Consider the following 72,089-nt stretch of genomic DNA (forward strand, 5'->3'; position numbering starts at 1 on the left):
TCATTGTCCTGTTGAAAAACAAATGATAGTCCCACTAAGCCCAAACCAGATGTGATGGCGTATCGCTGCAGAATGCTGTGGTAGCCATGCTGGTTAAGTGTGCCTTGAATTCTAAATAAATCACTGACAGTGTCACCAGCAAAGCACCCCCACACCACCTCCTCCATGCTTCACGGTGAGAACCACACATGCAGAGATTCATCCGTTCACCTACTCTGTGTCTCACAAAGACATGGTGGTTGGGTAAATCTCAAATTTGGACTCATCGGACCAAAGGACAGTTTTCCACCGGTCTAATGTCCATTGCTCGTGTTTCTTGGCCCAAGCAAGTCTCTTCTTCTTATTGGTGTCCTTTAGTAGTGGTTTCTTTGCAGCAATTCGACCATGAAGGCCTGATTCACACAGTCTCCTCTGAACAGTTGATGTTGAGATGTGTCTGTTACTTGAACTCTGTGAAGCATTTATTTGGGCTGCAATATATGAGGCTGGTAACTCTAATGAACTTATCCTCTGCAGCAGAGGTAACTCTGGGTCTTCCTTTCCTGTGGCGGTCCTCATGAGAGCTAGTTTCATCATAGCACTTGATCGTTTTTGCGACTGCTCTTGAAGAAAGTTCTTGAAATGTTCTGGATTGACTGACCTTCATGTCCTAAAGTAATGATGGACTGTCATTTCTCTTTGTTTATTTGAGCTGTTCTTGCCATAATATGGACTTGGTCTTTTACCAAATGGGGCTATCTTCTGTATACCACCCCTACCTTGTCACAGCACAACTGATTGGCTCAAACGAAGAAGGAAAGAAGGAAATATATTCTAGTTGTATCTAGTTAGCAGGCTAGCCTGACTGCTACATCTGATACAGTTGAAGTCGGAAGTTTACATACACTTAGGTTGGAGTCATTAAAACTCGTTTTTCAACCACTCCACAAATTTCTTGTTTACAAACTATAGTTTTGGCAAGTCGGTTAGGACATTTACTTTGTGCATGACAAAAGTAATCTTTCCAACAATTGTTTACAGACAGATTATTTCACTTATAATTCACTGTATCACAATTCCAGTGGGTCAGAAGCTTACATACACTAAGTTGACTGTGCCTTTAAACAGCTTGGAAAATTCCATAAAATGATGTCATGGCTTTAGAAGCTTCTGATAGGCTAATTGACATCATTTGAGTCAATTGGAGGTGTACCTGTGGATGTATTTCAAGGCCTACCTCAAACTCAGTGCCTCTTTGCTTGACATCATGGGAAAATCAAAAGAAATCAGCCAAGACCTCAGAAAAAAATGTGTAGACCTCCACAAGTCTGGTACATCCTTGGGAGCAAATTCCAAACGCCTGAAGGTTACACGTTCATCTGTACAAACAATAGTAAGCAAGTATAAACACCATGGGACCACACAGCCGTCATACCGCTCAGGAAGGAGACGCATTCCGTCTCCTAGAGATGAACGTACTTTGATGCGAAAAGTGCAAATCAATCCCAGAACAACAGCAAAGGACCTTGTGAAGATGCTGGAGGAAACAGGTACAAAAGTATCTATAGCCACAGTAAAACGAGTCCTATATTGACATAACCTGAAAGACACAAGGACAAAGATCATACTTTTTGGAGAAATGTCCTCTGGTCTGATGAAACAAAAATAGAACTGTTTGGCCATAATTACCATTGTTATGTTTGGAGGAAAAAGGGGGACGCTTGCAAGCCGAAGAATACATTTACATTTTACATTTTAGTCATTTAGCAGACGCTCTTATCCAGAGCGAACTTACAGCTAGTGAGTGCATACATTTTCATACTTTTTCACACCATCCCAACCGTGAAGCACAGGGGTGGCAGCATCATGCTGTGGGGGTGCTTTGCTGCAGGAGGGACTGGTGCACTTCACAAAATAGATGGCATCATGAGGAAGGAAAATTACGTGGATATATTGAAGGAACATCTCAAGACATCAGTCAGGAAGTTAAAGCTTGGTCGCAAATGGGTCTTCCAAATGGACAATGACCCCAAGCATACTTCCAAAGTTGTGGCAAAATGGCTTAAGGACAACAAAGTCAAGGTATTGGAGTGGCCATCACAAATCCCTGACCTCAATCCTGTAGAAAATGTGTGGGCAGAACTGAAAAAGCGTGTGCGAGCAAGGAGGCCTACAAACCTGACTCAGTTATACCAGCTCTATCAGGAGGAATGGACCAAAATTCACCCAACTTATTGTGGGAAGCTTGTGGAAGGCTACCCAAAATGTTTGACCCAAGTTAAACTATTTAAAGGCAATGCTACCAAATACTAATTGAGTGTATGTAAACTTCTGACCCACTGGGAATGTGATGAAAGAAATAAAAGCTGAAAGAAATCATTCTCTCTACTATTATTCTGACATTTCACATTCTTAAAATAAAGTGGTGATCCTAACTGACCTAAGACATTGAATTTTTACTAGGATTAAATGTCAGGAATTGTGAAAAACTGAGTTTAAATGTATTTGGCTAAGGTGTATGTAAACTTCCGACTTCAACTGTACATACATACATATACATATCCTTAAAAAAAAAAAGATTCCCCTTTATTACTTTCCAACCCCACCACCCCTTCCCTAATTGGAGTAAACTAGTGACCAACAACGCTTAGGCCTCTACTTCCAGCTTATACTTACTATATACATTTTATGGACACAGTCAATTTTACAATAATTATATTTTGTTTGTTTTTCTCCTGAACTTCTTCTACTCTCAACCTCTCCGATCATTTTCATGATGTCCATCCGGTTTGCTTCTATTTCGGCGGTCCCATTCTGTGAGCTCGTGTGGCCTACCACTTCGCAGCTGAGCCGTTGTTGCTCCTAGACGTTTCCACTTCACAATAACAGCACTTACAGCTGACCAGGGCAGCTCTAGCAGGGCAGAAATTTGACGAACTGACTTGTTGGAAAGGTGGCATCCTATGAAGGGGCCACGTTGAAAGTCACTGAGCTCTTCAATACGGGCCATTCTACTGCCAATGTTTGTCAATGGAGATTGCATGGCTACGTGCTCAATTTTATACACCTGTCAGCAATGGGTGGGGCTGAAATAGCCGAATCCACTAATTTGAAGGGTGTCCACATTACTTGTTTTTTGTACTATTTTTATTCACTTAATTACTTTTCTATTGCTGTTCCAGTGTCGACGTGAACCTGCAAGTCAGCATTTCATGGCACTGTTCTCCACCTATATCATAATTTATAAACAGACTAGAACTTGAACTTCTGGGCCATTGTGTACTCTCTTATGACCACATTGGGTCATGAGAAAGGCCAACAGGGTATTGTGGGGAGTTGAAATGAGGCCAACAAAGGTGTCATTTACATTCAATACTTACTCCATGAAACATCATATCAGCCCAAGGGAACCTGTATTTTAAAGAGACACTGACAAAAGAAATAGGCCATTGTCTCTGCGTGACACCCTCAACACATTGTAATCATTTGAATACGCAGAGCAACATCGACCTTGTTTCTGTCCAATCCCAAGAAGGAGCCCTGGCTAAAAGAGCACCTGTATCGGAGCGGGACAGTCAAGATATGAACACAGCAAGGAACGCAAAAATGAAACTTCTCTGCTTTTTCCTTTTGGCCATGATGGTCGCAAAGAATAGTCAACTACAATTAAGTGACTGCGGAACAAACTTAAGACGGCCACAATACACTGACATCTCGGTAACTTGTGGAACCAAATCTATTGGCCTTGCTGTCCTCATCTGCCCTGCCATTTACACTGGCTACAACGAGTCCCTGCTTATCCTCAACCACATCATGAATGGCCCAGCCTGCAAGGGAACCCTGGATGAAAGTGTGACTCCACCTGTCTTGAGGTTTGAATTCCCCCTCAACCCAACCAATTCTTGTGGCAGCCACTTTAGGACAACCAGCGCTGCAGGCACAGGAATATTCTCGGACTTCTCCAACCTCCAAACGGTGAACATCAGCGGTGTGGTCCGATCATATGATCCCACCACAGGGACAGTCACATACAACGCTGTGCTGAAGTATTTCTACTCCTGTGCCTATCCCCTAGAGTACCTGATCAATAACACCCAGATTGATACATCTGCATCCTCCATTGCAGTGAAGGACAACAGTGGTAGTTTCATCAGTACTTTGAGCCTTAATCTTTTCAGTGATGACAACTACAGTTCACCTTTAATCATTCCGAAACAGGGTCTTGAGCTGAGGACCAAAATCTGCGCTCGAGTCCAGGCCACCAACCTGACCTCCCATTACCATGTGCTCCTGGACCAATGCTACGCCTCCATTTCTACACAACCCGACAGTGACAACTCCACTATCTTCAACCTATTTGTCCCTTGCAGCACTGACCCACTGACCGTCATCAAAGAGAACGGAGAGAGTCAACGTGCCTGCTTCTCCTTCCCGGCAATCCGCTTCATGGAGCAGCCGAATGAGATGATGTCCACCTACTTCCTCCACTGCATCACCCGTCTCTGTGAGGAGAGCGCCTGCAGTACTCTCAAACAATGTAACAACAGGAGGAGAAGGAGTGCTGTTCCTCAAACTGTAGACGGAGTGACAGGGTACACAACCATTAGCTCCACTCCTATCACCATCAGAGCAGAAAGTGTTGTGGCAATAAAAGAACAGCAGACCGCCAGCAACAACTCAGACGCTTCTACAGGTCTTGGGGTGGTAGTTGGCTTCCTCTGCATCCTTGTCATTATAATGGCAGCCGTCTTCTACAGGAGACTCAACCATTAAAGGGGGTTGACTGCAAATGGCATTGTCCTTTTAAATACAGGTCAGGTTGGTGGCCTTGACTTGAGTATAGATTGGGTCCTCCGCTCAAGGGCGTATGTGTCCACCTGCTGTTCTCACTATTCTGGTGGAGGACTGATCTCAACTTATCATGCCTTTTTCATATTTGTTTACATTTGGGAATAGCGAAATCTTGTTTTTTTCGAGTTATCTGTCAGCTATAGCAATATGAATTGTGCGTATACTAAATAAAAGAACAATTAATCTTTTAGAACGTTTACGTAAAGAGACTATGACAGGCTTAGCAAGTGCTATGGGCGGTTCACATCCTGTCGGAGTGATCGGAAGAACGACTTCTCTACTTCGGAGGAACTACTTGGAGCGTTCACCTGCTCGGAGCTCAGAAGGAACGCAAGATCCATTCTCACCACTGACAGCCGAAAATCACGGCCATGTTTGTGGTGCGTGAAGTCAGAGTTCGGCATGTGGGACAGATCGGGGTCGATCTGGAGGGGCGTTCACATGCATTTATCCCAGTAGGAAGGTCGTATTTACAAGTTCCCTACATAATGTGAACGCGGCATTAACGCAGCTCTGCCCCAAAGGAAGAATTAATGTGGTTGGTTGACTCAATGGCGAGGGCGGAGCTTACATTTAATTTCAAACATGCTGCGTGCTCTAAAAGGATAATTTGACCAGTCTGCTGTTACAGGGAGTGAGCAATTTTTTGTGATTTATTGCATGATTCTGTTTTTGTAGAAAACTAGCTATATTTATCATTGGAAAGTTGTTTTAATCTAAAAAATGAAGTGAACATTTTTTATATCTTGTTCACTAAACAACCTGATAGAAACCAAGCTGGTGCTGATAAGCTGGCTAGATAACTAATTGTAACTTGGCTCATGTAGCGAGGATCGCTACACTGCCCCCTACAAACGGGAAGGCACGTCCCCGTGCTTCGACTAACCTCAGTGCCCTCACACGTTGGGGCCATATGTTCTGATGGCCTCACAGCCGCCATCCCACTTCTAGCTTAGCAATTCTACACATTTTGCCATGACTTATGAAATGTGAATGATATCTGAGTGAGAGTTACTAGCAATATCAAAGGGGGGGGGGGCCCGGAATTTTGCAACCCTTAATGAAAGATCACGGAATTTTGCAATCCTAGACTGAAAAATTGCTGATGCACAACCAAATTTCGAATTTGCACCTTGTGTATTCTACTATTCTAACTCTCAACAGTAAGTTGAGACCCCGACTGAGTTCCCTCCCCCCAAAAAAATCACAACTATTATGCCTTCGGAAAGTATTCAGACCCCTTGACATTTTCCACATTTTGTTAAGTTACAGCCTTATTCTAAAATGGATAAAATATATATAAACCCTCATCAATCGACACACAATACCTCATAATGACAAAGCGAAAAATAGGTTTTTAGACATTTTTACAAATGTATTAAACATAAAAACAGAAATACCTTATTTACATAAGTATTCAGACCATTTACGATGAGACTCGAAATTGAGCTCAGGTGCATCCTGTTTCCATTGGTCATCCTTGAGATGTTTCTACAACTTGATTGGACTCCACCTGTGGTAAATTCAATTGATTGGACATGATTTGGAAAGGAACACACCTGTCTATATAAGGTCCCACAGTTGACAGTGCATGTCAGAGCAAAAACCAAGCCATGAGGTCGAAGGAATTGTCCGTTGAGCTCCGAGACAGGATTGTATCGGGGCACAGATCTGGGGAAGGGTACCAAAACATTTCTGCAGCATTGAAGGTCCACAAGAACACAGTGGCCTCCATCATTCTTAAATGGAAGAAGTTTGGAACCACCGAGACTCTTCCTAGAGCTGGCCGCCAGGCCAAACTGAGCAATCGGGGGAGAAGGGCCTTGGTCAGGGAGGTAACCAAGAACCAGATGGTCACTCTGGCAGAGGTCCAAAGTTCCTCTGTGGAGATGGGAGAACCTTCCAGAAGGACAACTATCTCTGCAGCACTCCACCAATCAGGCCTTTATGGTAGAGTGGCCAGACGGAAGCCACTCCTCAGTAAAAGGCACATGACAGCCCACTTGGAGTTTGCCAAAAGGCACCTTAAGACTCTCAGACCATGAGAAGCAAGATTCTCTGGTCTGATGAAACCAAGATTGAACTCTTTGGCCTCAATGCCAAGCGTCACGTCTGGAGGAATCCTGGCACCAACCCTACGGTGAAGCATGGTGGTGGCAGCATCATGCTGTGGGGATGTTTTTCAGCAGCAGGGACTGGGAGACTAGTCAAGATCGAGGGAAAGATGAACGGAGCAAAGTACAGAGAGATCCTTGATGAAAACCTGCTCCAGAGCGCTCAGTACCTCAGACTGGGGCGAAGGTTCACCTTCTAACAGGACAACAACCCTAAGCACACAGCCAAGACAACGCAGGAGTGGCTTCGGGACAAGTCTCTGAATGTCCTTGAGTGGCCCAGCCAGAGGCCGGACTTCAACCCGATCGAACATCTCTGGAGAGACCTGAAAATAGCTGTGCAGCGACGCTCCCCATCCAACCTGACCGATCTTGAGAGGATCTACAGAGAAGAATGGGAGAAACTCCCCAAATACAGATGTGCCAAGCTTGTAATGTCATACCCAAGAAGTCTCGAAGCTGTAATCGCTGCCAAAGGTACTTCAATAAAGTATTCAGACCCTTTACTCAGTACATAAGTAAATGTGATATTAAAGTTTTTTTATTTGTAATAAATTGGCAAGAAATTCTAAAAACCTGTTTTTGCTTTGTCATTATGGGGTATTGTGTGTAGATTGATGAGAGAAAAAAAGAATTTAATCAATTTTAGAATAAGGCTGTAACGTAACGAAATGTGGAAAAAGTCAAGGGCGTCTGAATACTTTCCGAAGGCGCTGTATAATGACGAGATGCTCATGTCTCCGACTTACCAATGAGAGTCGTTGTCCCAAAGGCAGGAAGGCAGGCGACAAGCTTAGGTTCAAAATAAGCCCATAAAAATGCAGTGGGGTGTATTAATGGATGCCAAAGGAAGCCAGGCTTACCAATTTGTTTTACTAAAACTAAAACTAAAAAAACAAATTAAATAATTTATCTTTCATCTCTCTGTGTTTCATAATTTTCCTTCGAATTGCAAGAGGCTGAATGTATCTCACCGGAGAAAGCATCAGATCGAGCGAAACAGCGTCCCTCTGTCTCTATGTAGCATTAAATGCAAGGGAAGCCAGTGAGCATTTGACCTCCCTTGATAAAAAAGTATAAAATAATAGCCTATCAGCGTTGATCTAAACTGAGTGAGCTCAACTGTGAATGGTCCTCGTGCACCAAAGAAAAGTGTCAAGGGAAGTCAGTTTGGATTTGGCTTCACACCAATCACAACACATCAAAAGCAAAACGTCATTGACAGAAATTACTTGAATTGTTTGATCTCATTGTGTCATTGTCCTCCAGTGGCTAGCTAGCTAGCTAAAACTGGCCCTTCCCTAAATTTGCCATGGATGGAGATAGGGATTTGGACTTGTGGTTTTACTTAATTCTCCGTACTGGCCAATGATTATAAGGCAATTCTGATCCAACCATAAATTCGTTCATTGTGCCCCTGGCCTGAGAGGATGGAAGTTCAATATGTAGCTAGATGTAGTACGCTAATCTTAACTAGCTGGCTCATCGTTGCCCATGAAAGGAAGCTAGGCTAGCGAGAAAGCATTTTAGCCAGGTAGCCTAGGACAACAAAAACTAAAAGCGTGTACTGTATGACAGAGTCATAAACCGTTTCGTCAACATGAAAGAGAGGAGGATGGCATTGGCGTTTCTCTACATGTAGGGTGAGTCCTGTTTTTTCTACTTGCATGAACGCATACACACACACACATAACTACACACACACACACACAGAGAGAGAGAAATCAGAACCATGGACAGCCACATCATATTTAGCTTAGGTTGATTGGACTAACTTGTTTCTGGTATCTTTAGTTGTCACTGTATTAGACTAAGCATAGGTGATTTGATGATGTTGAAATGTTAAAGTTGAAATGCTGCTGGAATAGTGGAGGCAGCTCCTGTTTTCTTTGCGACTTGCGGGTAACTCTCTGTGGTACTATGGAGGACTAAAAGTGCCACAATTAAATAAATAAATACACCATTAAATAATTACTTAAATGTGTCATTAATTAATTAAAATTAGAATTAAATACATAAATGTGTAATTAAATGTATCATTAATTAATTCAAATACCGATTCATTTTATGTAAAATACATATATAATTATTTCACTATTTACATTTACATTTCATGGTCCTGCGTTGGAGTGATTCATGAATTACTTAAAACTGTCAAACTGACCCATCAAAAGTTGGTAGGCGGAACCTAACGCCTGATTGGTTACCCTCTGCATCAAGCCAAGACAAATCAATTCCGGATAATGGATTGATGCAGAGCTACTGAACACATTCCAATACACTGGGTGGCGCTATTCACCTCTACGTTGGTTTAGTTACACGGTTAAACAGTACTTTCATTGCAACGGCTAAAAATCAAGAAGACTCGGTCCTGCTAGCCCCAATGTTGAGACGCTGTGTGAGGTGCAGGACAAAATGTCTAAAAGTTGCCCGGAGCTGCTGAGAGAAGCAGCGAATTTGATTGAGGAAGCTCTGAGCAGAAGTCCAACGGCTCCCGCGGCACCGGTGACTCCGGCAGCTCAGTCACAGCAGATACCGGCCGCTCAATCACGTACACCTGTCCAAGGTAAGCTAAGTAATTTCATGTTAGCCAGGTGTGCTACTATTTAATGATTCGGGACACACGTGTAGGTTAAATTAGATCGACTCGAACATGTATTTGCATGCGGTATTATGATGCTTCGTGCGTGACACGTTTATTGTTAATGGGGGGGAAGCATAAACCTAGCTAGTTCGCTAATCGGCTAAATGGTGTTAGCTGGCTTGAGCATCCCAAGATAGAAGTAGAGGCTGTTTTAGCTGACTGGTGACCATTGAGCTGTTACGTTTTTCTGTGTTGCAGCGGAGGTAGCAAGGCTCTTTGCGCCATATAACATTGGAGCCAGAAGGAATATGACGAGACGACCAGCACAAGTCCAAGTTAGCCGAAGAAGCTACACACACACTGTCTGTTGTTTGGCTGACCACAATGCGGATAAAACTCCAAGCTTACTGTTTAAAGCTGAACTTCTTACTTCAGGCTTGGAGAGCAAAAAGTAACATTTTCAGGTCAGTGCCAAACTAGGCATTTACCAAAAGTAAACAAAAGTTTGTACTGTCTGTGGCTTGTTGAAATTATTTGCATTTCTTTTTATAGTGACTCAAACTTAATTGGTGTTCATAGTGTCAATAATAGTTATCACAGGCTTATTTGCTTAATTTAAGGTGAGGTGAGTTATGATTTTGTTTTGTTTTTTTCTCCAGGGAATGACCACGATCCCATGGTTATAACAAATAAACTGATGGAAGTGTTTCCGAAGCTCCAACAAGGGGGAGGCTTTGAATTTCTAAAACTTGTAGGATCTACTCGCAGTCGAAATCTTGCGTTGCTTCAGTGTCCCAGCACTGGATACACCCTTGCCTATCTGAAAGATCCATCGACGATGATTGGACAGGCTACAATCTACATACGTCCACTTCAACAGGATCTACCCTTAGATTGTGTACATACATTTACAGAGACTTAGTTTAATACATAATCAAAACAAAGATTACTGGTGACTTTTAATCATTAATTAAAAGCCATTTGTTGTTGTTGTTAGGAGAGCTCACGTCCTGCCTCTGGTCCAGTCATCCCCTGCATCACTTGTCAGAAGGAAGTTCCCTTTTCAGAGATGAAGCTGCACAGATTGAGCTGCAATGGGTATGTACTTCTTAAAGCAATGCAAGGGTAGCATAATTTATTTTCTTTGGGAATATGTCTCTCTTATTGTTGTGCACACAAATAAGCGAGTATGACCATCATTTCAATTGTGTTAACTTCAAGGACACCCATGCAGGAATCAGAAAGAGAACAAGAGGGAGGCCAAAGTGAAGAAAATGATAGTGAGACAGCCCTAGTCAGTGACAGTGTTCCAGTGAGGCCTGAAACATCAGCTGAGAGTGCAGTAGTACCGGCAGTGATTGTCAACGAGGAGTTGGATCGCAAAGAAACAGACAGTGGTTTGTGTCATCACAATAGTGTTGCTATAAGATTGTGTGTAACTGAAAAGTTAATAGAAAGATAACACCTGTAGGATATAATTAGATAAGATAATACAGTTACAGACAATTAATAACATGCAACTGGGTTTTTCTATTTTTCTAATATTTAGTTGTAGTTGTTTAGTAGTGCTGTTTTTATGTCAACTCAGCGTTGTGACAGGTTCTGAAGATGTTGGGTCTCACGTTTTGTCAGTGAAATGAACAGAATTTTCCTCCTGTTCTGTAGAGTGAGAGGATATCTGTATATGCAGGTAACATGCCAACTCACAATATGTCTCTCTGTAATAGATAACTTTATTGTTGTTGTTTGTTTAGAATGGAAGCTTATTAAAGAACCCACTCAAGCTGCCAAAGTTTTCAAAGAGAATCTGCTAAGGGAACATGCAACTGGGAAACCACTTAGAATGAAGATGGATGTAAGGGACTCTGAAGAGGACAGGGAACGGGAGCTTCTCTTATTCTATAAACAGCAGCAAGAATGGGCATGTCCACTTCATTGTACTCTGGTTGGTAAGTAATATAACATTTATAATATAAATACATCAGTACAGTTTATACCACTCAAGTAGCTTATATGTAATTGTTAAATGGGAGAATGGAATGCACAAAATTATATAATTGATAAAAATGTTATATGTATGTATGTGAATATTGTGCACAATATACTCTTGTTATCTGGAATAATCAATATTAAGGATGCTATTCTAGAATTACAGCCAATAGAAGTTTTTCTCCCTTTCTTGTTAAATGTTACCAAATCCAGTTACCTGTATTAGGCCGCCACTTTTTTTCCAGTGTTATTATCAGTATTTTATTTCAGGTGATGTTGCTATCGGAGAGGGAGTGATGCGGTACTTTATGACAACAATCATATCCAAACTCCAGTTTGGATTCAGTCTAGATCTTGGTAAGTATCTTACTAATTTTTTGAAGGTTAATCCATCTATAAATTGCAGAAATGTCTGTCTGTAGCGCATGTCTCTCAGTTAGTCCGATGGATTTCAAACTTGACAGGTGTCTTGCTCTGGTCACGAGTAAGTGCAGTGCCAAGTTTGACGACGTTTGGATAAACGCAAAAGATAGCGTTACATATATAGGTAAAAGAAGCACACATTGGCTTTTGCCGCTCTTGCTGCTTGCCATTCTCACACTGCATGCAACGCTGACTGAGCACCTGTTTGTGTCGTGACTCACTCTACACCGCCTCTCTCTATGCGCGCGCACACACACACGCGTACACGTACGTTCTGGTGGTTGATGAACGCGGATATGTGCTGTTTAGCGGAGGGCCGGTGGGCAATGTTTTGTGTCAGGTAAGTCTGTAGTAGGGTATACAGGGGAATTGAATTTGAAGTGGTTTGGGGTCCTTCTGTAAGTCATTTTGGAGTAGGCTACAATTTGGTTTAAGTGAATTCTACAAGCAGCAATACCACAGGCCAAGTAATCGCCACTAGTATGATGTTATCTATCTATCTATCTATCTATCTATCTATCTATCTATCTATCATACATTTTTATTTAATGTATTTAAGAGGTTAATTGTTGTGACTTTATTCCCTGCTCTCTTGGTACTTTACAGGAGGAATGGGCCAAACACTGCTATTTGAGGGTGAACCTGACCATCTTGTTCCAGCAGCATCAGAGGCACTTATTGAAAGCAACCTCTTCCGGGTTGCAGGAAGGATGTTGGGCCACACCTTTCTGCATGATGGTCCCCATGTCACAGGACTAAGTCCTGCTGTAATTCATGTACTGTTCAATGGGGACCCTGAAATGGCTACCGTTGTTACAGAAGACTGCCCTGATCTGCACATCAGGAGCATCATAGAACTGGTATGTAACCTAAAAGAAACTTTGCCATGTAAAAAATATTGCTTGGGCAGATATAATAACTTGTATGGTCTTAATTCTAGCTTGAACATGAAGATCTTACACCGGAACAGAAGGACACAGTTTCAGATCTTTCCATGTCTTGGGATCTTCCGGCAGTCACCAAAACAAATCGGAGATGGCTACATAACAAACTTCTACTCCATGCAGTGAGTTCCTGCTGGTTAAGTGACAGAATTCATCGCTGTACTTGTTGAAATTATAGAATGTGTTGTGAACCCTGGCTTGTTATGTTAACACGAGAGTTTAAGTACTAGAGTTTTAATGGATTTTTATAAAGCACTTTATTGTGTTTATTAACATTTTTCCTACTGTGCCAACTTTTGTCAAATTTGGGTTAAGGATTTGGGCTGTAATATGGGTCGGTCTGTCTCTTAGGTCGTTGGGAGGACCATGCGCCAAATTAAACAGTTGAGAAAGGGACTGAAAGATGTGATGGTATGGCCCCTGCTGACATCTAGGCCGGATGTTGTACCACTTCTTTTCCCCAAAATGGCTGAAATGCAGTTCACACCCCAGGTAAGTCAGTAATTTAGTTATATTTGTGACTTAACTTGATGAATTTACGTGTATTTTCAATGACTGAGATGGATATTTTTCAATTTTCTAAGATTTTGATCTGCATAGTCCTTCACCAAAATAAGTTCTCCCTTTTTTTAAATTACAATTTTTGTTTTCTTTAAGATGCTCCTAGAAAAAATCACATGGCCAGTTGAGGACAGTGATGATGAAGACTTTGACACCACCTGCCGCATCACTGGCTTTCTAAGGATGTTCATTGAAACAGGTATAAACCTTATTTTCTCTCTTTACAAATGCTTCTATGTCTCATGGATAGATATGATCAATTACAGTTGAACTAAATGTCTTTAATCCATTTTATGACTTTTAGCTTCATCAGGTACCCTGGCCCAGCTGCTGACATTCTGGGTTGGCTGGGAGATGCTTCCTCCTGAACTGAGAGTGGAGATTTCTGGGGGAACCCTTCCTACGTCCTCCACATGCTTTGAAACCCTAAAGCTGCCAGCTCATTTCAAACTCTACATGGACTTTGAGAAAGCACTTGTCGCTGCCATAAAAAGTACTGGATTTGGGCTTGTTTAAGTTTTTTCAGACGTCAATTAGGGCTGGGCAATATTTTAATATTATATCTATCGTGATATAAGACTAGATATCGTCTTAAGGTGCTTTTCCATTACCAGTACCTACTTGACTCGCCTCGCCTCGACTCGCTGTGCGTCCGTTTCCCATTGCAGATTTTAGGACGAGGCGAGTAGGTACCATGTAATGGAAAAGCACCATTAGATTTTGAAGAAGTGTAATATCGTTACATGGTAAGTTTAGTCTTTTCCTGGTTTCAAAGGCTGCATTACAGTAAAGTGATGTCATTTTCTGAACTTACCAGACTGTTCTAGCTGTTCTATTATTTGCCTTTTACCACTTAGTCATTATATCCACAATATGATAGTTATTTATCCGAAATCTAAATGTGGAAGATATTTTGTGAATGCACCAATTGTCAACCTTACAATATCGTTGCAATATCGACATCAAGGTGTTAGGTCAAAAATGTGATATTTGATTTTCTCCATATTGCCCAGCCCTAATGTCAATGCATACACAGTTCAGATGAATTGACACAAGTTCAGTGTCTTTGAAAACATTAACACACTGTGCAGTAGTTGACTTTTTTTTCTTCCATTTACTAAAATCAAACTGTTCTGCACCTTCAGTGCTAACAGTACAGCATTCATGTTAGTCATTCTGTGGACCATAATGAGACAGGAAGCTTCAAAGAAACAGCATTTTTTCCTTTCTTTTAAAAGGAAAGTAAACTTTCAGTTTTTCCTTGCTTGTTCTAACACAACAAATAAAAACATGGGTTGGACATCAGTCTAAGATTCTTGATAACACTTCCACAGTCTCTACATATAGTCTAAGTGCATCAGTAACAGAAACTCCTGGAGCTGGCAAAATTGCAACCTCTTCATCTGAGAGCTCACGGGCCAGCTGAACCTCGGGGACTGACACAGTGCCTCGATGAAGGCAGTGAGGTCCGTTCCAATCGATCCCATATTCTTCAGGAACCTGAATGGATGACAAGCATAATCAGTCTTGTACTTAAAACTAGTTTGACATGTCCTTACACAAGATTGTTATTTTTGGTCACCAAGGCAGTGAGAAATGAAATGTTACTTATTCAGTTTTTTTAAATAATACAGCTTTGCATAGTATGCACTGTAGAAACTACAGCTCACAGGTTGATGTCTTTCCATAAGCGGGCTTCCTTCACCTTTCAAAGGGGCAGAGCTCCAAATTAAAAATACATTTAAATAATGCCCATATTATTATCTACTCACTTGGAACATGCACACCTCTTGCATTCAGGTGACCACGCATTAGCTTGTAGCCGGTGTTTGGATGACTTCTGTGAATTTCACTTACAATACGGTCTAACTCCTCATCATTCACAGCTGAATAGAGATCTGTCTTTCTGTACAAACAAGAAAAACACAACATCAAGTAATGTTACCTTAAACGTCATATTCTTTCCGAGTGTATGAGAGCAGCAATTCATAAACAGAAAACTCATGAATTTAGTGTAAATACCTTAAACTGTATTGTTGCATGCGCCTCCTGATGGTCCTCTTTGACACACCGAACATCGCTGCAAATTTGAACTGCGGGAACTCCACAAAGAAGTTAATGCTCCAGAACTGCACTCGGTATGTCAAACGCCAAACGCCCCGGTCCCTGTGTGTGTTGGGCCTGAAGTGCCCTGGTACCAGAGAAGCGGTGGACAACTTCTTCTAGATTTGCAATCACTCTGTGGTCGATATCTTCGTCGGAAAGTGCGGAAATGACTCCAACAACTTCAATAAGTTCCTCTGCTTTACTAGCTACATGCTCTGGGTCAGCAGGTCCTGCTTCTACATCCTCTGCTAAGTTTAAAATGTCTCTAACCAACTCCCTGGAAAGTTCACGGAGATCCTCCATTGTTTCTATCCAGGTTGGCCTACTCTACTTCAGACCAAAGCAATGGATCAGACTAGATTCGCGTTAGCCCCGCCCACTGACTTTGATGGGTCAGTTTGACAGTTTTAAGTAATTCATGAATCACTGCAATGCAGGATCATGAAATGTAAATGTAAATAGTGAAATAATTATATATGTATTTTACATAAAATGAATCGGTATTTGAATTAATTAATGATACATTTAATTACACATTTATGTATTTAATTCTAATTTTAATTAATTAATGACACATTTAAGTAATTATTTAATGGTGTATTTATTTATTTAATTGTGGCACTTTTAGTCCTCCATATGGTACTAAATCAATAGTTGTTTAGTGGTCCGAAAATGTCGGAAACATGAACTTGCCAGACCATGCTGTAGGTCATGTAACTGTTCGTTACATGCAATATGCTTTGTGGACTTCACTGGACAGATGTTGCTCTCCGGTTTTGTGATGAAACAAAGGTGTGGTTGAATGTATTCTTCCACTGTGTCTTATTGTCATGGCCTTAGTCCTATATATCACGGTGGCAAGGCATATGAACTAACAGATTATAGAGGAAACAACACAATTATCACAACACATAGGTTGAATAGCTTCTTTTTTTTCTTGCTTGGCTTTCCCAGTGATTTTACCTACGCAACGCTACTGTGGAAACGTATTGGGTTTATTTTGGACAGATTTTGGCGAGAGTGAAACCTCTCGCTTCGCCTCTTATTCTCTGACTGGGCTTCCTCTCCTCACCATATGTGGGAGTGGAAATTCCAACCGGATGCTAAAGATATATACATCCGGTGAAACATCTGCCTCTTTGTTCTATAATCTGTGGCACCATCAAATAGACGACGCCTATTTACCAACTGGGCAGAGTTAAACGATCTACACTTGTCATTGGACAAACCTTGCATCTTTGAGTTGGATTGTCATATTGTTTAACCAATCGCCATGGTGTTTGCTGTGGTGGCCCTTCCCCCTCTGATGACGTAGTAATACTGTTATAATTGTTTCAGATAACAGGACGAAAGCTACTGTACTGATAGGTGAGCTGCTACAGTGTTGCTCTATTGGGGTCAACTGAAGTGCAACGTTCGTTCAAAAATATACATAATTTCTCTGCTGACTTACAAGGTAATAAACATGATAACCTGGGTTTGCCATTTAGTTGCCTTCGAATGTGAAACGGTTCTGTAATGCAATGTTTTTTGTTGTTGTTAGCTGTTAGCCAGTTAGCTGACGTTGGCTATTAGCTCAGCCCCTTATTTGAATGGCAAAACTCCAGGATTATACAGTCTCGTAATGCTAGTCGTTGTTTTAGAATCAAGTGCCTATTGCATATCCTGGTCAAGATCCCTACCTACCAATAGTGTGTATTACACCTGCATAGACGTATACTATTGCATTCTTGTTGATTCCTTCTATTAGCCTACTGGCTTTATCGAGTACACTTTGACATTCCTATCCTATAGTTATGCATGGGTAGAAATATGACATATAGTCATCCTTATCTCTGTTTTGATAACACACACACACACACACACGCACACGCTGTACCTCGGTACCACACGACATGTAGCTACAAACCCAATAATACATTCCCTTGGTGTCCCTGTCCTACCTCTCCCTGCCCAGTACGGTAGTAGGTAGCAGTATGTCTCGGGAGCAGCTGGTGGTAGAGAGGGCAAGGAGGGCCTTTCAGACCGGTAAGTCGAAACCCCTGAAGTTCAGAGTTCACCAGCTTAAGAGCCTGCACCGATTCATCACAGAGAGACGCAAGGACATTGCAGACGCTGTCAAGAAGGACCTCAACAAGGTGAGCGTTGTTGAGTTTGCGTCCCAAACGACAATCAATACCCTTTATAGTGCACTACTTTTGACCAGAGGCCATAGGTCCCTGTCAAAAGTAGCGCACTATAAAGGGAATAGGGTGCCATTTGGGACATAAGTTTAATTTACAATTTACGTAAAGGTATCCTTTAAGGGGGTTGTAAAGGGTTTATAAGTCGTTTTTAGAATAAATTAATATGTCGTCTGGAAATCTAATTATAACCCACTTATAACTATGTGTTAGCCTACTGTAGAGCACTCTGTGACAATGTTTTTGTAAAAATGGCTATATATATATATCTATATATATATATATATATATAGCTATATATATATATAGATGGATTCCCCAGAGAGTTCTACAAAGCTTTTTGGCCCCAGCTTAGCCCTATTTTCATGCCAATGCTGGAGGATTTTTGCAAAAACGGAGTTCTCCCAGACTCAATGCACACAGCTCGCATTACAGTGTTGCTCAAAAAAGACAAGGATCCCCTATCCTGCTCCTCCTTCCGGCCCATAAGCTTGTTGGATTTCGACTACAAAATAATCACCAAATTGCTCGCCAAAAGACTAAACACTCTTCTTCCCAAAATAATAAAAGCGGACCAGACGGGATTTATTAGAGACAGATACTCTTCTGATAACATTCGCCGTCTTTTTGATATTATTGATCAAGTAAACGCACAGAAGACCCCTGTCCTGCTGGCTTCACTGGATGCTGAGAAGGCGTTCGACAGGATGGAGTGGAGCTTTCTGTTCTCAGTCTTAGAGAAGTTCAACATGGGCCCAAACTTTATTAAATGGATCAAATCACTATACTCTCATCCAAATGCCATGGTGACTACTAACGGACTGAACTCTGACAGATTCCCTTTGGGACGGGGCACAAGACAAGGGTGCTCGCTGTCCCCCCTGCTCTACTTGTTGGGGGCGGAGCCTCTGGCAGAGTTGATAAGGAGCAATCCAAGTATTATGGGTGTTCCTGCAGGCGGCCTGCAGCACAAGATTTCGCTTTACGCGGATGATGTCTTGCTCTACATATCCAACCCTGAGAAATCCCTTCCTCCCATCTTAGATACAATTGCTCAGTATGGCACGTTTTCAGGTTATAAGATTAATTTTAACAAATCCACTGTCTGCCCTCTCAATATTATACTCACCAGTTCTATGAAGACACTATGCCCATTCCAATGGAAGACACAGGGGTTTCAATACCTTGGGATATTCATAACACCAGATCTGAATAGGCTTTTCAAAGAGAATTATCTTCCACTCCTGGATCAAATCAAGAACAACCTCCAAACCTGGATCTCCCTCCCAATTAGCTTAGTAGGAAGAATTAATGTAATCCGTATGAACATCCTCCCTAGACTGAACTATTTATTTCAGATGCTCCCATGCTATCTCCCAGCTTCCTTTTTCAAAACAATTAACCAAAGCATCACCAAATTTATATGGGGCAATAAAAAACCTAGGATCAAGCTTTCCACTCTATCGAAACCTGAATCTAAGGGTGGTCTTGCCCTTCCCTCCCTTCAATTGTACTACTGGTCTGCCCAAATCCGCAACATGCTAACATGGATCACAAACAGACAAGAGTCAACGTGGAGCCAGATAGAAGCCCAATCTTGTGGTTCATTGCCACTAAGCTCAACTATATTCATTGATAACTTTAGTGAAGTGGGCAACATAGCCAAAACATTTGTGATTTACAGTACCCTACGAGCGTGGAGGGACTGTAAGAAATACTTGGGCATCTCCTCCCAAATATGTTCTCACTCGCCTATAGTAGGCAACCCAGACTTGCCAAAAGCCCTGAGAGATGCCAACTTTAATCTTTGGCATACTCTAGGAATCAGGACCTTTTCAGACCTATTTCATCAGAAGACCACTACACTGAAATCCTTTCAAGAGCTCTGCAATGAATTCAATGTGCCAAGATCCCATTTTTTTAAATATCTACAAATTAGACATGTCATCTCCTCATTTACTTCCAAGAGGAGGTTTAGAACTCAGTTGAATGAAGTTGAAACCCTTCTTGTCACAGCACAATCCATTAAAGGCAAAATATCCTATATCTATAGACTCCTTTCTGAGAAAGGAGGATCCTCCTTTACTCCTTTGAAAATAATATGGGAAAAGGACCTCGGTCTGACTATCAGTGATGAGTTATGGGCGGAGGTTTGCGACAGGGTATACTGCTCCTCTACTAATGTAAAAATGAAAGAATCTAATTACAAATTTTTGTACAAATTTTATTACACTCCCCTGAGACTCCATAAAATGAAAACAGACATTTCTCCTAATTGTAATAGATGTACCTCTGAAAGTGGAACCTATATGCATGTATTTTGGAGCTGCAGAGAGATTGCCAGATTTTGGCAATCTATACATACTGCTGCACAGAAAATACTAGATGTACAGTTTGATATGACCCCGTGTCTCTATCTTCTTAATGCCCAGCAGGACTTTGTTCTTGATCCTGACAGAGAAAATTTGCTCATGACCATTACATACTTTGCTAAGAAATGTATTCTTCTATTGTGGGCCTCTAATACTTCTCCTACATTTAAAATGTGGATTGACCAGATTGTTGACTTTCTCCCCCTTGAAAAGCTCACTTATGACCTCCACAAGAGACAGCCCAAGTTTGATAGACTCTGGTCTCCACTACTCAACTATATTTCAAATTGGACAGAGTGAATGGGGGAATCAGGGAGATGGGCAGATGCGTGTTGTGTAAGGTGCTGTAAAACCTAAAAACTAATTATTGGCTCGTCATCTCAGCTAAGGCTGGAAATAGCTAATAAGAACCTTGATAGTGCTGCTGCAAGTTCTATAATTTAAATTTTGTTATAATTATTATTTGTGTGTGTATGTATGTATGTATGTATGTGTATATATGTATGTATGTATATATATATACATATATAAAACAATTTTTTATTATTATTATTATTATTTTTTTTTTTTAAATTCACATCTGTGAATGTGGAATGTGTTTGGTTGGTTGATTGAAAACTTAATAAAACTTTAAATTTAAAAAAAAAAAAATGGCTATATAAATATGACTGCCTGACTGATTGATGCATTGGTGTGTGTCCTGATCCTGCTGCAGTCTGAACACAGCACAGAGCTATTTGAGACACTGGGTCTGGAAGGGGAGATCAACGTGGCTGTGGAGAGGTTAGCAGACTGGGCTGCCCCTCGGCCTGTGGAGAAGAGCCCCCTCACCATCTTAGACGAGGTAAGACAAGATAAACATCTAGGGGTCCCAAACGGCAGCTTATTCCCTACGTTGTGCACTGCTTGTGACCATAGGACCTTATTGTCTGTTTCCACCTAAATGTATTTGCGTCATTAAATCTCACTACAGGACATAAAATACAACACAGAACATATGAAGGACAGGGGATCATAGATTAAAAACATAGTGTACATCTTGTCACAGGTGTACATCCAGCCGGAGCCCCTGGGAGTGGTCCTCATCATCGGGGCCTGGAACTACCCCTGGGCAGTGACCCTCCAGCCCCTGGTCGGGGCCATCGCCGCTGGTACTGTAGTAGAAAACGCAATGGAGGTGGTTCTGTGTGTAAACAATGCTCGCGTGATGAATAACCTTGCCTGAGACTTGGAGACTTGTGTTAGCTCCCCGAGGTAATGCCTAGGCTTTACCTCAGCAGGCTAACATTGAGCTAACACAGTCTTGAAACGTTGTTATGATTACACATTCACTGTCTAATACTATCTCTCTTCTGCCTCCCTCCATCCCTCCATCCCTCTATCCATCCCTCCCATCTCTCCATCCCTCTATCCATCTCTCATCCCTCTATCCATCCCGCCATCCCTCCATCCCTCTATCCATTCCTCCATCCCTCTATCCCTCTCTCCATCCCTCCCATCTCTCCATCCCTCTATCGATCTCTCATCCCTCTATCCATCTCTCATCCCTCTATCCATCCCTCCATCCCACTATCCATCCCTCCCATCTCTCCATCCCTCTATCCATCTCTCATCCCTCTATCCATCCCTCCATCCCTCTATCCATCCCTCCATCCCTCTATCCATCTCTCCATCCCTCCATCTCTCCATCCCTCCATCCATCCCTCCCATCTCTCCATCCCTCCCATCTCTCCATCTCTCCATCCCTCCATCCATCCCTCCCATCTCTCCATCCCTCCATCCATCCCTCCCATCTCTCCATCTCTCCATCCTCCATCCATCCCTCCCATCTCTCATCTCTCCATCCCTCCCATCTTTCCATTCCTCCATCTCTCCAATCTCTCCATCCCTCCATCCATCCCTCCCATCTCTCCATCTCTCCATCCCTCCCATCTTTCCATCCCTCCATCTCTCCATCCCTCCCATCTCTCCATCCCTCCATCCATCCCTCCCATCTCTCCATCTCTCCATCCCTCCCATCTTTCCATCCCTCCATCTCTCCATCCCTCCCATCTCTCCATCCCTCCCATCTCTCCATCCCTCCCATCTCTCCATCTCTCCATCCCTCCCATCTTTCCATCCCTCTATCTCTCCATCTCTCCATCCCTCCCATCTCTCCATCCCTCCCATCTCTCCATCCCTCCATCTCTCCATCCCTCCCATCTCTCCATCCCTCCCATCTCTCCATCCCTCCCATCTCTCCATCTCTCCATCTCTCCATCCCTCCCATCTCTCCATCTCTCCATCCCTCCCATCTCTCCTTCCCTCCATCTCTCCATCCCTCCCATCTCTCCATCCCTCCCATCTCTCCATTCCTCCCATCTCCATCCCTCCCATCTCCCCATCTCTCCATCCCTCCCATCTCTCCATCCCTCCCATCTCTCCATCTCTCCATCTCTCCATCCCTCCCATCTCTCCATCTCTCCATCTCTCCATCCCTCCCATCTCTCCATCCCTCCCATCTCTCCATCCCTCCATCTCTCCATCTCTCCATCCCTCCCATCTCTCCATCCCTCCCATCTCTCCATCTCTCATCTCTCCATCCCTCCCATCTCTCCATCCCTCCCATCTCTCCATCCCTCCCATCTCTCCATCTCTCCATCCCTCCCATCTCTCCATCCTTCCCATTTCTCCATCTCTCCATCCCTCCCATTTCTCCATCTCTCTATCCCTCCCATCTCTCCATCCCTCCCATCTCTCCATCCCTCCCATCTCTCCATCCCTCCCATCTCTCCATCCCTCAGGGAATGCTGCTGTGGTTAAGCCGTCAGAGGTCAGCTCTCATTCAGCCAAGGTCATGGAGGATCTGCTCCCTCTCTACCTGGACAAGGTCACTTCGCTAACGTCAAATCCCTATCAGATGCATGTTTATTCCTTTACAGCGCCTTCGGAAAGTATTCATACCCCTCGACTTATTCCACATTTATGGCAAGCGGTGCATCAAGTCTGACACCAACATGCTCCTGAATAGCTACTATCCCCAAGCCATAAGACTACTAAATAACTAGCTAGATAGGTAACAAAATGGCTACACGGACTATCTGAGTTGACCCTTGTATTTTATTTTGCGCTGTCTCTATGCACACTCACAGGGCCCTACACACTCACACACACTGTCACTCCAACACACACATAAACACTCACTCCATCATTTGCTCACACACACATAATATTTACATACATTTGTACTGACTCTAGACGCACACACACCCACTCACATACAATCATCATATACGCTGCTGCTACTCTGTTTATTATATATCCTGATGCCTAGTCACCTTACCCCTATACATATCTACCTCCATCACTCCAGTATCCCTGTCCCCTTACCCCTATACATATCTACCTCTATCACTCCAGTATCCCTGCACATTGTTAATATGGGACTGGAACTGACTGACCCTGTACATAGTATGCGTACTTACTTTATCGTGTTCTTATATCTTGTTTTAATATCTCTTGTGTTTTTGTTCTACCTTGTTATTTTTAGTATTACATTGATATTGATTACTGCATTGTTGGGTTTGGAGCTTGCAAGAAAGGCAGCACTGTTCTTGTGCACGTGACATTGAAACTTGAAACATTTTGTTGTTACAGCCTGAATTCAAAATGGATTAAATATGATTTTTTTCTCACCTATCTACACACAATACCCCATAATGACAAAGTGAAAACATGTTTTTAGAAAATGTATTGAAAATGAAATACAGAAATATCTCATTTACATAAGTATTCACACCCCTGAGTCAATACTTTGTAGAAGCACCTTTAACAGTGATTACAGTCTTTCTAGGTTAGTCTCTAAGAGCTTTCTACACCTGGATAGTGCAACATTTGCCTATTATTAATTTCAGAATACTTCAAGCTCTGTCAAATTGGTTGTTGATCATTGCTAGACAACCATTTTCAGGTCCTGCCATAGATTTTCAAATAGATTTAAGTCAAAACTGTAACTTGCCCACTCAGGAACATTCACTGTCTTCTTGGTAAGCAACTCCAGTGTATATTTGGCCTTGTGTTTTAGGTTATTGTCCTGCTGAAAGGTGAATTCATCTCCCAGTGTCTGGTGGAAAGCAGACTGAACCAGGTTTTCCTCTAGGATTTTGCCTGTGCTTAGCTCTATTCAGTTTATTTTTTATCCTGAAAAATTCCCCAGTCCTTAACGATTACAAACATACCCACAACATGATGCAGCCACCACTATGCTTGAAAATATGGACAGTGGTACTGAGTAATGTGTTGTATTGGATTTGCCCCAAACATAACACTTTGTATTCAGGACAAAAAGTTAATTGCTTTGCCATATTTTTTGCAGTATTACTTTAGTGCCTTGTAGCAAACAGGATGCATTTTTTGGAACAGTCTTCCTTCTTTTCACTCTGTCAATTAATTTAGTATTGTGGAGTAACTACAATGTTGTTGATCCATCCTCAGTTTTCTCCTATCACAGCCATTCAGCTCTGTAACTGTTTTAAAATCCCCATTGGTCTCATGGTGAAATCCCAGAGCGGTTTCCTTCCTCTCCGGCAACTGAGTTAGGAAGGACGCCTGTATCTTTGTAGTGACTTGGTGTATTGATACACCATCCAAAGTGTAATTAATAACTTCATCATGCCAATAGGTGCCGTTCTTTGCGAGGTATTGGAAAACCTCCCTGGTCTTTGTGGTTTAACCTGTGTTTGAAATTCAGTGCTCGAATGTGGGACTTTACAGATAATTGTATGTGTGGGGTACAGAGATGAGGTAGTCATTCAAAAAACATGTTAAACACTATTGTTGCACACAGAGTGAGTCCATGCAACTTATTATGTGACTTGTTAAGCAAAGTTTTACTCCTGAACCTATTTAAGCTTGCCATAACAAAAGGGGTTGAATACTTATTGACTCAAGACATTTCAGCTTTTCATTTGAATGAATTAGTAGAAATTTAGAAAAACATAATTCCACTTTGACATTATGGGGTATTGTGTGTAGGCCACAAAATCTCAATTTAATCAATTATAAATTCAGGCTGTACCACAACAAAATGAGGAAAGAGTCAAGGGGTGTGAATACTTTCTGAAGGCTTCTCACTTCAATCCCTCTTGTGTCGTAGGCTGCTCTTGATGCTGAGAGGGCACTGAAGTGTTCTTGTTTGTGTGAGTGCGCATGCATATGTGCATGTGTGTTTACATGCCTGTCCCCCTCCTCCCCAGGAGCTGTACCCTGTAGTGTGTGGGGGCGTGTCAGAGACCCAGGAGTTGCTGCGTCAGCGTTTCGACCACGTCTTCTACACAGGGAACAGCACTGTGGGTAAACTGGTGATGGAGGCGGCCGCCCGACACCTCACCCCTGTCACCCTGGAGCTGGGGGGGAAGAGCCCCTGTTACATCGATAAGGACGTCGACCTCACCGTGGCATGCCGGTCAGTGGCAGACTGGCCCCATATTCCTTGAGAGATATTCAATCTGTGTAATTTTGTCCATTCCCTGGTCATCCAAAATCTTGGAAATAGTATTTTGTGGGCAGCATCACTGCAACAGCTCAAGGACTGTTTCATACTTTACTCAGAGGAGAACAGCTCAAGGACTGTTTCATACTTTACTCAGAGGAGAACAGCTCAAGGACTGTTTCATACTTTACTCAGAGGAGAACAGCTCAAGGACTGTTTCATTGTAAGTTACTCAGAGGAGAACAGCTCAAGGACTGTTTCATACTTTACTCAGATGAGAACAGCTCAATGACTGTTTCATACTTTACTCAGATGAGAATAGCTCAAGGACTATTTCATACTTTACTCAGAGGAGAACAGCTCAAGGACTGTTTCATACTTTACTCAGATGAGAACAGCTCAAGGACCGTTTCATACTTTACTCAGATGAGAACAGCTCAAGGACCGTTTCATACTTTACTCAGAGGAGAACAGCTCAAGGACTGTTTCATACTTTACTCAGATCAGAACAGCTCAAGGACTGTTTCATACTTTACTCAGGTGAGAATAGCTTAAGGACTGTTTCATACTTTACTCAGATGAGAACAGCTCAATGACTGTTTCATACTTTACTCAGATGAGAATAGCTTAAGGACTGTTTCATACTTTACTCAGAGGAGAACAGCTCAATGACTGTTTCATACTTTACTCAGATCAGAACAGCTCAAGGACTGTTTCATACTTTACTCAGATGAGAACAGCTCAATGACTGTTTCATTGTAAGTTACTCAGAGGAGAACAGCTCAAGGACCGTTTCATACTTTACTCAGATGAGAACAGCTCAAGGACTGTTTCATACTTTACTCAGAGGAGAACAGCTCAAGGACTGTTTCATACTTTACTCAGATGAGAACAGCTCAATGACTGTTTCATACTTTACTCAGATGAGAATAGCTCAAGGACTATTTCATACTTTACTCAGAGGAGAACAGCTCAAGGACTGTTTCATACTTTACTCAGATGAGAACAGCTCAAGGACTGTTTCATACTTTACTCAGATGAGAACAGCTCAATGACTGTTTCATACTTTACTCAGATGAGAATAGCTTAAGGACTGTTTCATACTTTACTCAGAGGAGAACAGCTCAATGACTGTTTCATACTTTACTCAGATCAGAACAGCTCAAGGACTGTTTCATACTTTACTCAGAGGAGAACAGCTCAAGGACTGTTTCATTGTAAGTTACTCAGAGGAGAACAGCTCAAGGACCGTTTCATACTTTACTCAGATGAGAACAGCTCAAGGACTGTTTCATACTTTACTCAGAGGAGAACAGCTCAAGGACTGTTTCATACTTTACTCAGATGAGAACAGCTCAATGACTGTTTCATACTTTACTCAGATGAGAATAGCTCAAGGACTATTTCATACTTTACTCAGAGGAGAACAGCTCAAGGACTGTTTCATACTTTACTCAGATGAGAACAGCTCAAGGACCGTTTCATACTTTACTCAGATGAGAACAGCTCAAGGACTGTTTCATACTTTACTCAGATCAGAACAGCTCAAGGACTGTTTCATACTTTACTCAGGTGAGAATAGCTTAAGGACTGTTTCATACTTTACTCAGATGAGAACAGCTCAATGACTGTTTCATACTTTACTCAGATGAGAATAGCTTAAGGACTGTTTCATACTTTACTCAGAGGAGAACAGCTCAATGACTGTTTCATACTTTACTCAGATCAGAACAGCTCAAGGACTGTTTCATACTTTACTCAGATGAGAATAGCTTAAGGACTGTTTCATACTTTACTCAGAGGAGAACAGCTCAAGGACTGTTTCATACTTTACTCAGATGAGAATAGCTTAAGGACTGTTTCATACTTTACTCAGAGGAGAACAGCTCAAGGACTGTTTCATACTTTACTCAGATGAGAACAGCTCAAGGATTGTTTCATACTTTACTCAGATGAGAACAGCTCAAGGACTGTTTCATACTTTACTCAGAGGAGAACAGCTCAAGGACTGTTTCATACTTTACTCAGATGAGAATAGCTTAAGGACTGTTTCATACTTTACTCAGAGGAGAACAGCTCAAGGACTGTTTCATACTTTACTCAGATGAGAATAGCTTAAGGACTGTTTCATACTTTACTCAGAGGAGAACAGCTCAAGGACTGTTTCATACTTTACTCAGATGAGAACAGCTCAAGGATTGTTTCATACTTTACTCAGATGAGAACAGCTCAAGGACTGTTTCATACTTTACTCAGATGAGAACAGCTCAAGGACTGTTTCATAGTACGTTACTCAGAGGAGAACAGCTCAATGACTTTTTCATACTTTACTCAGATGAGAACAGCTCAAGGACTGTTTCATAGTACGTTACTCAGAGGAGAACAGCTCAATGACTTTTTCATACTTTACTCAGATGAGAACAGCTCAAGGACTGTTTCATAGTACGTTACTCAGAGGAGAACAGCTCAAGGACTGTTTCATACTTTACTCAGATGAGAACAGCTCAAGGATTGTTTCATACTTTACTCAGATGAGAATAGCTTAAGGACTGTTTCATACTTTACTCAGATGAGAACAGCTCAAGGTCTGTTTCATACTTTACTCAGATGAGAATAGCTTAAGGACTGTTTCATACTTTACTCAGAGGAGAACAGCTCAAGGACTGTTTCATACTTTACTCAGATGAGAACAGCTCAATGACTGTTTCATACTTTACTCAGATCAGAACAGCTCAAGCACTGTTTCATACTTTACTCAGATGAGAATAGCTTAAGGACTGTTTCATACTTTACTCAGAGGAGAACAGCTCAAGGACTGTTTCATACTTTACTCAGATGAGAATAGCTTAAGGACTGTTTCATACTTTACTCAGAGGAGAACAGCTCAAGGACTGTTTCATACTTTACTCAGATGAGAACAGCTCAATGACTTTTTCATACTTTACTCAGATGAGAACAGCTCATGGACTGTTTCATACTTTACTCAGAGGAGAACAGCTCAAGGACTGTTTCATACTTTACTCAGATGAGAACAGCTCAAGGACTGTTTCATAGTACGTTACTCAGAGGAGAACAGCTCAAGGACTGTTTCATACTTTACTCAGATGAGAACAGCTCAAGGACTGTTTCATACTTTACTCAGAGGAGAACAGCTCAAGGACTGTTTCATACTTTACTCAGAGGAGAACAGCTCAAGGACTGTTTCATTGTAAGTTACTCAGAGGAGAACAGCTCAAGGACCGTTTCATACTTTACTCAGATGAGAACAGCTCAAGGACTGTTTCATACTTTACTCAGAGGAGAACAGCTCAAGGACTGTTTCATACTTTACTCAGATGAGAACAGCTCAATGACTGTTTCATACTTTACTCAGATGAGAATAGCTCAAGGACTATTTCATACTTTACTCAGAGGAGAACAGCTCAAGGACTGTTTCATACTTTACTCAGATGAGAACAGCTCAAGGACCGTTTCATACTTTACTCAGATGAGAACAGCTCAAGGACCGTTTCATACTTTACTCAGAGGAGAACAGCTCAAGGACTGTTTCATACTTTACTCAGATGAGAACAGCTCAAGGACTGTTTCATACTTTACTCAGATCAGAACAGCTCAAGGACTGTTTCATACTTTACTCAGGTGAGAATAGCTTAAGGACTGTTTCATACTTTACTCAGATGAGAACAGCTCAATGACTGTTTCATACTTTACTCAGATGAGAATAGCTTAAGGACTGTTTCATACTTTACTCAGAGGAGAACAGCTCAATGACTGTTTCATACTTTACTCAGATCAGAACAGCTCAAGGACTGTTTCATACTTTACTCAGATGAGAATAGCTTAAGGACTGTTTCATACTTTACTCAGAGGAGAACAGCTCAAGGACTGTTTCATACTTTACTCAGATGAGAATAGCTTAAGGACTGTTTCATACTTTACTCAGAGGAGAACAGCTCAAGGACTGTTTCATACTTTACTCAGATGAGAACAGCTCAAGGATTGTTTCATACTTTACTCAGATGAGAACAGCTCAAGGACTGTTTCATACTTTACTCAGAGGAGAACAGCTCAAGGACTGTTTCATACTTTACTCAGATGAGAACAGCTCAAGGACTGTTTCATAGTACGTTACTCAGAGGAGAACAGCTCAATGACTTTTTCATACTTTACTCAGATGAGAACAGCTCAAGGACTGTTTCATAGTACGTTACTCAGAGGAGAACAGCTCAATGACTTTTTCATACTTTACTCAGATGAGAACAGCTCAAGGACTGTTTCATAGTACGTTACTCAGAGGAGAACAGCTCAAGGACTGTTTCATACTTTACTCAGATGAGAACAGCTCAAGGATTGTTTCATACTTTACTCAGATGAGAATAGCTTAAGGACTGTTTCATACTTTACTCAGATGAGAACAGCTCAAGGTCTGTTTCATACTTTACTCAGATGAGAATAGCTTAAGGACTGTTTCATACTTTACTCAGAGGAGAACAGCTCAAGGACTGTTTCATACTTTACTCAGATGAGAACAGCTCAATGACTGTTTCATACTTTACTCAGATCAGAACAGCTCAAGCACTGTTTCATACTTTACTCAGATGAGAATAGCTTAAGGACTGTTTCATACTTTACTCAGAGGAGAACAGCTCAAGGACTGTTTCATACTTTACTCAGATGAGAATAGCTTAAGGACTGTTTCATACTTTACTCAGAGGAGAACAGCTCAAGGACTGTTTCATACTTTACTCAGATGAGAACAGCTCAATGACTTTTTCATACTTTACTCAGATGAGAACAGCTCATGGACTGTTTCATACTTTACTCAGATGAGAACAGCTCAAGGACTGTTTCATACTTTACTCAGAGGAGAACAGCTCAAGGACTGTTTCATACTTTACTCAGATGAGAACAGCTCAAGGACTGTTTCATAGTACGTTACTCAGAGGAGAACAGCTCAATGACTTTTTCATACTTTACTCAGATGAGAACAGCTCAAGGACTGTTTCATAGTACGTTACTCAGAGGAGAACAGCTCAATGACTTTTTCATACTTTACTCAGATGAGAACAGCTCAAGGACTGTTTCATAGTACGTTACTCAGAGGAGAACAGCTCAAGGACTGTTTCATACTTTACTCAGATGAGAACAGCTCAAGGATTGTTTCATACTTTACTCAGATGAGAATAGCTTAAGGACTGTTTCATACTTTACTCAGATGAGAACAGCTCAAGGTCTGTTTCATACTTTACTCAGATGAGAATAGCTTAAGGACTGTTTCATACTTTACTCAGAGGAGAACAGCTCAAGGACTGTTTCATACTTTACTCAGATGAGAACAGCTCAATGACTGTTTCATACTTTACTCAGATCAGAACAGCTCAAGCACTGTTTCATACTTTACTCAGATGAGAATAGCTTAAGGACTGTTTCATACTTTACTCAGAGGAGAACAGCTCAAGGACTGTTTCATACTTTACTCAGATGAGAATAGCTTAAGGACTGTTTCATACTTTACTCAGAGGAGAACAGCTCAAGGACTGTTTCATACTTTACTCAGATGAGAACAGCTCAATGACTTTTTCATACTTTACTCAGATGAGAACAGCTCATGGACTGTTTCATACTTTACTCAGAGGAGAACAGCTCAAGGACTGTTTCATACTTTACTCAGATGAGAACAGCTCAAGGACTATTTCATAGTACGTTACTCAGAGGAGAACAGCTCAAGGACTGTTTCATACTTTACTCAGATGAGAACAGCTCAAGGACTGTTTCATAGTACGTTACTCAGAGGAGAACAGCTCAAGGACTGTTTCATCTTTACTCAGAGGAGAACAGCTCAAGGACTGTTTCATACTTTACTCAGATGAGAACAGCTCAAGGACTGTTTCATATTTACTCAGAGGAGAACAGCTCAAGGACTGTTTCATACTTTACTCAGAGGAGAACAGCTCAAGGATTGTTTCATACTTTACTCAGATGAGAACAGCTCAAGGACTGTTTCATAGTACGTTACTCAGAGGAGAACAGCTCAAGGACTGTTTCATACTTTACTCAGATGAGAACAGCTCAAGGACTGTTTCATACTTTACTCAGATGAGAACAGCTCAAGGACTGTATCATACTTTACTCAGATGAGAACAGCTCAAGGACTGTTTCATATTTACTCAGAGGAGAACAGCTCAAGGACTGTTTCATACTTTACTCAGATGAGAACAGCTCAAGGACTGTTTCATACTTTACTCAGATGAGAACAGCTCAATGACTGTTTCATACTTTACTCAGAGGAGAACAGCTCAAGGACTGTTTCATACTTTACTCAGAGGAGAACAGCTCAAGGACTGTTTCATACTTTACTCAGATGAGAACAGCTCAAGGACTGTTTCATACTTTACTCAGAGGAGAACAGCTCAAGGACTGTTTCATACTTTACTCAGAGGAGAACAGCTCAAGGACTGTTTCATACTTTACTCAGAGGAGAAGCACATTATGCCTCTGTGTTTCCACAGGCGTATCACATGGGGGAAGTTTGTGAATTGTGGTCAGACGTGCATCGCTCCAGACTACATCCTGTGTGAACCCAGCATCCAGGACAGAGTGGTGGAAGAGATCAGGAAATGCATCACGGTATAGTCTGCATGTACAGTAGAGATTATACGAATTAGTTGAATAAGCATAGAATTACAGAATGGGTCCTGCATATACAGTAGTCTGGAATCCAGACCTGTTTAACATTCCACAACTTGTATTGGCATATGGCCCAGCACACAAGGAGTGGTATGTTAGCACAGAACCACTCATACAGTACCTTTATGAAGCAACGCTACCATCCACTAAGATCTATGTCACGTCTGTTCTTCAAGAAGTCAACAGCAACTGAAATTCACTTAGAAGTACAGTGCCTGTAGAAAGTCTACACCCCCATTTTGTTTCTCCAACACATCTACACAACCTACTCCACATTTTCAAAGTGAAAGAAAGTTCTAGAAGAATTGCCAAATTAAGAAAAAAATAAAAACTGAAATACACTGCTCAAAAAAATAAAGTGAACACTAAAATAACACACCCTAGATCTGAATGAAGGAAATAATCTTATTAAATACTTTTTTCTTTACATAGTTGAATGTGCTGACAACAAAATCACACAAAAATTATCAATGGAAATCAAATTTATCAACCCATGGAGGTCTGGATTTGGAGTCACACTCAAAATTAAAGTGGAAAACCACACTACAGGCTGATCCAACGTTGATGTAATGTCCTTAAAACAAGTCAAAATTAGGCTCAGTAGTGTGTGTGGCCTCCACGTGCCTGTATGACCTCCCTACTACGCCTGGGCATGCTCCTGATGAGGTGGCGGATGGTCTCCTGAGGGATCTCCTCCCAGACCTGGACTAAAGCATCCGCCAACTCCTGGACAGTCTGTGGTGCAACGTGGCGTTGGTGGATGGAGCGAGACATGATGTCCCAGATGTGCTCAATTGGATTCAGGTCTGGGGAACGGGCGGTCCATAGCATCAATGCCTTCCTCTTGCAGGAACTGCTGACACACTCCAGCCACATGAGGTTTAGCATTGTCTTGCATTAGGAGGAACCCAGGGCCAACCGCACCAGCATATGGTCTCACAAGGGGTCTGAGGATCTCATCTCGGTACCTAATGGCAGTCAGGCTACCTCTGACGAGCACATGGAGGGCTGTGCGGCCCCCCCAAAGAAATGCCACCCCACACCATGACTGACCCACCGCCAAACCGGTCATGCTGGAGGATGTTGCAGGCAGCAGAACGTTCTCCACGGCGTCTCCAGACTCTGTCACGTCTGTCACATGTGCTCAGTGTGAACCTGCTTTCATCTGTGAAGAGCACAGGGCGCCAGTGGCGAATTTGCCAATCTTGGTGTTCTCTGGCAAATGCCAAACGTCCTGCACGGTGTTGGGCTGTAAGCACAACCACCACCTGTGGACGTCTGGCCCTCATACCACCCTCATGGAGTCTGTTTCTGACCGTTTGAGCAGACACATGCACATTTGTGGCCTGCTGGAGGTCATTTTGCAGGGCTCTGGCAGTGCTCCTCCTGCTCCTCCTTGCACAAAGGCGGAGGTAGCGGTCCTGCTGCTGGGTTGTTGCCCTCCTACGGCCTCCTCCACGTCTCCTGATGTACTGGCCTGTCTGCTGGTAGCGCCTCCATGCTCTGGACACTACGCTGACAGACACAGCAAACCTTCTTGCCACAGCTCGCATTGATGTGCCATCCTGGATGAGCTGCACTACCTGAGCCACTTGTGTGGGTTGTAGACTCCGTCTCATGCTACCACTAGAGTGAAAGCACTGCCAGCATTCAAAAGTGACCAAAACATCAACCAGGAAGCATAGGAATTGAGAAGTGGTCAGTGGTCACCACCTGCAGAACCAGTCCTTATTGGGGGCCTATAATTTCCACCTGTTGTCTATTCCATTTGCACAACAGCATGTGAAATGTATTGTCAATCAGTGTTGCTTCCTAAGTGGACAGTTAGATTTCACAGAAGTGTGATTGACTTGGAGTTACATTGTGTTGTTTAAGTGTTCCCTTTATTTTTTGAGCAGTGTATAATAATTAGATAAATCCACCCCCATGAGTTAATACTTGGTGGAAGCGCCTTTGGCAGCCATTAAAGCTGTGAATCATTTTGATTAAGATTCTACCAACTTTTCACAACTCTTATGCCTTCGGAAAGTATTCAGACCCCTTGACTTTTTCCACATTTTGTTAGGTTACAGCCTTATTCTAAAATTGATTAAACCGTTTTTTCCCTCATAAATCTACACACAATACCCCATAATGACTAAGCAAAAGCAGGTTTGTATAATTTTTTGCTAATTTATAAAAAATCTAAAACAGAAATATCACAGTATTCAGACCCCTGAAGCACCTTTGGCGGCAATTACAGCCTTGAGTCTTCTTGGGTATGACGCTACAAGCTTGGCACACCTGTATTTGGGGAGTTTCTCCCACTCTACTCTGCAGATCCTCTCAAGCTCTGTCAGGTTGGATGGGGAGCATCGCTGCACAGCTATTTTCAGGTCTCTTCAGAGATGTTCGATCGGGTTCAAGTCCGGGCTCTAGCTGGGCCACTCAAGGACATTCAGAGACTTGTCCCAAAGCCACTCCTGCGTTGTCTTGGCTGTGTGCTTAGGGTTGTTGTCCTGTTAGAAGGTGAACCGTCGCCCCAGTCTGAGTTCCTGACTAGTCTCCCAGTCCCTGCCGCTGAAAAACACCCCCACAGCATGATGCTGCCACAACCATGGTTCACCGTAGGGATGGTGCCAGGATTCCTCCAGACGTGACGCTTGGCATTCAGGCCAAAGAGTTTAATCTTGATTTCATCAGACCAAAGAATCTTGTTTCTCATGGTCAGAGTCCTTTAGGTGCCTTTTGGCAAACTCCAAGCGGGGAGTGGCTTCCGTCTGGACACTCTACCATAAAGGCCTGATTGCTGGAGTGCTGCAGAGATGGTTGTCCTTCTGGAAGGTTCTTCCATCTCCACAGAGAAACTCTACAGCTCTGTCAGAGTGACCATCGGGTTCTTGGTCACCTCCCTGACCAAGGCCCTTCTCCCCCGATTGCTCAGATTCGCTGGGCGGCCAGCTCTAGGAAGAGTCTTGGTGGTTCCAAATTTCTTCCATTTAATAATGATCGAGGCCACTGTGTTCTTGGGGACCTTCAATGCTGCAGAATTATTTTGGTAACCTTCCCCAGATCTGTCAACTGTGGGACCTTATATAGACAGGTGTGTGCCTTTCCAAATCATGTCCAATCAATTGAATTTACCACAGGTGGACTCCAATCAAGTTGTAGAAACATCTCAAGCATGATCAATGGAAACAGGATGCACCTGAGCTAAATTTCGAGTCTCATAGCAAAGGATCTGAATACTTATGTAAATAAGGTATTTCTGTTTTTCATGTTTTATAAGTTTGTATAAATGTCTAAAAACCTGTTTTCGCTTTGTCATTATGGGGTGTTGTGAGTAGATTGCTGAGGATTTTTTTATTTAAAAAAAATCATTTTTATAATAAGGCTGTAACGTAACAAAATGTGAAAAAAGTCAAGGGGTCTGAATTTTTGACAGAAGCTCAGGCTCAGTACATTTGGTTGGGGATCGTTGATTGACAGCAATATTTCAACCTTACCATGTGTCTGATTTTTTAAAGCAGATTTAAGTCAGAACTAAGACTAGACCACTCAGGAACACTCAACACACTTTTGCATAAACATTTGTGTAATTGTCCCGCAGAAAAATACAACTCTATCCCAGGGTTGGGTTTTCAGAAGACTGAGGTGGGTTTTCCTCTACCTTTTTACCTGGGCTTTGCTCCTTTCATATTTATTTTCATCCTGACAAACTCCCCAGTCCCTGCCAATGACAAGCATTTTTTACATTTATTTTTTATTTAACCATTATTTAACTAGGCAAGTCAGTTAAGAACAAATTCTTATTTACAATGACGACCTACACCGGCCAATCCCGGACGACACTGGGCCAATTGTGCCCAGCCAAGCATACCCATAACATGACCTTGTTATGGGTATGAAACCTTGGCTCAAAATCAGAGACAAGGTTTAAATATTGCTTTCTATCAATGATCCCCAACCAAATTTGCTGAGCCTGAGCAATTTTGACAAAAACGATGGAAATGTTGCTCTAAGTGTTGTGCGATGTAGAATCTTAATGAAAATGATTCACAGCTGGAATGGCTGCCAAAGGTGCTTCCACCAAACATTGGAGACTTATCCAATTATGATATTTCAGGGGTGGGGGGGGGGGGGGGGGGGTGTTCTTAATTTGGAAAACTTTCTATGACCTTCTTTCACTTTGAAAATATGGAGTAGGCTGTGTAGATCTGTAGGCAGCAGAATGTGAAAAACAGTTAAAGTGGGTATAGACTTTCAATAGGCACTGTATATGCATTTTAATGGTAATTCACTATTGTATATTTTACCTTCGGGCTGGTGTTAGGAGTTTTATACGGATGACCCAAAGACCTTTGAGGACTACGGACGCATCATTAACCAGCGCCACTTCCTGAGGGTGATGTCACTGTTCGAGGGGAGCACTGTGGCCATCGGAGGAGACAGCGACCAATCACAATGCTATATAGGTACGTTAAAAAAATACATGTATATAAAAATAGGACCAAACACAACAAGAGACACCACAACACTACATAAAGAGAGACACCACAACACTACATAAAGAGAGACACCACAACACTACATAAAGAGAGACACCACAACACTACATAAAGAGAGACACCACAACACTACATAAAGAGAGACACCACAACACTACATAAAGAGAGACCTTAGACAACAACATAGCATGGCAGCAACACATGACAACACAGCATGGTAGCAACCCAACATGAAAACAACATGGTAGCAACACAACATGAAAACAACATGGTAGCAACCCAACATGAAAACAACATGGTAGCAACCCGACATGAAAACAACATGGTAGCAATCCAACATGAAAACAACATGGTAGCAATCCAACATGAAAACAACATGGTAGCAACCCAACATGAAAACAACATGGTAGCAACCCAACATGAAAACAACATGGTAGCAACCCAACATGAAAACAACATGGTAGCAACCCAACATGAAAACAGCATGGTAGCAACACAACATGAAAACAACATGGTAGCAACCCAACATGAAAACAACATGGTAGCAACACAACATGAAAACAACATGGTAGCAACCCAACATGAAAACAACATTACATTTACATTTTAGTCATTTAGCAGACGCTCTTATCCAGAGCGACTTACAGGAGCAATTAGGGTTAAGTGCCTTGCTTAAGGGCACATCGGCAGATTTTTCACCTAGTCAGCTTGGGGATTAGAACCAGCGACCTTTCGGTTACTGGCACAACGCTCTTACCCACTAAGCTACCTGCCGCCCCAGTCCAACATGAAAACAACATGGTAGCAACCCAACATGAAAACAGCATGGTAGCAACACAACATGAAAACAACATGGTAGCAACCCAACATGTAAACAACATGGTAGCAACCCAACATGAAAACAACATGGTAGCAACCCGACATGAAAACAACATGGTAGCAACACAACATGAAAACAGCATGGTAGCAACACAACATGAAAACAACATGGTAGCAACCCGACATGAAAACAACATGGTAGCAACACAAGACATGGTGCAAACATTAGATAACATTAGACAACAGCACAAAGGGCAAGAAGGTAGAAGGTGTGTTATTTCTTATGTTTCTAGTATTCGTGAGCCTTCCCCCCCCCCCCCCCCCCCTGCCCTTTGTGTCTACTCAGTGTGTGTGTTATTGTGTTATTTCTCAATGTGCGTGTGTGTCCAGCCCCCACGGTGCTGAAGGACGTGACAGGGGGCTCCAAGGTGATGCAGGAGGAGATATTTGGTCCCCTGCTCCCCATCGTCACTGTTAGTGGAGTGGACGAGGCGATACAGTTCATCAATGAGAGAGAGAAGCCTCTGGCACTCTACGTGTTCTCACCTGACAACAAGGTAAAGACCGTAGAAGTGCTATTAAAGCTAAAGTCTGTAAGATTTACAGTGTTTTTAACTAATGAAAGATATCCATATTGATGAATATGTCTTATGACCTACACAACCAGTCAAAAAGTTTGGACACACCTGCTCATTCAAGGGTTTTTCTTTATTTTTAATATTTTTTACATTGTGGAATAATAGTGAAGACATCAAAACTATGAAATAACACATATGGAATCATGTAGTAACCAAAAAAAAGTGTTAAGCAAATCAAAATATATTTTATATTTCATTCTTCAAATAACCACCCTTTGCCTTGATGACAGCTTTGCACGCTCTTGGCATTCTCTCAACCAGCTTCATGAGGTAGTCACCTGGAATGCATTTCAATTAACAGGTGTGCCTTCTTAAAAGTTAATTTGTGGAATTTCTTTCCTTCTTAATGCGTTTGAGCCAATCAGTTGTGTTGTGACAAGGTAGGTGGGGTATACAGAAGATAGCCCTATTTGGTAAAATACCAAGTCTATATTATGGCAAGAACAGCTCAAATAAGCAAAGAGAAACGACAGTAAGTAAGACAGTCAATACGGAACATTTCAAGAATTTTGAACGTTTCTTCAAGTGCCGTCGCAAAAACAATCAAGCGCTATGATGAAACTGGCTCTCATGAGGACCTCCACAGGAAAGGAAGACCCAGAGTTACCTCTGCTGCAGAGGATATGTTCATTAGCGTTACCAGCCTCAGAAATTTCAGCCCAAATAAATTATTCACAGTTCAAATAACAGACACATCTCAACATCAACTATTCAGAGGGGACTGTGTGAATCAGGCCTTCATGGTCGAATTGTTGCAAAGGACACCAATATTAAGAAGAGACCTGCTTGGACCAAGAAACACGAGCAATGGACATTAGACCGGTGGAGTCTTTGGTCTGGAGTCCAAATTGGAGATTTTTGGTTCAAACCGCTGTGTCTTTGTGAGACACGGTGTGGGTGAACGGATGATGTCCGCACGTGTAGTTCCCACCGTGAAGCATGGAGGAGGAGTTGTTATGGTGTGGGGGTGCTTTGCTGGTGACACTGTCTGTGATCTATTTAGAATTCAAGGCACACTTAACCAGCATGGCTACCAAAGCATTCTGCAGTGATACGCCATCCCATCTGGTTTGGGCTTAGTGGGACTGTCATTTGTTTTTCAACAGGACAATGACCCAACACACCTCCAGGCTGTGTAAGGGCTATTTTACCAAGAATGAGAGTGATGGAGTGCTGCATCAGATGACCTGGCCTCCACAATCCCCTGACCTCAACCCAATTGAGATGGTGTGAAGGAAAAGCAGCCAACAAGTGCTCAGCATATGTGGGAACTCCTTCAAGACTGTTGGAAAAGCATTCCAGGTGAAGCTGGTTGAGAGAATGCCAAGAGTGTGCAAAGCTGTCATCAAGGCAAAGGGTGGCTATTTGAAGAATCTCAAATATATAATATATTTTGATTTGTTTAACACTTTTTTGGTTACTACATGATTCCATATGTGTTATTTCATGGTTTTGATGTCTTCACTATTATTCTAAAATAGTGTCCAAACTTTTGACTGGTACTGTACGTCAAATACTAAGTTAGTGTTTTTCCATCTCTCTCTCTCTCTCTCTCTCTCTCTCTCTCTCTCTCTCTCTCTCTCTCTCTCTCTCTCGCTCTCTCTCTCTCTCTCTGTCTCTCTCTCTCACTCTCTCTCTCTCTCCCTCTCTCCCCCTCCCTCCCTCCCTCCCTCCTTCCACCTCTAGTTGATCAGGAGGGTGATAGCAGAGACCTCTAGTGGGGCCCTGGTGGCCAATGACTGTCTGGTCCACTTCACTGTCAACGCTCTCCCCTTCGGAGGGGTGGGTAAGTTAAGACTAATACAGACACACACACGCGCACACACACACACACACACACACACACACAATACTGATATGATGTGTGTTCTGTGTGTGTCTTAATAACACCCTTGTTAGTTCCTGACCTGACATGATTACTCACAATAAAAAATATATTGAATTTTCCGCCCACTGTCCCTCCTCTCCCTTCCCCAAGGTAACAGTGGCATGGGGCGCTACCACGGCCAGCACGGCTTTGACCAGCTCAGCCACCTGCGTGCCTGCCTCATTAAGAAGCTCAACATGGAGGGTGCGAACGCCATGCGTTACCCGCCCCACACGGCTAAGAAGCTGGGCTGGGCACGCTTCTTCCTCCTGAAGCGGGTTAACCTGGGCAGGCTCAGACCCATGGTACTACTGGCCCTGTTCTCTGCCCTGGCTGCCTTCATAGTACAGGTAAGATAGATAGATCATAGTACAGGTCAGATAGATAGATCATAGTACAGGTCAGATAGATAGATCATAGTACAGGTCAGATAGATAGACCATAGTACAGGTCAGATAGATAGATCATAGTACAGGTCAGATAGATAGATCATAGTACAGGTCAGATAGATAGATCATAGTACAGGTCAGATAGATAGATCATAGTACAGGTCAGATAGATAGACCATAGTACAGGTCAGATAGATAGACCATAGTACAGGTCAGATAGATAGATCATAGTACAGGTCAGATAGATAGATCATAGTACAGGTCAGATAGATAGATCATAGTACAGGTCAGATAGATAGATCATAGTACAGGTCAGATAGATAGATCATAGTACAGGTCAGATAGATAGATCATAGTACAGGTCAGATAGATAGATCATAGTACAGGTCAGATAGATAGATCATAGTACAGGTCAGATAGATAGATCATAGTACAGGTCAGATAGATAGATCATAGTACAGGTCAGATAGATAGACCAGACTGAGTTAGCTAACAGGCCTTCCTGCTATAGCTTTTAATCAATTGTTTAGAGCGCCAATGGCATCCTATTCCCTATATAGTGTGCTACGTTTGACCAGGCCCTAGTCTAAAGTAGTGCACTATATAGGGAATAGGGTGCCATTTGGGACACATCCCATAAGTAGTTACTACGAAACAGTTGAGATCACCACAATAGATCCCTGTCTACAGTTGAGATCACCACAATAGATCCCTGTCTTAGCTCTGCTGGTCACTTCAACCCCTCCTACTGAAATACCATAGTGGCCTGTGCCTGGGCAGGGAGGGACTGGAGTGTCTCGAGCCATGACTGGTTTAATAACTAGAAGGAAGAGAGGGAGATATATACTGCATCCCAAATGGCACACTGTTCCCTATTTAGTGCACTACTTGTATGCACTATATAGCTAATAGGGTGCATTCAGGATGAAGCCATAGCAGTTTATTGTGTGTCACTCTAACAGACTCCTACTGTAGCTTGTTGGCTGAATAGAGTGTTTTTCTAGCATACGTAGTTTATGTTGTCAACGGTTCTGTTTTCAAATGAAAACAGTTGAGTTTATTAATACGATTAAATTATTATCTCGAAAGAAACCCAGCTGTTGTTATTCAATTAGCTATTTGTGTGTCTAAATTGCTAACTAAGTGCTTCTATTTTGTCTCGTGAATCCATCCTGAAAAGTATATTTTCACAGAGATGGCAAGATGCATTATGTGAACGTTCCCTCTCTTAATTCCCACAGCTCCAAAGACTGGTGTCCGTCCCCAATGTCACCCTATTCCCTACACAGTGCACTTTTTTTGGCCAGGGCCCATAGAGCTCTGCTCAAAAGTAGTGCATTATATAGGGAATAGGGTGACATTGTGGACATAACCCTTGTGCTCTTAACACAATAATGGCTTTGTCTCTGTTGAGGAAATCTAACCACACAACACTAGCTACAGGATCTACAGCCCCCTTTAATTACCCAGCATGCATCATTCTCCTTCACTAAATAAGGCCTTTTGTTTTGGGTCCTCCTGTACCTCTGTTTGTTGACGTCTATACTTATCTCTCTTTTTAATTTGCTGTGTCACTGTTGATTGTCATATTCTTTGTTGTTCTGTTTGTGAATAGTGATGATGGGAGCCATTTTGTGCCTTGTGTTTCTTGCAGAGGTTCCTGCGGTGAGGCTGATGTGGGGAAACTGTACGTGTGGCTCCACCGTCTTGGACCCTGATTTAGACTTGTAGTGCTGGAGCAACAGTTATGGCTCAGTGTCAGTCATAAACATAGCAAAATTGCAATAGTTAATTTTTAAATCACAAGTATTTAACTGTTATTCAAACAATGGTTATGAACCATTAATCAATTTAGAGATGTTTATGATGCCAGTAAACCTGTATGTATATTGCAGGTTGTTTTTATTTCATGTTGTGTCCTATGCATTTCATCTCTGTTCCACTGTTGCAAATGGATCCTAACCTCAATGAAAGACTGAGTACCATGCATTTGTATTATTCCTAGGCATTTCCTAAAGGAGTACAACTGTTTTGTAATGTAACAAATGTGCCTTTTGTTGTTGACCTACAGGAAACGTATGATCTCTGTAATTGCAAACAAAGGTTTCTGTACCAAATATTAAGTTCTGCTTTTCTGATGTATCAAATACTTATGTCATGCAATAAAATGCAAATTAATTACTCATACAATGTGATTTTCTGGATTTTTGTTTTAGATTCTGTCTCTCACAGTTGAAGTGTACCTATGATACAAATTACAGACCTCTACATGCTTTGTAAGTAGGAAAACCTGCAAAATCGGCAGTGTATCAAATACTTGTTCTCCCCACTGTATACAATGAGATGAAAACAGACTGTTACTGTTTTCATATTTTATCTTTTATTTAAGATATTAAAATGACATTAAGGCTTAGCTGTGAACAATTCTATAATAAGACTGAGAAGAGTTTTCATTTCAAATAAAATGTGAAGTTATCTTCTTTAACAAAAACATTTCATAAGCCATTCTGGTATTTTGCTGCTTTAACTTAATGAAGATATTGCAGGCCAAACCATAGCCATTTTGTAGCTCAATTTTCCATTAAGGCAAATAATTCCATTCATTTGTAAAAATGCAGAAACGTCTCATTTAAGTAGGCTACCTAGTTATTAGTGAAGTCACTGCGGGTAAACCGATACAACCCGTAGCCTCAAGCGATAAACAAACGTCAATTGTCCAGCCGTGTCACGTCAGTGAAGCAGAAACAGGACAGACGGTACTGTGGTATAATGCTGTTCACCTCGTTGGTTATGCGACAATATACTTTTGCACAGGATAGGAACGTTTCTGATAGCTGTTTTTCAAAACTGCCAGCCATGATTTCACTAATTGGATAAATCGGGATAATTGATTTAGTCTATTGCTGCTCCAGATTGATGGATATAGGCCTACTTATTGCTGCTTTCATACATGTGTGAGTATGGAACATTATTGTTTAAATTTATCCAACAGACAAAGTACTGTATGTAGTCTATTACAAATATTACAACTTTTATTAGACTGTTATTTCAGTTTTATATAGTTTTATAATTGACAACCCACCAATTAATAATTCTAAAGTCATATTTTATATGACTTTCAGATTGAGGCTATACAGGACTAAATAATGATTACAGTCCTGTTGACTGATATTGACTACAGTCCTGTTGACTGAATAATGATTACAGTCCTGTTGACTGAATAATGACTACAGTCCTGTTGACCGATTATGATTACAGCCCTGTTGACCGATAACGATTACAGTCCTGTTGATTAATAATGATTACAGTCCGGTTGACTAATAATGATTACAGTCCTGTATGCATATCATACATCTTTATATTATTTAGTGTTGTGCTCAACCTCTGTTGAAGCAAGTCAAAAGTAGAGTGGGTAGAAAAATATATAATATTGTCAAGTTTAGCCACAAAAACATGTATTTAAAACATGAAAAAAACGTATTTCATAAGCAAGGTTTCCATCCAATTGGCGACAGTTTGGCATGTAAATATGTGAATTTGTTGCGGATTTAAACAATCAGTACGTGGTGACATAGCGCACACAAAATGTACTTTTTCGCTTACGTTTTCATGTACCGAATAAAAATCTAAAATTCTATGTGTTTCCATCGCATTTTCAACTCTACGGATAGTTTTGTCACAAAAACAGTTGCGTTAAATAGCAACGTGCCTACTCTGGTCTTGGCACCTGCGCTCTAGCCAACAGCTTTCATATACAGTGCGGGTAGGCTAGTCTACATGATGAGATTATTATGGATAAGAGTGTAGTATCTAAACAGTTTATGACTTTGCTGACGTTTGCAAATGGTGTGTTAGAGGAAGTTGACTCAGCTTGCGGAAGCATCTGGAAAGCATTACTATAGGGGCCCCCTAAAACAGAGGAAGTCTGTTATGTGAAGGCCAGGGATTGGTCTGTAGGAGAACCACCCATATTATGTTACATATTATAAATACCATGGTTGGAACAAAGGACAGGGAGAATATAACATATTAGAGATTGGGTCAGTTGTTCTCCAGATGTCTGCAGGAGTCTGTAAATTGACGCTGAAATCTTTGATGTAATAAACCATTATAATCGAGGACAGTTTCAGCGGATTTCTTGTCATCACAGCATAATTAGCATCGTTATCTTGACACTACTTTAATGGCGACGAGGTATTTTGGACGTGTTGCGTCTGTTTCAACGTTGCATCATGGGCGCCGGGCTGACTCTCGCTCCAGAGTCCGGCAGATAAGGGTGAGTTTTCTCACCACTTTGGGCACTGGTCAGTTCGTGTGTCCGTGTGTGTGCGTTGAATGACTGCACCGTTAAGAACTTGCGTGTGCGATTTGCTGTTATTTGCTGTGTGATGAGAATCCGTTCTAAATTTCAAAATTTGTTTGCGTTGAAAACAACGCAAACGGGGGAGTGTCTATAGGAATTAATAACACTGGGCACAGGGATATTTGGCTTGAATAAAATTGAAAAAGAATAGAATGAAGGAATAAGGCCAGGAACTAAGGAAAAATGTATACTAATTAGGACGTCGTTGATCTACGGAAGCCCTCAAACGAGGCGATCATTAGGATGGGCCGAAAATCCTGAAAACTCACTAGGTTGATTTTTAAGGTCAGTTCTGGGAACTGGAGTTTGTGGTAGATACATTCATTTGTAAGTTACCCCTCGACATATAGTTGACGAGGTATATGTTCGATGTAACCTCTCATTGAATATCTGCAAACTCGAGGTAGCAGAAATGTAGGAAGGAACTATGAAAAATAAAGGAACGACGGTAGCATGCTTTAGAGGACCGTAGGAACGGATGCATTCCTCTTGAATTGTGTGTGTGTGGGGGAAGAAAATAATAAAATAAAGATGTCTCTGTTGTGCTTCAGCTGTGTGTCGACTCATGGTATGATAAGATTTATGTTAGAGATATATACGTATATATGTTTTGGTTGAGAACAGGGGTTTTAGTTTTTTTGTAAGGAAATATGCTAGTTAAGGTTAAAATGTTATGAGTCTCCATTAGCGAGAACGTTAATAATTGTTTAAAAAAAACTATGAGCCCCCTGGGAGGAAGTTAAGGTTAAAATCTTATGAGTCTCTATAAAAAGAGAACGTTTAATAACTGTTAAAAGACTAGGAGCCTACAGGGAGGATTTTAAGAGTGTATAGAGATGTTTTGTAATGGATAAGAAAATAACTATAAATCTGCAGATTAGGATAAGTATAGATAAGAAACTTTGAAGTAGGATTTGTGTTCTATGTTCTGTGTTGGTTTGGGAGTTTTGTTAAGTGTTACTGTTTGTCTGTGTTGGAAATAATGGAGGGACAGCTGGTCTGTCTAGTTTCTGTTGTTTAGCTTGGAGAGAGCTGCTTGGGAGCTCTTCTCACTCTGAAATCGCATTGGTGAATGAACTACGCACGCGTGGGATTTTATGAGTTTAGAGTTACGTAGAGCAAATATGCCACTCCCCTGCCTGCACTGAGCTGCTGTGACATGCAGACAGAGGAGGGGGAGACTTACACACAAATAAAGTATTCTGTTTGTTAAATCGGCTGTTGCTTAACGATGAAACTATTTGATTGAGATCTATTGAATTTATAAATGAGAGATATGTTGACGGATTAAAAATAAAAATAATAAAATAAATAAATAAAATAAAATGTTATTGAGCTATTTATAATATTCCTGAGTTAAGCTGTTTGCTTATTTCTTAGCGCGAGTGTAAACATAGGTTTGTCTAAAAGGGTATTGTATGGTTGAAATAACCCAGTGAGTGCATAAAATACTAAATTCTTGTCTGTTCCTTTGTTCTTCAGTCATGTGAGAGACGAGAAGGAGGAGACAGAGAGAGAGAGGAGGTGCTGACCAGTGAGTCATGCGACAGTGTGTGCTGCCACGGATCCAGTCCAATCAAGGCCAGTACTGTTCTGTTCACAAAACTTACCTTCCCATACAGGATATTGTGTGTGCCTAGCATATTTCATGTTGTGACAATTTGACAGGGACTTGGCAACAGACTGATCAATTGATGTAATTAAGAATTGCACATTGGAGTTTTTTGTGCATGAGTTGGTTTGATTAGAGTTGTGTTGGAAATCCAGCACTGACATTATTCTGTAAAATTAAGGTAATTGGGTGATTATTAAGCAATTGTTTTGTGAGTGCTGTAGTGTTGCTGGATTACAGGTCTTTCTTTTTTGGATTGCTCTGAAGTTGACTACTTTCATTTACTTTTCCTGATCGGATGTGGTAAGATTGCCACTAATCAATAATTTGGTAACATAAATAAATAAAAATTAATTAATTAATTAATTAATTAATAAAAATAAATAGATATATTGATTAATTAATTAATTGATTAAATAATTGATTAATTGATTAATTAATTCATTAATATGGGGAAGAAAAAAAGGGAGGGAAACATAAGCTACATAGTCTAAAATAATTTTTTGGTTTACAAATTAATTGGTTTAAAATAATAATAATAATAAAATAATTCACAATAAAGGAATATAAAAGAGTTGTTACAATGGGGGAAAAGGACATCAAAACTATGAAAGTAATTACTCCTGTTGATGTAGTAGAAAATAGTAATCCTCTAGTTAATGGTATTGCAAGGTTATCTGGAAAATTGAATAAACGTTGGCCTGACATTGAACAACCATGGCCAGTGGAAGGGACTCTTAACCCTGACGTCATCAACATAATGAAAGTGCTTGTGTCGATTTATAAGGCAGATCAAAAGAAAGGAAAAAAAAGGGAACAGTGTAAAGAAAAGAGACAAAGAGAGCTGGGTGTTCTTAAGCTGTTTGAAAATGAAGGACAAAAACTGATAAAAGATACCAAAGATAAAAGAAACAGAGGTATAGAGAAAATAGCAAAAGAGGTGAAGGTGACAGAAAAACTAATGGCTGGAGGCAATACACCTTTCTCACATACGGATTCAGCAAAAAGACCCCCACCTTACGAGGAAGAAGTAGAGTTTAAGGACGTCTATCCTCAGCTTCCAATGATCATTCAGGAGGGTGATTATTGCATCAGAGATGAAGATGAACGAATAATAGAGAGAGGACAAGCAGAAACGACCATAAAGATGAATCCAAACTCCAAAAGTAAGAAGAAAACGAGATGTCTGGAAACTAAGGGTGGAGTGAGGTTCAGGAGGATGGAACTTGAAGATGATGATGATGATGATCAGAGTGATTCCGAAGAGATCATGGGTGGATATGACCCTGTGATCAGATGGAGGTTGGCCAGAGAGGAAACAAGGGGTGATGGAAGTTGGAAGAAGGATACAAGAGATTTGATCTCTGATGAAAGTGAAGATGGAGAAAGCGATGAAGATTTGAAGATTAAAGGTGCTTCATGTTCAAGAGGATTTTATCCTACAAGAAAAGAGAGCACAAGTAAGAAGATGATGCCATGATAATTCGAGGACAGAACCTGGAGTATAAGCCTTTGCAGAATACCGATATGTCAGATATACTTGAGAAGCTGCCTACTCTTCAAGATGGAGCATATCCTTGGATTTCAAAATTGGAAGAAATTACGGTGGGAACACAGTCTGCCATAGGAGACATTAAGAGACTTTTGGCTAATCTCCTTGGGATTCCAGATATGGAAGACATTTTTCAGAGAGCTGGACTTAATAGATATGTGGGGACTGCGGTGAATGATCCTGAATTGTTGGCTGCAAGTAGAAATCGGCTGTGGAGAGCACTGAAAGATACGTTTCCAACAAATGTGCATCCTGACAACATTCTGATTGACCCACTAGGACAACAAGAAAATCAGAGAGCCTATGTGTCAAGAGTTCATCAAGTGTGGAGAAATATTACCGGAAATGATCCAGATGTGAGTCAGATTGCAGATGGGACTGCCCTCACCAGTAAGGAGCAAACTGGCAGAGGTGGTTGGACTTGGAAGCATGACAAAAGGTGTCTATACAGATCATATAGCCCATCAAGTGGATCTGTACAGGAAAAAGGAACACAACCAGAAAGAACAGGACCAAGAAACTCTCAGAAAACTCAATCAAATACAACTGGTGGAGAATAAGAAGGAGAAGAAACAAGCTTTGGTTATGCAGAATCAGTGTGCACCAAATCAACAATCACTGCCACAGCTTCAACCGGACCAGTTCCAACCGCAATTGTACCAGCCACCAATAGCGGTACCAGTTGTTTCATATCCACAGCCAGTTTCTGGACAGACACAGAATTGGAGAGGAAGAGGACGAGAAGGCTTAGGAAGAGGAAGAGGAGGAAGATTTAAGCCATACTTCCAGCAATCTTCAGAAGTGTGTTATAATTGTGGACAAGGTTGGTCACTTTGCCGTGAGTGTAATGGGCCAGGAGGAAACATCAGAGGGAATTTCAGAGGAAGATACAGGGGCCAGTCAAGATCATCTGGAGGACAGGTGAACCCTTATAGGGGCCCGGAGCAAGGATTCTAGGGTTGCCCAGAAGATCCGAAAGGGGGATGTCAGCTGGTATCATCAGGACCGGAAAAAGATCCAACAATTGAGGTGAAAATAAACAACCGACCATTGGAAGTGATGGCGGATAACGGAGCTGCTTTTACCTGTGTTCGGCCTGGAGATGCTACACATCTCCCTATGTCCAATCAACTAATTAGGACAATTGGATTTGAGGGAGTGAAACAGCTGATTCCTCTTACGGAACCAATTGAGCTCTGCTATGAAAATCAGAAAATTACAATACCCATACTGGTATCAGAACATACACCTATTGCATTGTTGGGAAGAGATGCATTGTGTAAGTTGAACTGTACAATAAAATGTACACCAGACGGCTGTCTGGTAGAAGTGCCAAAGGAAAAGGTTTACCAATTGTTGATGACAGAGATGGATTCTTCTACATTATTCTGGATTGGAAATCTCAGTGAAGATTTTTTGAAGCAGGCTAAGATATGGGAGAAATTCATTGTGGCAAATATGCCAGATGCGAGGCTTCCGGAATATCCATTTCATTGTACGCTCAAGTATTTCAAGAATGCTGCCCAATCGAACTCAGAGGAATGGTTGAGTAATCAACCAAAGAAAGTTCAACTCAGCTCATGTTGCATAATTTTAGGACCTCAAGGAGCAGCTATGACGATTATCTGGATAAAGAATTTGAGATTGAGAAGAGTGTGCCACATGTGACCTTGTTGGTTTCTGAAGGCTATGAGCAGAAGCAAATAGGAGAAATGATGACAGAAGCAGAGAAAGCTGTTTTCGTACCGATGAAAGAGAATTTGGCGATTTGGAGGAATGAAGATCAGGCGATTTCTCAAAATATTGATTTTGGCTCAAGGACAAGGAGAGCCACAAGCTGTACGGATGACACATGAATCTATTTGCAGTGTGAAGATGGATTCAGACCCTATGAAAGAGGAGATGTTGCAACAAGTTCAAGAATGTTTGTGGTCTCAACACAGTACCGATATTGGACTTGTGAAATCAGCCCAATTGAGGTGAAAGTTGAACTTCGACCAGGAGCCAGACCACCTTAGAAGAATCAGTATCCATTGGACAAACTAAATAAAAAAATAAAAATCCATTGAAAGATGAAGCAATCCAAGGGATTGAACCACAAATTGAAGGACTTTCGAAAGCAGGTGTTTTGAAGACAATAAAAAAAATCCTCAGAGTAACAATCCTTTGTTGTCTTTGGAGAAACCATGAGGGGTTGATAGTAGCGCCTCTAGACCTATTAGGTCTGATGATTCAGGAAGCACATGGGTTAGCTAATGTTGCAAGGGGGGAGGTTAGGAGAAAGATCACAAAGGAGTATGGTTTTTGGGCACCATATTTGCTTGAACAGGTTGACTATGTCATAGGCAGGTGCACAATCTGTCTGAAAAATAATGTTCGCAGAGGTGTGACTGTTATTATTGGTTACATTCCTACACCAAGAGGTGCATAGGATGTCCAACTAAGCTAAAATATGCTCAATCGGTTGCCAAGTTCTTGTGTTAAGAAGTCATAAGGAGGTGGGGACTACCCGATCGAATATCCTCAGATAATGGGAAGGAAATTTGTGGATAAATCAGTTAAATTGATGTTGCAAAAATTGGGAATTAAGCAACGTCTTGGAGCAGTTTATCACCCACAAAGTCAAGGGATTTGTGAAAAAATGAACGGTGTCTTGAAAAATCGCATTGTCAAAATTTGTCAGCATACGGGTCTAAACTGGATAGCGGCGCTTCCTTTAGCAATAATGGTGTGTCGCTCAAGTGAGTTGCGTGATCTATCCCATGAACTGGTAACAGGAAGAAGGATGCCTACGCCTTGTTTGCGAACAAGCGGAAAGGGTCCAAGCTTGGCTCTTTTGGAAGATGAAATGAGAGCGTACGTTACATATATGGCCAATTTTCATAAAAAGTTGTCCACATATGTTTCTGACAGGCAAAGAAAAGAAGAGGTGCAGGAGAAGCTTGGTGAGCAAAAAATGAGTACAGTGCAACCTGGGGACAAGGTGTTCGAGAAGGTATTTAGAAGGAAGTGGTATAACGAACATCGTGAAGGACCATTTGAAGTTGTTCGTAGTACTGGAACAGCTGTCCAGGTTAAAGGGTCTCCAACGTGGAATCATTTGTCACATTGTGTTAATGCGCCTGGAGAAGAGGTGCCACGCGCAGAGAGACAGGATGTTGAAGGCTCAAGAGAGCAGGATGAAGATAGGGAGGAACAGGCAGAAGGAGAGATGCATGACAATATCCAGAGTGAAAACCCAGAAGGAGAGTTTGTCCATGTTGTGGACAACGTTGATGATAATGTTTACACTTCTGATGATGCCAGAGATGACTCTGCAATGGATGAAAAGGAAAGGAGATTTGGGGACATTGATTTTCAATACGTCCCAGAAGCAACAGGGAATATTTCAGTGGAATGTGAAGCAGCGGAGATCACCAAGGGCAACTCTGTTACAGGAGAAGCTGGTGATTCGGTTAGACAAAGTTAGGAGAAAAGTCAGACCAAAACATTACGAAAACTAGAGTTGAAGTAACTCTAGGAAAGTCAGCTCAGCTTCCATGTCAGTGCACGAGAGAGAACAGTGGTGAAGGGAAATTTAGAGTTCAGTGGGAAGATGGCTATGGCAGGAGTTTAGATCTGTTAGGAGCAGTTGCATTGAGAAAGCATGCGTTGCTGAATGATAAGAGAAGACTGAAGATTGAGGGTGATTGCAGTCTCTATGTGTACAATTCCCAGCCTGAGTGTAATTTGCTCTTAATGAGGAGTTGAGTTGAAAGAAGATATTCTCATTAGAAAGAAGACATTCTCCGCTTTTCTACTGTAGGTATGTAATTCAAAATGTGTTAAATCTTTTGTTTTCATACAAAAATTTAAGCCAAACCAAATCCACGTAAAAGTATAAAAAATGTGCGGACCCCAGGTTGAATACCCCTGAAATAGTCCAAAGATTGTTTTCCTTAATCCAAGGAGTTCTATGGGCCCGACCCCAAATCCTCCCCTGACGACGGCCGCATCATCAACCAGCGCCACTTCAACCGCGTGATGGCTCTACTGGATGGCTACACAGCAGCTCTAGTGGAGCAGAGTGACGCGTCGCAGCGCTACATTGGTACGCAGACTGATAGGGCTCACAGATATTTGGTGATATATTTGTAGTTGGCAGACTTGGGTTTTAATAGTACTGTATTTGACCTAGGGTTGCAACATGACCAGGACATTTCCCAAAGTTCCAAGGTTTTCCAGATATCCCAGTTGGAGAATTCCAAGTTGGAGGATTCCTTACATGCTTATTCCCTCTTGATTCCAGGAATCTCCCAACTGGGCTTGCTCCAACTGGCAATCCTCCAACTAAGAATTTACCAATTGGGAATTATCCAACTGGTATTTCTCCAAGTGACATTTCTGGAATACCTAGGACTTTGGGAAAGTTCCAGAAATGTTGCAGTTGGGAATCCTCCAACTGGGATTTCTGAAACACTTGGGGAACTATGCTTGGTCTGTCAACAACCCTGACCTCTGACCCCTCAGCCCCCACGGTGGTGAAGGACGTGCCCCCCCCCCCATGCTAGGCTGATGCAGGAGGAGATCTTCGGCCCCCTGTTGCCCATAGTGACAGTCAGCGACATAGACGACGCCAATCCACTTCATCAACGAGAGAGAGAAGCCCCTGGTGCTCTACGTCTTCTCCTCCAACAAGAAGGTAAGGTCTGGAGGGAGCTAGTGAGCCAGCTATGGACTAGGGCTGTCCCAAATCAACCCCTATTCCCTATGCCCTTGTGGAGATCTTAGAGAATTTAATTAGTATAAGCGACATGGTGAAACTTCAGTGGACCAGGTGGAGCTATTAAGATATTGCTTACATCTGTCAAATCTACTCAGATCTACACAAGTGGGCTTAGGGGCTGATTTGGGATTGGGCATGGGTCACTTTTAGGTGATCCCTTGGTGAAATGTGATTATACTGTAAGAAGGTAAGCTGTTACTGTGGCAACAACATTTGTACTTATTTTGGTATGTACAGTATGTATTTACATATTTCTGTCTATGTCAATAAAGGTGATAAAGCGAATGCTGGCTGAGACCACCAGTGGCGGGGTGACGGTCAACGACGTTATGATGCACTACACCATCAACTCTCTGCCTTTCGGGGGTGTAGGTAAGAACTGTTTTATGATACTTTACGCATACGCCAATTCTTTGGGATACTGGCTAGCCAGACCTCTGGTGCATATAGGTAGGCATGCTAGCCGGTATTGGGTCGATGCTGGTCAACTGACGGCAGCTGCTATGATGGCATGCCACTGCCGGCCCGAGCTTCGGACTGAGTTGGAGGGTAGTTGGAGGGTAGCACGTCCTTGGGACTGAGCTGGAGGGTAGCGTGTCCTTGGGACTGAGTTGGAGGGTAGCGCGTCCTTGGGACTGAGTTAGAGGGTAGCATGTCCTTGGGACTGAGTTGGAGGCCACCGCATTCTTCGGACTGAGTTGGAGGGTAGCGGGTCCTTGAGACTGAGTTGGTGGGTAGCGCGTCCTTGGGACTGAGCTGGAGGGCACCGCGTTCTTCGGACTGAGTTGGAGGGTAGCGGGTCCTTGGGACTGAGTTGGTGGGTAGCATGTCCTTGGGACTGAGTTGGAGGGTAGCGGGTCCTTGGGACTGAGTTGGTGGGTAGCGCGTCCTTGGGACTGAGTTGGAGGGTTGCACGTCCTTGGACTGAGTTGGAGGGTAGCGGGTCCTTGGGACTGAGTTGGTGGGTAGCGCGTCCTTGGGACTGAGTTGGAGGGTAGCGGGTCCTTGGGACTGAGTTGGAGGGTAGCGTGTCCTTGGGACTGAGTTGGAGCGAACTGACCCCCCGCTCCCACTCTGACCCTAGCCCTGTGACCTCGGAACCCCACAGGTCAGAGCGGAACAGGCAGGTATCATGGGAAACACACCTTTAACCAGTTCAGCCACCATCGGGCGTGTCTGGTCAAGTCCCTGGGCATGGAGGAGGTCAACATGGCGCGGTACCCACCCCAGAACCGCCAGAAGGCTCACAGGGTCAGGCTGGCCATGAGGACCCCACTGGTCGACTTCTCTAGGAAAACCTACGTGTGGGCCGTGACAGCCACCGTCTTTGCTTTCGGTCTCTTGGTCACCTTGACTGCCATCCTGCTAATCGCTGGTGGCCTGAACTGCACCTGTTGGAGGGTCTGGCAAATCTGGCGCTAGCCAGTCTGTACTTGTATTGGCCAACGTACATTCAACAAAAGACATGTCCCTGTGCCTGTGTCTGGTTCCCCTGGCTTTAGAATAATATATAATGTATTTGTGTGTCTGTCACTGTGACTAAACACACAACCCTGGTAGTGCAAACCTCTGGCTGCTGTTAGTGGTTTCGGCTTGCCACCACCGATCCTCTGTAATGACGATGAGCCACTGACTTTGCTGATGGCGAGCTGTCGTATGCTTACTAGATGTATGGTTGTCTAATCTTCCATTCTAATCTATAGTTTCATTCTAATCTAACAGCCAATCTGTATTTCAGCTTTGTTCGTTTACATCTTGTTAAAGCACTGAACAAGATATAGAACCATCAGACTGCTTTCACATATAATATCACATATAAGAGGTTTGCTGGAATGGAAAGCAACATACAGTAGCTAACAGAGCATCCTTGATTTTGGACTAGGGATACAAAATTCCAATAACTTTCCCAAATGTACCAGGTTCTTTCCTGCTGCTTCCCTCCTTATTCTGGGGAATCTTCTAACTGGGATTTCTGGAAAGCCTGGGAAACACTGCATGAACGTCATAACGTCTAATGTCTCTAACCCTTACTGACCGTCCCCTCCCCCATGCAGGTCAGAGTGGAACAGGCAGGTATCATGGGAAGCACACCTTTGACCAGTTCAGCCACCATCGGGCGTGTCTGGTCAAGTCCCCGGGAATGGAGGAGGTCAACATGGCGCGGTACCCACCCCAGAACCGCCAGAAGGCTCGCAGGGTCAGGCTGGCCATGAGGACCCCACTGGTCGACTTCTCCAAGGGCACCTACATCTGGGCCGTGACGGCGTCCATTGTGGCTCTGGGACTCCTGGTCGCCCTGACTGTGATTGTCACGATCGTCTAAGGAGGGAGAGGACCAAGGCGCAGCGTTGAAAGCAAACATATTTATTTTATCAAGATCACACGATCAAAACAACGAAACGTGACGTCCTTGGTTACAAAAACAAACCAACACGGAACAAGAAACCACAACACAAAGTGAAAAGACCGATAGTTAAATATGGCTCCCAATCAGAGACAACCAGCTGTCACTCGTTGCCTCTGATTGGGAGTCACTCAGCCCAACATAGAAAATCAAACATAGAATACACACCCTGGCTCAACATAACATTGTCCCCAGAGCCAGGGCGTGACAGTGATTCTAATACTAGTGGCTGCACCTGTTGGTGATTGATGGATAGATACAGTGGAGTTAGGGTTGCATTTTGGTAACGTTCACAAAAATCCCTGGTTTTCCAGAAATCCTGGTTAGAAGATTTCGGATTTCCTGCTTCCCCTCTTATGATTAGGGGAATCTTCCTACCGGGTTTTCTCAGTAAAAACTGGGAATCTTGGGAAAGAGTCGAGACTCCGTGGACTGTGGTATTAATACATGAATGTCAAGTCATTATGTGGGTATTATTGGTCTACCTTCCATGTCTTCATTTTCTATTATTTCTGTTATATGAATTTGTATCTAATTAATGTTTTTCCGTTGTTAATGACATTATATAATGCTATTCATGAAGTTCTCTCACTTAACTACAGTTCAAAAGATGAGGTAGACTACTGTTGACAACCATGTTTTTAGTGCAGTAGGCCTGGTGTTCTGCTCACGTAAACCTTTGACAAATATGCCCCAGTGTTACAGAAATGTTGTTGCCTCTTTCCTTTAAAGTGGATGGTGGTATACTAGAGGGTAAAATGTCTGTGCGTAAAATGCAGCTGTCAGCGTTGTTTTTTATTCTCCTGCTACACCTGGTAGCCCTGCCCTGGTCTGAACAATAATGTCAATTCAATCTTTATTGTCCCATTCTGGACGTGCCTTTGGGACAACTCCTGCTACAGTCGCACACATCCAGGTTGCTTCCCAAATGACATACTATTCCCGATATTGTGCACTACTTTTGAACAGGGCCCATAGGGCTCTAGTCAAAAGTAGTGCACTATATAGGGAATAGGATGCCATTTGGGATACACACCCAGACACATACAGTACACTTCTCCCCAGGAGAGTTCAGGAAGCGTTAAGTAAATGTATGGATATATATAATACTCAATATAACAGAAGACTTGCTTCACCTGCTGGGGTGAAATGTATGCCAACTATCTTTTATTTACATCACAAAATAGTATAATTAAGCAATAATGCCCGAGGGGGTGTGGTATATGTCCAATATACCACGGCTAAAGGCTGTTCTTAAGCACGACGCAACGCGGAGTACCTGGATACAGCCCTTAGCTGTGGTATATTGGCCATACAGTGGGGAAAAATAGTATTTAGTCAGCCACCAATTGTGCAAGTTCTCCCACTTAAAAAGATGAGAGGCCTGTAATTTTCATCATAGGTACACGTCAACTATGACAGACAAAATGAGAAGAAAGAAAATCCAGAAAATCACATTGTAGGATTTTTAATGAATTTATTTGCAAATTATGGTGGAAAATAAGTATTTGGTCAATAAGAAAAGTTTCTCAATACTTTCTTATATACCCTTTGTTGGCAATGACACAGGTCAAACGTTTTCTGTAAGTCTTCACAAGGTTTTCACACACTGTTGCTGGTATTTTGGCCCATTCCTCCATGCAGATCTCCTCTAGAGCAGTGATGTTTTGGGGCTGTCGCTGGGCAACACGGACTTTCAACTCCCTCCAAAGATTTTCTATTGGGTTGAGATCTTCGTTGCCCGGGTGGTGTGTTTGGGATCATTGTCATGCTGAAAGACCCAGCCACGTTTCATCTTCAATGCTCTTGCTGATGGAAGGAGGTTTTCACTCAAAATCTCACGATACATGGCCCCATTCATTCTTTCCTTTACACGGATCAGTCGTCCTGGTCCCTTTGCAGAAAAACAGCCCCAAAGCATGATGTTTCCACCCCCATGCTTCACATTAGGTATGGTGTTCTTTGGATGCAACTCAGCATTCTTTGTCCTCCAAACACGACGAGTTGAGTTTTTACCAAAAAGTTCTATTTTGGTTTTATCTGACCATATGACATTCTCCCAATCCTCTTCTGGATCATCCAAATGCACTCTAGCAAACTTCAGACAGGCCTGGACATGTACTGGCTTAAGCAGGGGGACACGTCTGGCACTGCAGGATTTGAGTCCCTGGCGGCGTAGTGTGTTACTGATGGTAGGCTTTGTTACTTTGGTCCCAGCTCTCTGCAGGTCATTCAGTAGGTCCCCCCGTGTGGTTCTGGGATTTTTGCTCACCGTTCTTGTGATCATTTTGACCCCACGGGGTGAGATCTTGCGTGGAGCCCCAGATCGAGGGAGATTATCAGTGGTCTTGTATGTCTTCCATTTCCTAATAATTGATCCTACAGTTGATTTCTTCAAACCAAGCTGCTTACCTATTGCAGATTCAGTCTTCCCAGCCTGGTGCAGGTCTACAATTTTGTTTCTGGTGTCCTTTGACAGCTCTTTGGTCTTGGCCATAGTGGAGTTTGGAGTGTGACTGTTTGAGGTTGTGGACAGGTGTCTTTTATACTGATAACAAGTTCAAACAGGTGCCATTAATACAGGTAACGAGTGGAGGACAGAGGAGCCTCTTAAAGAAGAAGTTACAGGTCTGTGAGGTCCAGAAATCTTGCTTGTTTGTAGGTGACCAAATACTTATTTTCCACCATAATTTGCAAATAAATTCATAAAAAATCCTACAATGTGATTTTCTGGATTTTATTTTCTCAATTTGTCTGTCATAGTTGACGTGTACCTATGATGAAAATTACAGGCCTCTCTCATTTTTTTAAGTGGGAGAACTTGCACAATTGGTGGCTGACTAAATACTTTTTTTCCCCACTGTATATCACAAACCCCCGAGGAGCCTTATTGCTATTAGAAACTTGTTACCAACGTAATTAGAGTAGTAAAAATACATGTTTTGTCACACCTGTGGTATATGATATACCACGGCTGTCAGCCAATCAGTATTCAGGGCTCGAACCATCCAGTTTATAATGTCTGATATACCACAGCTTTTTTTTTTTTTTTTTTTTCTGGGGGTAGATCAGCTTAATATTGCAGATAGATTGTATCTTCTATCAATGTAATTGTCTGCATCACTTCCAATCCCCCATGTTTTTTATATACTCCCCTTTATTACTTTTCAACCCCGCCATCCTTTCCCTACTTGGGGTAAATTAGTGAACAACAATGCCCAGGCCTCTACTTCCAGCCTATACTTACTATCTACACCTTATGGACACAGTCAATTTTACAATAATTCTATTTTATTTGTTTTTGCTCCTGAACTTCTTCTACTCTCAACCTCTCCGATCATTTTCATGATGTCCATCCGGTTTGCTTCTATATGCCATATCTTTCTAACTGTGCTCTTTCCCAAAAGCTCCCAACATACAACCTATATACTTATTATGGACACAGTATGCTTACATTATTAGTTATCTTGTTATTATTTGTTGTTATTTGTTATTAGTCCCATCCTTCAACTCCATTCAATACCTCCCATCTATCTCTTAACACCATCCATATAGGATTTCTATTTGCCATATATATTTCAACCGTACTGTGATGTTTTACAAAAGTTCTGAACCTTTCTATTCTCATTGCTTCTACAGATTGTGAATTAAAAATAAACATTTTTGCTAAAAGTATTATTATATTATTGATCGATTGACTATGACTTTTCAGATCACCCAGTAATGCTATCTGCAAGGTTAGCTCCAGGTAAATATTACAATCCTTCAGCCATTCCTGGACCTGTGTCCAAAAACAAGCTACAAATGGACAGAACCAAAACAAATGATCTAATGATTCTGTCTCTTCGCAGCAAAATCTGCAGGGCTGGGAAGATTGTATCCCCCATATAAATAACATTCTATTGGTAGCAAGAATTTTATATAATAATTTATATAAAAAATAGTGATATTTGGGAGATGATTTCCTTTTCAAATAACTGAAAATGAGTGGTTGTAATCTGAATAAAGGGAAAAAGGCCATTCTTGAACATTGGGTGAGACAATTTTACTAATTTGCTTGAGAACCAGTTCGGATTTAAGTATAACTTTTGTATGACTGAAGCTTTTAGTGATAGGTCTAATGCTTTAATATTTAATCATTTCTGTCCTCCGAATTCATATTCATTATATAAATAGGCCCTTTTAATTTTGTCTGGCTTGCCGTTCCAAATAAAATTGAGTTTTTTTTTCACATATAATTTAAAAAACTGTTCGCTAGGCAAATAGGTAACCTGGGATAATACTAAAGATTTAATCAGGGTGATTTTTCCACAAATTGACAGGTATTTACCTTTCCATGGTAGTAAGATCGTATCTATTTTTGCTAACTTTCTATTAAAATGTATTGAAGTGAGATCATTTATTTCCTTTGGGATATGTATTCCCGAGTATATCCACATCACCATCAGACCATTTTATTGGTAAACTACATGGTAATGTAAATTTTTAATTTTTTAGTGATCCAATACGTAATATAGTACATTTGTCATAATTTGGTTGTAATCCAGAGAGGTTAGAAAATGTATCTATATCCTCTATGAGGCTGTGGAGGGATTCTAGTTGTGGATTTAAAAGAAAACATGAATCATCAGCGTACAATGACACCTTTGTTTTTAAGCCCTGGATTTCTAATCCTCTGATATTATTGTTGGATCTGATTTTAATAGCTAACATCTCGATGGCCACAATAAATAGATATGCCGATAGTGGACAACCTTGTTTCACTCCTCTTGACAGTTTAAAACTTTCTGCAAAATAGCCATTATATACTATTTTACACCTAGGGTTACTATACATGATTTTGACCCATTTTTTTTATAAGAGATTCTCCAAAATTGAAATGCTCCAGGCATTTATATATAAACCCCCAGTCGTACTTTATCAAATGCCTTTATACCACGGCTTTAATATACCACGGCTTTAATATACCACGGCTTTAATATACCACGGTTTCAGACAATCAGCATCCAGGACTCAAACTACCCCGGTTTATTTTACCAACTTAGGTCATTACCAAAGGCTCATACTGTAGAACCTTTGGATTGTGTTCGTTTTCTACCCAGAGTTTATATACAGTACTGTGTTACGTTAACTGTTACAAACTGTTATTATACATTCATTATACATACAGGTGGCAGCAGAGAGCTGCTCTGATTTGACCAACGTTATCATAAATAACCACCCTGTTAGATGCTCTTGGATGACTTTCTCTCCTCACCATCTAATAGCCTGGTGGTCACTGCTGTTGAATACAGCTAGGCATTATGGAGGAAGTGTTCACTCACTGTTGTCAATAAAAAAAAACTAATTGTGTTGTCAATAAAAAAAATAAAAAAAATAGTGTTGTCAATAAGAAACTATGGTGTAATGTCTCTATTAGTCTAGTCTGGGTCTGGTCTGGTTTTGTCTAGTCTGGTTTAGTCTGGGTCTAGTTTGGTCTGTTCTAGTGTGGTCTAGTCTAGTCTGGTCCGGTTTAGTCTGGGTCTAGTCTGGTCTGGTCTAGTCTGGTCCGGTCTAGTGTGGTCTGGTCTGGTCTAGTGTGGTCTGGTCTAGTGTGGTCTGGTCTGGTCTGGTCTAGTGTGGTCTGGTCTAGTGTGGTCTGGTTTTGTCTGGGTCTAGTCTGGTCTGGTCTAGTGTGGTCTGGTCTGGTCTAGTCTGGTCTGGTCTAGTGTGGTCTGGTCTAGTGTGGTCTGGTCTAGTGTGGTCTGGTCTAGTCTGGTCTGGTCTAGTCTGGTCTGTTCTAGTGTGGTCTGGTCTGGTCTGGTCTAGTCTGGTCTGTTCTAGTGTGGTCTGGTCTGGTCTAGTCTGGTCTGGTCTAGTCTGGTCTGTTCTAGTGTGGTCTGGTCTGGTCTAGTCTGGTCTGGTCTAGTGTGGTCTGGTCTAGTGTGGTCTGGTCTGGTCTGGTCTAGTCTGGTCTGTTCTAGTGTGGTCTGGTCTGGTCTAGTGTGGTCTGGTCTAGTGTGGTCTGGTCTAGTGTGGTCTGGTCTAGTGTGGTCTGGTCTGGTCTAGTGTGGTCTAGTCTAGTCTGGTCCGGTTTAGTCTGGGTCTAGTCTGGTCTGTTCTAGTGTGGTCTGGGCTAGTGTGGTCTGGTCTAGTCTGGTCTGGTCTAGTGTGGTCTGGTCTGGTCTAGTGTGGTCTGGTCTGGTCTAGTCTGGTCTGGTCTAGTGTGGTCTAGTCTAGTCTGGTCCGGTTTAGTCTGGGTCTAGTCTGGTCTGTTCTAGTGTGGTCTGGGCTAGTGTGGTCTGGTCTAGTCTGGTCTGGTCTAGTGTGGTCTGGTCTAGTGTGGTCTGGTCTAGTGTGGTCTGTTCTAGTGTGGTCTGGTCTGGTCTAGTGTGGTCTGGTCTAGTGTGGTCTGGTCTAGTGTGGTCTGGTCTAGTGTGGTCTGGTCTGGTCTAGTGTGGTCTAGTCTAGTCTGGTCCGGTTTAGTCTGGGTCTAGTCTGGTCTGTTCTAGTGTGGTCTGGTCTAGTCTGGTCTGGTTTAGTCTGGGTCTAGTCTGGTCTGGTCTAGTCTGGTCCGGTCTAGTGTGGTCTGGTCTGGTCTAGTGTGGTCTGGTCTAGTGTGGTCTGGTCTAGTGTGGTCTGGTCTAGTCTGGTCTGTTCTAGTCTGGTCTGGTTTAGTCTGGGTCTAGTCTGGTCTGGTCTAGTCTGGTCCGGTCTAGTGTGGTCTGGTCTAGTCTGGTCTGGTTTAGTCTGGGTCTAGTCTGGTCTGGTCTAGTCTGGTCCGGTCTAGTGTGGTCTGGTCTAGTGTGGTCTGGTCTAGTGTGGTCTGGTCTAGTGTGGTCTGGTCTAGTGTGGTCTGGTCTAGTGTGGTCTGGTCTAGTGTGGTCTGGTCTAGTGTGGTCTGGTCTGGTCTAGTCTGGTCTGGTCTAGTGTGGTCTGGTCTAGTGTGATCTGGTCTAGTCTGGTCTGGTCTAGTCTGGTCTGGTCTAGTGTGGTCTGGTCTGGTCTAGTGTGGTCTGGTCTAGTGTGGTCTGGTCTGGTCTAGTCTGGTCTGGTCTAGTGTGGTCTGGTCTAGTGTGATCTGGTCTAGTCTGGTCTGGTCTAGTCTGGTCTGGTCTAGTGTGGTCTGGTCTAGTGTGATCTGGTCTAGTCTGGTCTGGTCTAGTGTGGTCTGGTCTGGTCTAGTCCGGTCTAGTCTGGTCTGGTCTGGTCTAGTCTGGTCTGGTCTGGTCTAGTCTGGTCTGGTCTGGTCTAGTGTGGTCTGGTCTGGTCATACCCATTACTGTGGAACAGAGGGAGTAGAGGTTGGGAGGTCTAGGCCTCTGAGATTCTAGGGGGATAAACAGTGGGCAATATCTGTCATTTTTTGGTTGAGAAGACGTCTTCATATAACCAGATTACAACCAAATGGTCTCTGTTTCAACCAAATGGTCTCTGTTTCAACCAGGTAAAGACATCATTTTTGAAGTCAGATTGATCGTTGCAGATGTAAATGTGTTGTGTAGAGGGGGTTTGTGAATGTGTTGTGTAGAGGGGGTTTGTAAATGTGTTGTGTAGAGGGGGTTTGTGAATGTGTTGTGTAGAGGGGGTTTGTAAATGTGTTGTGTAGAGGGGGTTTGTGAATGTGTTGTGTAGAGGGGGTTTGTGTCAGCTATATTTAGTATATTTCTATCTGCGACATTTTGAACGTTTCAATACGTTTCATTTTTATATGCTTAGGATGGGGGGAATCTTTGCTATAGTCCTTAAACGTATCCAGTAATTTCAGATCTACAGGAGTGTCTAGGGGGTAGTGTCTAGGGGGTAGTGTCTAGGGGGTATTGTCTAGGGGGTAGTGTCTAGGGTAGTGTCTAGGGGTTGATTTGGAACATGGCCTAGCAGAGTGTGGTTCAGAGCGAGGGCACCTTGGTACCTAGCTCTCTCTCTCTCTCAAGTCAATACCTGCCTTTATGATCTTATCATATAACACATGCTGCTATATCCTCCTGAGAACCTGCTGTTGAAGTTTCACCTCTCTACAAGGACATTTGTTTTTTGGTCCGTGTCTCTAAGGCCGTACATTCCACTGTGTTAGCTCCTGTTGTACCTTTGAGACGACATTCTGGGCTTTTCAATGATTTTTGGTTCTTCAAATGGCCACCACCACAAATACCATCACAATTAGCACATTTTATGGTAAGTGTGTGTAATTGTGTAATTATACATTTAGTGAGTTTGATATTCAAATAGTTTTTAATAGGTAATTTCTCAGGAACAGTTTGGGGAGTTTTCAGAGAAGTGTAATAATTTTTTCAGATTAAATGAGAGCTAAATAAGAGCTTGTTAATAAATGTCCTCTTTAGTGGACATCAGGATGTTAAATGTCCTCTTTAGTGGACATCAGGATGTTAAATGTCCTCTTTAGTGGACATCAGGATGTTAAATGTCCTCTTTAGTGGACATCAGGATGTTAAATGTCCTCTTTATTGGACATCAGGATGTTAATACATGTACTCTGTAGTGGACATCAGGATGTTAATAAATGTCCTCGGTAGTGGACATTGGGATGTTAATAAATGTCCTCTGTAGTGGACATCAGTGTGTTAATAAATGCACTCTGTAGTGGACATCAGGATGGTAATAAATGTACTCTGTAGTGGACATCAGGATGTTAATAAATGTCCTCTGTAGTGGACATCAGGATGTTAATAAATGTCCTTGGTAGTGGACATCAGGATGTTAATAAATGTCCCCTGTAGTGAACATCAGGATGTTAATAAATGTACTCTGCAGTGGACATCAGGATGTTAAATGTTCTCTGTAGTGGACAGCAGGATGTTAATAAATGTACTCTGTAGTGGACATCAGGATGTTAATAAATGTACTCTGTAGTGGACATCCGGATGTTAATACATGTCCTTGGTAGTGGACATCAGAATGTTAAATGTCCTTGGTAGTGAACATCAGGATGTTAATACATGTCCTCTCTAGTGGACATCAGGATGTTAATACATTTCCTTGGTAGTGGACATCATGATGTTAATAAATGTACTCTGTAGTGGACATCAGGATGTTAAATGTTCTCTGTAGTGGACATCAGGATGTTAATAAATGTCCTCTGTAGTGGACATCAGGATGTTAATACATGTACTCTGTAGTGGACATCAGGATGTTAATAAATGTACTCTGTAGTGGACATCAGGATGTTAATATATGTTCTCTGTAGTGGACATCAGGATGTTAATAAATGTCCTCGGTATATAACTATAATATGATCTATAACTATAACATGATCTATAACTATAATATGATCTATAACTATAATATGATTTCGACATGCAGCTGGAAAACCAATAGTTTAAAAGTAAATGAGTGTAGGGAAAATACAATATTGCAAAACAATAAGAATGTCATTATGTTTTGGTTAGAATAAACCCTCAGACTCTCCTACTGTGTGTTGCTCCCTGTGAAGGGAGGGCTCGTTCTCAGTGGCTTTGTCCCAAATGGCACCCTATACTTTTGACCAGGGACCATAGGGTATAAGCCGGTATTAGTAGTGCACTATATAGGGAATAGGGGACCATGTGGAACGCAGCCTCTCCTACTGTGGCTGCATTCCATTTCAAAGACTTGCACCCTGTGAAGGGGTGCATCAAGGACTAATTTTAATTTGGCACGTAGACGGTGGCTGTGTCCATCTAGGCCACATGCTGATTCTAAGGACCTTTCCTAAGTGGACTTTATTTAGTGAGTGTTTGATGCTGTTTGTCCTCCCAAGCTAAGTCCATCCCCTGCTAAGGAGCTGTTCTGTTCTGCCTCCAGCTGATTTATAGCACAGTGCTGGCAGTCACCCTCACACACACACACACACACACACACAGACACACACACACACACACACACACACACACACACACACACACACACACACACACACACACACACACACACACACCACAGGAGGTTGGTGGCACCTTAATTGGGAGGATGGGCTCGTGGTAATGGCTGGAGCGGAATATGGGGAACGGTATCAAATACATCAAACACATGGTTTCCATGGTTTCCATGTGTTTGATGCCATTCCATTCGCTCTGTTCCAGACATTATTATGAGCCGTCCTCCCCTCAGCAGCCTCCACTGACACACACACACACTGTAGATACCACTATGGAGAGTGGGAAAATAGCTCAATGTTATATACAGAGTTAGCTGGAGGGCAAGACGTGTGCAGTAACAATGTTTCTCCTGTTGCCGTTTCATTTTAGTCTAGTCTCTTTATGGACTGCTTGTGAATAATGCTCTTCTTTTCATTTAATGTTTTTAAAATGTATGTTCTATACATTCAATACATTCAATACTAATGGATAAAGCAGCCACTGAGCTCTATTGAAGATGCATGAGGTTGAATGGAGCCAGTGGAGTGTGTGTGTGTGTGTGTGTGTGTGTGTGTGTGTGTGTGTGTGTGTGTGTGTGTGTGTGTGTGTGTTTGTGTCTGTGTGTGTGTGTGTGTGTGTGTGTGTTTGTGTGTGTGTGTGTGTGTGTGTGTGTGTGTGTGTGTGTGTCTGTGTGTGTGTGTGTGTGTGTGTGTGTGTGTGTGTCTGTCTGTGTGTGTGTGTGTGTGTGTGTGTGTGTGTGTGTGTGTGTGTGTGTGTGTGTGTACGAGCACGGGGGTGGGTCTCTGCATTCCAGCCAGCTCGCACGGCAGCCTTGAGGTCTTTGGACGTTAGCCAAACATACTGTATGTATGTGTCAGGGACACAGAAACCCAGAAACCTGCACCGGGACAACCTGCACCGGGACAACCTGCACCGGGACAACCTGCACCGGGACAACCTGCACCGGCACAACCTGCACCGGGACAACCTGCACCGGGACAACCTGCACCGGGACAACCTGCACCGGGACAACCTGCACCGGGTCAACCTGCACCGGGACAACCTGCACCGGGACAACCTGCACCGGCACAACCTGCACCGGGACAACCTGCACTGGCACAACCTGCACCGGGACAACCTGCACCGGGACAACCTGCACCGGGACAACCTGCACCGGGACAACCTGCACCGGGTCAACCTGCACCGGGACAACCTGCACCGGGTCAACCTGCACCGGGTCAACCTGCACCGGGACAACCTGCACCGGGACAACCTGCACCGGGACCCTCTGGAGATGAAAAAAGGTAGTGTGTGTGGTTATAGGGAAAAAGGTGCCATTTGGGACGCATGCTAAGTAAACGTACTTGAATCAGCTAGCAGCAAACAACTTCACAACGATCCACAATGTTGCTGAATTGTACGTAGATTGTGGTGTGGTGAATTCAAATATCAGACCAGCACAGTTACTTCATGCTGTATTGAACCAATCTGATGAAAACCTTGTAATTGAATTTTTCTTTACACGTATTGAAAGCAGTAACTCCTCTCAATGTACCTTGGACTTTGCATGACAGTAGGACCAAGAAAATGTATTTAAAATAGCTTCTGAAGTTTTGTAAGATTGTTAATGGTAAAATGTGGCCATTTTGGAGATAAGATTTCATCCAACAGCCACACTATGTTGAATATTTCAATACATTGGCTTTTGATCAAAACCCAATCCTCCTATCAACCAGTCCTTTGACTTTCTGATAGTGGATATAACGTTGAAGATCTGATGTTTTTTCAAAGGTACAGATTCTACATATTTTATACAAGGTTTGTTTATGTTGAAAATTGGTTACTATGATGACATAATACTGTGGTTGAAATTTCACCCTCAAAACAACAGTTTACGTTGATGTCTTTCTGCAGATTCAGATAGGTTGACAAATTACGTTGAAACAAAACAATTACGTTGATTCAACCAGCTTGTGCCCAGTGGGTTTTTTCTGTTGCTATGGAAACTCATTACCCCTACTGGCCTTGGCATGTACACACACACACACACACACACACACTCTACACAGTGCCAGAATGCATAGCTAAAGATGGTCCTGCATCACAACACAATAGACATCACATAATCCCTGCAGTCAACAGTCAACACTTTGGCAATGGTGGCTCTCTCCTCCTTTTCTCATCCCACTTTCTGTCTCTCTCTCTCTCTCTCTCTCTCTCTCTCTCTCTCTCTCTCTCTCTCTCTCTCTCTCTCTCTCTCTCTCTCTCTCTCTCTCTCTCTCTCTCTCTCTCTCTCTCTCTGTCTCTCTGTCTCTCTCTCTCTCTCTCCCGTCTCTCTCTCCCCTCTCTCTCTGTCTCTCTCTCTCTCTCTCTCTCTCTCTCTCTCTCTCTCTCTCTCTCTGTCTCTCTCTCCCTCTCTCTGTCTCTGTCTCTGTCTCTCCCTCTCTCTCCCCTCTCTCTCTGTCTCTCTGTCTCTCCCTCTCTCTCTCTCTCTCTCTCTCTCTCTCTCTCTCTCTCTCTCTCTCTCTCTCTCTCTCTCTCTCTCTCTCTCTCTCTCTCTCTCTCTCTCTCTCTCTCTCTCCTCTGTCTTTCTTTCCTGACGTGAGTCATTAATGATTGATGCTGATTAAGCATGGGGAATGTATTATTTATTTTTAATCTTCGATGTTCTCTGAATTTGTTTGACATTTGCATTACTGAAACACACCAGACATTTAGCCGTGAGGGTGATGTCGTTTTTACCCCTGCTGGTTTCACAATGTTGCATAAGATAACGGCTCTATTTCTTTTAGAGGATTGCATAGGGGCATAATCTCTCCTGTTGTTTGATCTAAGATATACTGTCAGTACAATATGAAATAATAATCCAGGGAGACCTGGAACAATGGAACAAGATCTTCTGCCAAAAGTATGCTTACACAAAAGCACATCCCTAGTCTATAGAAGCTTCCTCCCCTCACACAGTCTCCTATATCTTCATCCCTAGTCTATAGAAGCTTCCTCCCCTCACACAGTCTCCTATATCTTCATCCCTAGTCTATAGAAGCTTCCTCCCTTCACACAGTCTCCTATATCTTCATCCCTAGTCTATAGAAGCTTCCTCCCCTCACACTGTCTCCTATATCTTCATCCCTAGTCTATAGAAGCTTCCTCCCCTCACACAGTCTCCTATATCTTCATCCCTAGTCTATAGAAGCTTCCTCCCCTCACACAGTCTCCTATATCTTCATCCCTAGTCTATAGAAGCTTCCTCCCCTCACACAGTCTCCTATATCTTCATCCCTAGTCTATAGAAGCTTCCTCCCTTCACACAGTCTCCTATATCTTCATCCCTAGTCTATAGAAGCTTCCTCCCTTCACACAGTCTCCTATATCTTCATCCCTAGTCTATAGAAGCTTCCTCCCTTCACACAGTCTCCTATATCTTCATCCCTAGTCTATAGAAGCTTCCTCCCCTCACACAGTCTCCTATATCTTCATCCCTAGTCTATAGAAGCTTCCTCCCCTCACACAGTCTCCTATATCTTCATCCCTAGTCTATAGAAGCTTCCTCCCTTCACACAGTCTCCTATATCTTCATCCCTAGTCTATAGAAGCTTCCTCCCTTCACACAGTCTCCTATATCTTAATCCCTAGTCTATAGAAGCTTCCTCCCTTCACACAGTCTCCTATATCTTAATCCCTAGTCTATAGAAGCTTCCTCCCTTCACACAGTCTCCTATATCTTCATCCCTAGTCTATAGAAGCTTCCTCCCTTCACACAGTCTCCTATATCTTCATCCCTAGTCTATAGAAGCTTCCTCCCTTCACACAGTCTCCTATATCTTCATCCCTAGTCTATAGAAGCTTCCTCCCTTCACACAGTCTCCTATATCTTCATCCCTAGTCTATAGAAGCTTCCTCCCTTCACACAGTCTCCTATATCTTCATCCCTAGTCTATAGAAGCTTCCTCCCCTCACACAGTCTCCTATATCTTCATCCCTAGTCTATAGAAGCTTCCTCCCGTCACACAGTCTCCTATATCTTCATCCCTAGTCTATAGAAGCTTCCTCCCCTCACACAGTCTCCTATATCTTCATCCCTAGTCTATAGAAGCTTCCTCCCTTCACACAGTCTCCTATATCTTCATCCCTAGTCTATAGAAGCTTCCTCCCTTCACACAGTCTCCTATATCTTCATCCCTAGTCTATAGAAGCTTCCTCCCCTCACACAGTCTCCTATATCTGGTTTGATCTGAAAACTCTGGGTAGGTGACAGCAATGTAGCCTGAGTGCCAATCTGTTTGTGCTATCATGCCACCTTCTTGTCACTCCTTTCATGCCATGCTCTTATCCAGAGCGACTTACAGTTAGTGAGTGCATACATTAATTTTTTTATTTTTCATACTAGCCCCCCGTGGGAATCGAACCCACAACCCTGGCGTTGCAAACGCCATGCTCTACCAACTGAGCTACATCCCTGCCGGCCAATTGTGCGCCGCCCCATGGGTCTCCCGGTCACGGACAGCTACGACAGAGCCTGGATATGAACCAGGATCTCTAGTGGCACAGCTAGCACTGCGATGCAGTGCCTTAGACCACTGCGCCACTCGGGAGAATGCAGTGGAGGGCCAGGTCTTCTGCAGGGCCAGGTCCAGCAGAGACAGGCAGTGCAGCACTGCAGACTCCAACTGCTTCTTACCAGGGAAGGGGGCGTTGGTGAGAACACAAACAGGACCTGGGACCAGGCTAAATGCAAACAGGACCTGGGACCAGGCTAAATGCAAACAGGACCTGGGACCAGGCTAAATGCAAACAGGACCTGGGACCAGGTTAAAAGCAAACAGGACCTGGGACCAGGTTAAAAGCAAACAGGACCTGGGACCAGGTTAAAAGCAAACAGGACCTGGGACCAGGCTAAAAGCAAACAGGACATGGGACCAGGCTAAAAGCAATATGGTAGATGGCTAGATGATGCCCACTGGGTATCACATCTAATTTCCCCTTTCCTGTGGCCTGCACTCAACAAGCCCTCACGGCTGACCCTAGCCTAGAAGCCCTCACGGCTGACCCTAGCCTGGAAGCCCTCACGGCTGACCCTAGCCTAGAAGCCCTCACGGCTGACCCTAGCCTAGAAGCCCTCACGGCTGACCCTAGCCTAGAAGCCCTCACGGCTGACCCTAGCCTAGAAGCCCTCACGGCTGACCCTAGCCTAGAAGCCCTCACGGCTGACCCTAGCCTAGAAGCCCTCACGGCTGACCCTAGCCTAGAAGCCCTCACTGCTGACCCTAGCCTAGAAGCTTTTCAGGCTAGGGTGGTGTAGTGCTCTGTTAGTAGGTCTGTTGCCTTTTTTTCATACCCGCCCTACCTCCCACTGTTCATTGATTCTCCAGACCTCCTGCCCTACCTCCCACTGTTCATTGATTCTCCAGACCTCCTGCCCTACCTCCCACTGTTCATTGATTCTCCAGACCTCCTGCCCTACCTCCCACTGTTCATTGATTCTCCAGACCTCCTGCCCTACCTCCCACTGTTCATTGATTCTCCAGTCCTCCTGCCCTACAGCACACTGTTCATTGATTCTCCAGTCCTCCTGCCCTACCTCCCACTGTTCATTGATTCTCCAGTCCTCCTGCCCTACAGCACACTGTTCATTGATTATCCAGTCCTCCTGCCCTACAGCACACTGTTCATTGATTATCCAGTCCTCCTGCCCTACCTCACATTGTTCATTGATTCTCCAGTCCTCCTGCCCTACATCACACTGTTCATTGATTCTCCAGTCCTCCTGCCCTACCTCATACTGTTCATTGATTCTCTTGTCCTCCTGCCCTACCTCATACTGTTCATTGATTCTCTTGTCCTCTTGCCCTACCTCACACTGTTCATTGATTCTCCAGTCCTCCTGCCCTACATCACACAATCACATAGGTCAATTCCTCTTCCTACTGGTCCAATTAGGTTGAAATATTGCATTGTTAGAGAGCTCATTATCCGCTGACATCAGTTTCAGTCTGCTTCCCAAATAGCTCCCTATTCCCTCCACAGTGCATTACTTTTGAGCAGGGCTGATAGGGCTCTCTGCAGGGACAGACAGACATGAGACAGAGAGACAGGGAGTGTGTCACGATCGTCTGAAGGAGGAGACCAATGCGCAGCGTTGCGAGTGAACATGATGACTTTATTAACTTAAAGCAACCACGAAGAAAACAACAAATGACGATACGTGAAGTTCTAAACTGAAATACGACTAACAGCAACAAAGAAACAAAAACCCACAAAACCAAGGTGAAACCACACCGTATAAATATGGCTCCCAATCAGAGATAACGAGCCGACAGCTGACACTCGTTACCTCCGATTGGGAGTCATATGACTAATCAACATAAAGAACAATTAACCCAAACATAGAACTGCACAACCAGAAATCCCCAACATAGAAATACACCCAACCAATGAAATTAAACAACCCTGGCTCAAATATCAAGGTCCGTGGAGCCAGAGTGTCACATTACCCCCCCCTAAAGGTGCGACCTCCGGGCGCACCAGCATACAGTCTAGGGGAGGGTCTGGGTGGGCGTCTGTCCATGGTGGCGGCTCTGGCCCAGGTCGTGGTCCCCACCCCACCTTAGTCACTCTCCGCTTCCGTATCCCCCTCCACATGACCACCCCCCAACTAAACCCCACTGGATTAAGGGGCGGCACCGGACTAAGGGGCAGCACCGGACTAAGGGGCAGCCCTGAACTAAGGGGCCGCACCGGGCTAAGGGACAGTACCTGACTAGCTGGCTCTGGCGGATCCTGGCTGGACGGCTCTGGCGGATCCTGGCTGGACGGCTCTGGCGGATCCTGGCTGGACGGCTCTGGCGGATCCTGGCTGGCGGAAGGCTCTGGCTGATCCTGTCTGGCAGAAGGCTCTGGCTGATCCTGTCTGGCGGAAGGCTCTGGCTGATCCTGTCTGGCGGAAGGCTCTGGCTGATCCTGTCTGGCGGAAGGCTCTGGCTGATCCTGTCTGGCGGAAGGCTCTGGCTGATCCTGTCTGGCGGAAGGCTCTGGCTGCTCCTGTCTGGCGGAAGGCTCTGGCTGATCCTGTCTGGCGGAAGGCTCTGGCTGCTCCT

General features: G+C 42.7%; 3 protein-coding genes across 4 annotated transcripts; all 3 read left to right on the forward strand.

Moving 5' to 3' along the window:
• Positions 1–3,130: 3,130 nt before the first annotated feature.
• Positions 3,131–4,752, forward strand: LOC311118779 (zona pellucida-like domain-containing protein 1; the record flags this gene model as incomplete). The annotated part of the gene is made up of 1 exon (XM_084193559.1): positions 3,131–4,752. Exon 1 carries the CDS (start codon positions 3,562–3,564, stop codon positions 4,750–4,752), a length of 1,191 nt encoding a protein of 396 aa, XP_084049685.1. The 5' UTR covers positions 3,131–3,561.
• Positions 4,753–10,431: 5,679 nt separating this feature from the next.
• LOC311118781 (G2/M phase-specific E3 ubiquitin-protein ligase-like) lies at positions 10,432–14,214 on the forward strand. Of its 2 annotated transcripts, XM_084193562.1 has the most exons (8): positions 10,432–10,626; positions 11,283–11,477; positions 11,788–11,874; positions 12,547–12,800; positions 12,881–13,006; positions 13,236–13,376; positions 13,542–13,644; positions 13,750–14,214. In XM_084193562.1, the coding sequence occupies exons 1-8, from the start codon at positions 10,623–10,625 to the stop codon at positions 13,959–13,961; spliced, it is 1,122 nt and encodes a 373-aa protein (XP_084049688.1). In that variant the 5' UTR covers positions 10,432–10,622; the 3' UTR covers positions 13,962–14,214. The 2 variants fall into 2 exon arrangements, with proteins under 2 accessions (XP_084049688.1, XP_084049687.1); XM_084193561.1 differs by lacking the exon at positions 10,432–10,626 and having other exon boundaries at positions 11,059–11,477.
• Positions 14,215–16,227: 2,013 nt separating this feature from the next.
• On the forward strand, positions 16,228–42,889 carry LOC311118780 (aldehyde dehydrogenase family 3 member A2-like). The gene is made up of 12 exons (XM_084193560.1): positions 16,228–17,007; positions 17,509–17,689; positions 20,822–20,950; positions 21,155–21,257; positions 22,890–22,975; positions 25,341–25,549; positions 32,086–32,203; positions 36,576–36,717; positions 37,960–38,126; positions 39,894–39,993; positions 40,186–40,424; positions 42,118–42,889. The coding sequence occupies exons 2-12, from the start codon at positions 17,528–17,530 to the stop codon at positions 42,130–42,132; spliced, it is 1,470 nt and encodes a 489-aa protein (XP_084049686.1). The 5' UTR covers positions 16,228–17,007; positions 17,509–17,527; the 3' UTR covers positions 42,133–42,889.
• The last annotated feature ends 29,200 nt before the right edge of the window (positions 42,890–72,089 follow it).

This window comes from Coregonus lavaretus (genome assembly GCF_964263955.1).
Source record: "Coregonus lavaretus genome assembly, contig: HAP1_SCAFFOLD_2067, whole genome shotgun sequence".
Lineage (NCBI taxonomy): Eukaryota > Metazoa > Chordata > Actinopteri > Salmoniformes > Salmonidae > Coregonus > Coregonus lavaretus.

Bases quoted from the DNA above. Each gene is read 5' to 3' on its own strand.
- LOC311118781 (XM_084193561.1), top strand. From the start codon at position 11,165: ATGAACAGAATTTTCCTCCTGTTCTGTAGAGTGAGAGGATATCTGTAT. The intron at 13,007-13,235 runs GTGAGTTCCTGC...TCTGTCTCTTAG, and splicing joins ACAAACTTCTACTCCATGCA to GTCGTTGGGAGGACCATGCG. The intron at 13,645-13,749 runs GTATAAACCTTA...TATGACTTTTAG, and splicing joins AAGGATGTTCATTGAAACAG to CTTCATCAGGTACCCTGGCC.
- LOC311118780 (XM_084193560.1), top strand. From the start codon at position 17,528: ATGTCTCGGGAGCAGCTGGTGGTAGAGAGGGCAAGGAGGGCCTTTCAG. The intron at 25,550-32,085 runs GTCAGTGGCAGA...GTGTTTCCACAG, and splicing joins GACCTCACCGTGGCATGCCG to GCGTATCACATGGGGGAAGT. The intron at 36,718-37,959 runs GTACGTTAAAAA...GTGTGTGTCCAG, and splicing joins CCAATCACAATGCTATATAG to CCCCCACGGTGCTGAAGGAC.